Source organism: Microtus pennsylvanicus, chromosome 5 (genome assembly GCF_037038515.1).
Source record: "Microtus pennsylvanicus isolate mMicPen1 chromosome 5, mMicPen1.hap1, whole genome shotgun sequence".
In the NCBI taxonomy this organism is placed as follows: domain Eukaryota; kingdom Metazoa; phylum Chordata; class Mammalia; order Rodentia; family Cricetidae; genus Microtus; species Microtus pennsylvanicus.
In genome coordinates, this window is record NC_134583.1 from 22,944,120 (window position 1) to 23,016,208 (window position 72,089).

The 72,089-nt window shown below is 45.7% G+C and overlaps 2 protein-coding genes across 4 annotated transcripts in view; both read left to right on the forward strand.

Moving 5' to 3' along the window:
• Adhfe1 (alcohol dehydrogenase iron containing 1) overlaps window positions 1–6,153 on the forward strand; it is a 31,774-nt gene extending 25,621 nt beyond the window's left edge. For all 3 annotated transcript variants that reach the window (XM_075971341.1, XM_075971339.1, XM_075971340.1), the window contains exon 14: window positions 5,595–6,153. In XM_075971341.1, coding sequence (XP_075827456.1) covers window positions 5,595–5,678 — 84 coding nt within the window. In that variant the 3' untranslated portion in view covers window positions 5,679–6,153. The remainder of the gene's footprint in view (window positions 1–5,594) is intronic.
• Window positions 6,154–26,316: 20,163 nt separating this feature from the next.
• On the forward strand, window positions 26,317–55,601 carry Vxn (vexin). The gene is made up of 6 exons (XM_075971343.1): window positions 26,317–26,952; window positions 33,102–33,157; window positions 40,417–40,567; window positions 46,281–46,342; window positions 49,519–49,610; window positions 53,237–55,601. Exons 1-6 carry the CDS (start codon window positions 26,886–26,888, stop codon window positions 53,418–53,420), a joined length of 612 nt encoding a protein of 203 aa, XP_075827458.1. The 5' UTR covers window positions 26,317–26,885; the 3' UTR covers window positions 53,421–55,601.
• The last annotated feature ends 16,488 nt before the right edge of the window (window positions 55,602–72,089 follow it).

The window sequence follows — 72,089 nt, forward strand, 5'->3', positions numbered from 1 at the left end:
AATTGGTACCAGAGAGCGTGGTATTGTGGTGATGGGCATGACCATATTGTTATGGGAGAATTATGGAAGGATTTGGGAGGTTTGGGCTTGAAAAGACCACCGGGTGGTCAGAGTTTAAGAAGCTGTTATGGGAGCCTGGGAGAAAGCAATGTTAAAGAGGCGCTGCCGATGTCGGAGGCCTGGGAAGACTGAGAGCCCCTCAAAGAATATTGGCCCATTTGGTTGGTATTTTGAATTAAGAATCCGTGGTTTCTGATCAGCTGTGATTAACAATAGACCAGCACCACTGAAATGAAACCTTTGCTTTACTGAGATAATTGATTCTGGTCAGCTGGGGCTGAAGAATTGGCTGTCCCTGAGAGATAGCCTGAGGAGTAGTTCCTGGCGGGGCGGGGTCAGCACACAGAAGCTGTGGTGGTGGTGGGTGGGGGAGGCTGCATCTCAAGCTGGTAGCCAAACTTGGGAATGCCTAAGAGTCTCCCACGTGCTATTGGTTTGGGCAGCATGAATGCAAGCCAGAAAACAGCGTTCCTCTGCGGTCACTGCTTCAGCTCCTGCCTCCAGGTTCCTGCCTTGAGTCCCTGCCCTGACTCCCCTGTTCGACTGTGAACTGGGGAGCCGTTAGGTGAAATCAGCCCCTTCCTCCCCTGAGTTGGTTTTGGTCACTGTTTTATCACAGCCATAGAGATCCCTCACTAGAACAGAAATAACCTGCAGATGAAGAAGTGCTGTGGGAGTTTCGTTTTGTTTTTTGGCAGCAGTGAGTGTCTTACAGGAATGCCATGGCAACCTCAGAATTCTACACGTACAGAGGACCAGTCTTCACTCATTAATATCCACCAGATTTAAGGAAGTATGATGTACTGATCCCTGCAAGGAGTCTTGCCAGAAAGTTTGTTTTATAGAGTCCGTGTGTGATAAAAGACTCTTTTATGTTCATCAGCCAGGGGTCAGTTTTTTTCTAGAAAGAGCGAGCAGGCCCATTTTTCTTAACCAAACACACAGCCTGTGCTAGTGGCAGCGAATGGCGGCCCTGCGTGCAGAGGGGATGGGCAAGAGCAAACTCATCTTCGGAATTCGATTTCTGAAGCCTCCGGAAAGAAACATTGGCATTTCAAGCCAAAACATTCCGTTACTGGGGAGCAGCGGCTGCCCAAGCGAGCATTCCCACTCTCGGTAGACAGACCAGCTGAAATGGTGTCATCTTATGAATGTGCTGAAAGTGGAGTCTTCGTTTCAGTGCCCGGGTTAATCAGTTGTTCTTTGGCCTTCGTGTCTGTATATAATAGCACGTTGCTCAACGCTTCTTCATTCTGAAGCCATTTGACTTGTATATGGCATAGGATCAAACACTTTGTCTCTCGCCATATTTGCCCCATCACTGGGGCTGGCAGTGTGAAGAGAGAGCTAGCAGAGGCGTGGTTAAGCCACTCCTGAGAGTCCAGAACCGCCTCCCCAGAGAGGAACAGGTCCCGGCAAAAGACTCTGAGCTCATCAGAGGGCTCTTCCTTGTTATAACAAAATGTTGTGGAAACCGTTGCCATCATCACCATCGTCTCTGGCCATAGCACAAACTGAAAGCCAGCTCTTTATCCTGCCAGAAACTAGACAGACAGGCAAACAGACAGATAGATGGGTAGACAGGCAAGCAGATAGATTATTTGTAGGTGATAGGTACATTGATTATAAATAAATAGGTGATTGATTGCAAATAGGTATAGGTGGTAAAGATTCAAGCAGATGGATAGATAGATAGATAGATAGATAGATAGATAGATAGATAGGAAGGATAGAGAAGGATAAATGATAGATTGATAAATAACTATTAATAAGATCTGCTAGAATATAAAAATTTTGCCTTTGTCTCATCCATAGTTAACAGCATTTCTTCCCACTTTCTCTAAGATGTCATCCATCCTCCTTTCTCATTTTTATTTTTAATTATAGTAAATTAACATTAATTTATTTTTAATAACTTTTATGTGTATAGTTCAATGTATTTAATATATCCACAGTGCTATACAAAAAACACTTTCCACTGCAGATCTTTTTTTAACATCCCAAGTAGCTCTCTATCCACTGAACAACTGACCTATTGCCTTTCTCACAGCCCCTAGCAACCTAAGATCTTTTTCCTGTCTCCGAAAGTGCCTAGGTTAGGCACCTCATATACATGAAATCATACACTGTCAGTCTTTCTGTGACTGGTTTATTTTACCTTAATGTGTTGACCAATGTAGCATGTGTCGGAATTCTGTTCCTGTTTATGGATGAGTAATATTTCCTTGTGTGGATAGACCATATCTTGTGGATATACCATCCCATGCCTGTATTGGGCCCTTGGGTTGTTTCCACCTTCTCACTGCTTTGAACACTGGTAATGCAAGCATATTATCTTAGGGTTTTGTTGCTGTAAAGAGACACCATGATCATGGCAACTCTTATAAAGGAAAGCATTTAGCTGGGGCAGGCTTACAGTTTCAGAGGTTCAGTCCACTACTGTTATGGCGGGGAACATGGTGGCACATGGGCAGACGTGGTGCTGGAGAGGGAGCTGAGAATTCTACATCTGGATCCAAAGGTCTGGCTTGAGCATCTGAGATCTCCAAGCCTGCACCCTGGTAACACACCTCCTCCAACAAAGTCACACCTCCTAATAGTGCCACTCCCTCTGAGCCTACACAGGCCATTTTTATTCAAACCACCACCTACGTTTGCATCCCTGCTTTCAGTTTTTTGGAGTAAGTATCCATGAGTATACAGTTTGTTCCTATGGTAATTTTATTGGTGTTTGTTTGAGACAGGATCTCACTAGGTACCCAGACTGGCCTTGATCATCCCCACTTTCACTTCCCGAGTGAGGAGGTTTCTAGCAGGTGCTACCAATTTCAGTCCAGTTTTTAGCTTCCTGGTGCACTGGGAAACTATTCTATAGCGCCTCACCATTTACGTTTCTATTAACAACACAAAGAGCTCCAGTTCCCGACATCTTCTCCAGCACTTGTTAGTTTCCACTGTTTTTATGATTGCCCAGTGGTGCGCAGCAGGGCCTTGGCGAGAATTAGATTTGCACACCCTAAAGGCTAAGAACACTGATCATCTTGTCCTGGGCATATTGGCTATTTATGTGTTATTCTTTGGGGAAATATCTATTCAAGACTTTGGCTGATTTTTGGGTTGCTCCCTTTGGTGTTTTGCTGTTGCACTCTAAGAATAGTTTTTATATTCTGGACATTAATATATCACATATACTGTTTGCATTTATCCATTTTGGGAGTCGTCGTTTCGTTGTCTTGCTACGGTCTTTTGGTATACAGAAGTCGTATATTTTGATCTACTCCATTCCAGGTTTCTATTTTCTTTTCTGTCTTCTGCGTCGTTGCTGTCACATCCATGGAATCAAACGCCAAGCCTGGTGTCATCAGGATTTCCCACGATGTGTTCTTTCAGGTTTTTTGGTTTGTTTTGTTTTCTTTCAGGGGTTTTAGGGCTTATGCCTGGAGCTCGCCTCCATTCTCCTGAGATATAAGAACTTCCAGACGATGATCCCTGGTGGGATGGAATGCCTAAGTAATGAGATAGAGAGAAATCCCATGCGGACCATGTGGCGGGGACTCCAGTGAGGGCAGTCAAGTGTCTTTCGTGACATGGCAGCCCAGACATGGCAGCTAGGGAAAGAAGGGATGGTGGATCTGGGTGTGGTGGTGCACACCTGTAATCCCAGCACTTGGGAAGTAGGGGCAGAAGCATCGGTAGTGCAAGCCTCTGCTAAAGAGGGACTTTAAAGGCAGTCTGAGCTACGTAAGAGCCTGTCTCAAGCAAACAAATAGGGTAAGTGAGCCAGTGTGTGTTGGGGGGGGTGAGTCAGTGGGGAGGGATAAAGAGGGGGGACGAGACAATGGTGGTGAGTGAGCCAGTGGAGAGGGAGGGAGGGAGCCAGTGGGGGCAGGGAAGAAGCTGGGGGGGGGCAGTGGGGGAGGATGAGCCAATGAGAGAGGGAAGGTTGAAGGACAGAGCCAGATTGAGGAGGCATCACACGTCATGATTTCTTTTTCTGAGACTGTATCTCATGTAAGCCAAGATGGTCTCAGATTTGATGGGTAAGTGAGGGTGGCCTTGACTTTCTAACACACCTGCTCTTATCTCCTGAGTTAAGAAGTAGCAGTTGGAGCCACCATACCTAGTTTTTGTTGTGCTGGAGACAGAATCTGGGGGTTCTCGCCTGCTAGGCCAGCACTCTACCAGCTGAGCTGCATGGCAACCCCATGATTTTGTTCTGATCCCAAAGGGACATTTGTCCAGAACTTGTAAACCCAGGTCTCTGCTGAGGCAAAAGGAGAGCTGGCTACTGTCAAGAGAATAGCCTCTAGGGGGCGATAGTGGAGCAAAAATGGAAACATCCCATTGTAGGTCAGGGTGGTGGTGGGAGGACTGGCGTGTCAGATATGATCCATCTTGAAGGTGGGTCCAGCAGACTTGGATCAAGGATCCTGCACACAAATGCATCCTGAGATTTTTCCTTGTCTGAACTACTACTCACTGAGTGCCGTTTCTGAACTGAGGAAAATAGGAGAGCTGGGCAGAGTCTGCAGTCTGCCTCCTCTTCCCACCTTCTTCATTAACTCAGCAACTAACTGTTGGTAATACATTTGCTGTATGTTGAGCACTGTGTTGGGTACCAGATCAGAGCACTAAACACAGCCAGGCCTTTGTCCCCCTGTGCTTACCTGCTAGCGGGTTATACATCCAAACACCTGCTTATCACCAAAAAATAGAGCCAAAGGCCCATGACGATGGGGCCTGTGTGATGTGGTGTGTGTTCATTTCATCTGGGTAGCAGATAGCCATCTTTTGTTAGTCCCTTGTCCCAGAAGGATCCTGGAGCCACTAGAACATATAGCCATAGGCTGTTGACATCACCAACTCCACCCATAATGACCACTGGAGAAATGAAGTAAATCACTAAACTGACTGGGAAAAGTAAATATGAAACTTTGGTTAATAAGGGGGAAAATAGATTCCTTGTTGCGCATAGCCTAAAGGGTCGCTTCTACAGAAAGTACTTTTGGGTGTGTGAAGGAAGTGGTCTTGAGTCGAGGACCTGCAGTTACATTTTTCTTAGCAGCACTGCTGTTACCAGGGACAAGACTGTCTGTCTGGGGACAGCTGGCAGGAGCCATTGGCAGGTCCGGTCCGATCAGTGGGCAGGATGGTTTATTTCTGTACATTTGAGCAGAAGGCTTTCCAAAGCCTTATGAGAAAGAAGTAGTTCTTGAGAAACCTGAGCCGGGAATTAGCCCAAACCATTCGAGGAACACGGCTTGGGACCTGGGGCGGGGAGTTTCTTTGATCATCCTTTGTTTGTTTGCTTTTATTCTGTTTTTAGCCAGGCGCTTTCTATATAGCTCAGGCTGGCCTTGAATTCGTGACTCCCTGCCGCTGCCTCTCAAGTGCTGGATTACACCAAGCTGTTTCTATAGGATATTTAAAATATCTAGTCATTGTCTCTAATGACCAAACTAATTTCCATGAGCACATAGCATTGACACTGTCACTTCCAAGCCCCAGATAACTCCTTTTATTTACTGTCTCAGGAAAGGGTCACCAAGCTTGCGCCTCGTGCCCAGTCAGAAGAGGACTTGTCTGCCTTGTTTGAAGCATCAATGAAACTGTACTAATTACCGCGTCAGTGAAATGATCACCATGTGAACAGATAGCAGAAGTGGGCCAGGCTCGCCTCTGTCGTTATCTCCACACTTAATCCACCTGCTGCCGGTTTGAATGTGACGTGACTTTATCCTTCAGGAGACTCCTCGACGTGGATTATGTAAAACCCATGGGCCACACCCCAGGGGTCAGCGTTCCTAAACCAAACCCTGCTGAACACACTGACTCTCAGTCCATGTGCCAAATGGACAGAAACTGTCTATCAAACATACAAATATCCTATGTCCAGACACTGCATGTCTAGAAATTTATTCTGAAAAAAACTAACATTAGTGTGCAAAAGAAAAAAATGATAAGGATGTCTCTGATAGTACTTTTTGGGTAATAAAAATTAAAGCAATCTAAACATTCATTTATGCATACTAATATGGTAAATGGCAGAAGACTATGGTATTATTAATAAAGATGAAATAAATCTCTTGGAAATATGTGTCTGTTTCATAAAAGATGTTGGCAGTAAATAAGTGGCAAAAATTATATATTAGTATAGTCTGACTTGCCTTTTCAACTACATATAAGTGTGTCTATATAAAGAAAAAAGATAGGCACCATAATATTAAAAGACACCATTGGAAAAATAAAATTGGGGCTATAGAAAATCATGAGAAAACGTGGACTTAGTGTTTTATACTTTCAGTTTTTACAGCTCTTGGGTTCAAATCTCCACTCCCCAGCATCCAGGTAACTGGCAGTCACAGCTTCGTACAACTCAGGTGGCAGGTGGAGATGAGCCAATGCCCAGGGCCCACTGTCTAGCCAGTCCCCGTTCACTAAGGGACCCTGTCTCAAAAAATGGGGTGGAGAGCAAAACGAAGGCACCAGTGTCAACCTTGGTCTTCCACGTGCAAATATACACATGTACAGTGAGCGGCTACACACGTGTACATCCACATACATCACACAAAGAGGAGGGGCTAAGGGTATAACTCAGTGGTAGAGTGCAAGCTTAGCACATGACACATATACACACACGCACATGCACACACACACACACACAAAGATAATGTCTATAAAACACACAAGAGCTTTATACTCAGTATCCAAAGATAAACATAAGATGATACCAACAAAATGCCAGCTCCATCTTGTTGGTCATGTCTAGCTAAAATTGCAGAAAGTGCATAGCGGAGGAAGAGTAGAAGCCATTGCGAATGAGCCAGAGGATGGGGCAGCTTTGCCAATCTGAGACATATTCAGTAAAATCTGTCAATTAATGAAAGTGCTTTTAGCATAGCAAGAGGTGGGGATTCTCCCATTGCCACCACCACCCTTTAAAAATGCCCAAATAGGTTAGGTCGGAGAACTCTTACAACACATTCTTCCTCTGCGTCCTTAGGCGGTTGGTTCCAGGACTCCATGCAGATACTGAAATCTGTGAGTGCTAATTCCTTCCTACACATAAAATGGTACCGCTGTATGCGTGCACACCCATGCACGCACGCACGCACGTGCACACACACACACACATCTATGAGCCACAGCTCCAGGTAACCTATGAACATCCTTCTAGAGCCTTATGTCACTTTGAGATTCCTTCTAACACAAAGTGACAAAGTCATCGCTTGCTGTGCTGTCTTGTGAGGGGACAGACAAGGAAGTCTGCACGTGTTATTGTGGGTCTAACTTCACAAGAGTCCGGACAGGCAATGCTAGCCAGTGCTGGAGACGAAGGAGCTGCACAGGGACAGGAGGCTCCAGCAGGGTGTGGTCGCACAGTGCCCACACACAGCACAGTGTGCGGTGCACAGCTGACTCGGGTTTGGTCCCTGGAACTTGGTGAAGTCTTTTCCTTCAATGTTTCAGTCTGGGGTTGATTGACTCACAGACGAAGTGCCCGCAGGGAGTGTCTCTTCCGTAAAGCTCTGCAATATTATTTAGAGACTCCGGGAGGCTGGATTTTTCTCCCCTGACAGCTGAATCTTAATAATTTATTTAACCAAAACCTCTTCAGCTTGAAGATGTTATGAGTATATTTTATATATTAGCTGCTCTTGAATGTGAGAGTTTGAATTTGAGAAATGTAATGAAAAACAACTTGAGATTTAAAAATGAATTCTTTATCCCTCAAATATTTGGTGCCTCTCCTAACAGAAACCAGATGCCTAGATGTGACTCACCAGAAATGTCTGGCATTCACGTTGACAGTGACTCTGCAAAGAAAAACTTAAAGGCCATGCATTTAGAAACAGATTTAGGAGGCCTTCATGGTCTTTTTATCCTGGGACTCATCATTTTGCTCTTTACAGTTCGAAAACATGGAAAAAGAAGTGTTTGTAACTTGCCTGCTATTTGAAGTACGAGAGAGAAGATGCGGCCAATGTCTGCACACCAAACACTTCCACAGAGATAACAAATGCATTTCTCTCGTTGCAAATCCTAATTTTCCACTGATTTCCTTTTGAAAAACATTTCTGGAGTTACAGACTCACTTACTTGGTTTACTTGGCAAGGGACGGAAAATTTTAAAAAACGACACCGAGAGTTTATATAAGCCCCATTCGTAGAATTACCACAATGACAACATCTTCACTTGAGCCACACATCTCTAATTTAGAGTTTACATAATGCCCCATTCGTAGAATTACCACAATGACAACATCTTCACTTGAGCCACACATCTCTAATTCTCTTAATGAGGAAAACACAATTTCTAAGTTAAGCCTCGTCACTGTGATTTATTGTCAAGGGCCACCATAAACGGATGACTGGTTCTGGTCTCGTGTCCCGTCTCCATGAACAGGAAGGGCTGTGTTGAGTTTGACATTGTGTTTATCGCTCTGGACACAAAGCTCTTGTAAAACACAAACAAGTGCAGTATCAAAGCAGAAAGCGTGGGCACAAAAATTGCTTGGCTGGCCCTTTAACCCCGAGAAAAAGATGGATGGGTGCTTGGATTAGAAACTGTACCCTAACGAGGCACGCTGCCCCTGGGGAGGAGGTGTGAGGAGGGTAACTGTTCGCCTCCAGGTCAACACTGCACAGACCCTGATTCTCTGATGCCCAGCGACCCCAGCCCAGACAGCTGCCGTGAAGAGCCTGGCCCTCTGGGAGCCATTGGCAGAGAAGGCCATCACCATCACAATGACCTGGGAGCTGTCTCCTGAACACAACCAGTAAACAGCCAGAAATGAGGTCCTGAAGCCCTCAGCTGAATTGCTGGCAGCTGGGTGTGGGAGGGCCTGGTGTCTTCTGCTTTTATTTCTCAGACTTTTCAACTCCAATCGCTCTCAGATTAAATGCAATCTCCTCCCTGCCCACTGCACCGACTGTTTGAAATGTCCCATGTGCCATCCGTCATGAAGCAAGGACAGCTAACTTCAAACCCTCATTCTTGAAGACTTTAAAGTATCGGATTTTTAATCACTTTCCAATCTGTAGAGTTTTTTATACCCTGGAAACTAATTAAAGTACTCAAGAGAAAAAGAAAAATGTCGTTTAATCCCATTACCCAAATACGACTTTTAACATGTGATCTTCTCATTCCGGTTTTCCCACATGGGAGGTATAATCTTTCTCTCTCTTCCTAGAAGATATGACATTTTAAACTTTCCTCTATTTCCACATAATCCCCATGAGCACTACTTTAAAAAGTGCACAATAGTTCACGAGATGGGATTTTAGTAATTCACCCATAATACAGGCAACTGAGATGACTTCCAAAGTTTCATTCCCCCCAGTACCGGAGCAGGGAGCAGATGGTGGTCATGTATGTGGAGATTCACGTTTTCAGTCATTTTCTTAAGCTCAATTTCCCCACGCCAAACTCTTACATTTTAAGCATGAACTTTCGAGTCATCTTTTCTAAATACACGCAGTACTTCACCGTAGGCCTTGCTTCCTCGTCTCTTTCCTCTTACTGCTCTTCAGAAATAAACCCGAGCACAATGATAAAAGCAGCTGGGTTTCACTCACGTGGATAGAGCCACAAAAACCACCTGCGATTTTTCTTTTATATCCAGAGAGTGTACCTTTGGTAACCATGGAGCTTCCAGAATACTCCTTGGATACCAAAAATCTTAAGATGCTCAAGTCCTTTCTGTAAAATGATATAGACTTTACTTATAGCCTCATATAATATAAATCATCTGCAGATGACTTACATTGTCTGATACAGTACAAAAAGTTACTTTGTGTTGTTCGGGGGATGTCAAGAATGAGGAAAGTCTGTATATGCCCAACACAGGTGTGTGTGTGTGTGTGTGTGTGTGTGTGTGTGTGTGTGTGTGTGTAAGAGAGAGAGAGAGACAGAGACAGAGAGACAGAGACAGAGAGGGCCAGGCAGGCAGCAGACGTATGCTGAGGCCCTCCCAGACCCTCCCAGTTTAATTTGACTTCCTGCTGCAGAAAACCAGTAACTGGACTTCAGAAGCTCAAGGATCAATTGATAGTAAAATCCTATCAATTCTTTCACCCTGAGCAGCTGAGAAGGCCTCTGCACGGTAAGGGTCCTGCGGACTTAGGATCACGTCTTCTCCATCGGCGTCGTGCGTACTAAGGCATCCTCGCCCGTTGGCTGATGTGCAGGCAGCCATCTTAGGACAAGCCGCAGCATAGGAAACCCCTCCCTTGCCATCCTGCTGCCATTCGCTGGCACCCAGTGAGCTGGTATGACAGAAACAATGTTCGGGAGATGCCAGGTCTGGGCTGCGCCTGGTGACGGTCCTCGTGCTGGCAGAGACCTGTTGGGGCACAAGACACTATGGAGCACTGGCAGTAGCGCATGTGGGCGCCGGGTGCGATTTTCCCCTGAGAAGTTCTGTTCTGTGCTTACAGAATGCACAAAGACGGACAGAAGACGACATGACCCCACAGTGCCTACGGACTGATAAACTCAAAAACACTTAGAAAACTTACTTTGGTGACATGAAAACGAAACTATAAGTCACCAAATCTTTTTCCCCATTTTTTGCCTTGTACTTTATTTATTTACTTATTTTAGTTTTTTAGTTCCGCCTTATTGAACCCTCTGGGAGTGGACCCCTAGCCAACAGGCCTGCATTATCCCAGTCATGGTCCATGGTTCGAATGGCCGAGAACAACATTCAAATGTTTTTTCTGTAAGTCATCAGGCCTGTTAGTCGAAGATTGCTGCCCTGGGAAAGCTGAGCGAGACAAGGAACCGTCCCCAAGACCCCTCCTAAGGGCCTAAGTTGCTTCTCTACTCAGAAACTTCTGGAAGCTGTATATGCACATGCTCCCTCGATGGCTTTGACATCTGCAGGGCAACCAGTGTGAATTTTATGCCGTGTACTGAGTACGAGGGGAAATATTTGCGAGACGGACCACTATTCTATTCACTTATTTAGAAACAGAAGCTCATCTATCCCAAGTCGGCCTCAAATCTGCTGGGCTACCGCGCACAGTGTGCACCCTCACACGGGGATTATGCTGCTGGTGACTGAACTTAGGGCTTCCTGCCTCCTAGCCCTGAGGAGACACGGTTGACAGGATCCACATCCCTAGGCCTACACTTGTTTTCTTTTGTTTTCTCCCCAGTCAGTCTAGCAAATTTATAGGGAGCTCTTGTCGCAGACCTGATTCACGTTACTCTGGTGGGCATCCTGTCGTGTGCTGATTTGCCATCTCAGTGGCCCTTGTGGTAAAGACTCTCTTAAAACACTCACCTTGTGAATTCCTAACAAGCTGCACATGCAGGACTAGTGATAAAAGACAGCCTAGGAAATTAGATATAAAACTCATAGAGGATAATTAATACCTCTAGCTGGCTTGACAAATAAAGATGGTAATTTCAAAAAAACAGAGCATCCCATAGGTAAAATGCCTTGCCAGATTTTACTCCCAAGTCAATCTTGTCAGGCCGGGCCTGGTAATGATAACTGTAAACCTAATATTGGTCATGTGTTTGCATCCTTGCACGTTGGGCATGCGTTATATCATTTGCTAATTAAAACAGCTTAATCAAGTAGCACTTACAATTATCTCCTGCTTATGGATGCTAAAATCAGGCCTCAGAAAACTCATATTATTTGACCCAAGTCATGCTGCTGACAAGTGACTTGGCCCTCCACACAGATCTTGCTGTGTGTAGCCATCGAGACTGCTATGGCAGGTTCTGGGACTACGGAGATTAATAAGACACAGGTCCTTCCCCTAAAAGAGCTCACCATCCATCAGAGGAGATGAATCGGCATCATTTGGATAGTGGAAATAATTGCTGAGCTGCCAAAGAGACCCTTGGGGATGTGTGGGTTGGACAGTAAGTGTAAGAAGAGGACCGTGACCCGGGTTCTTGGACAAACCTAATGGTTTTTAATATCTTATATAGAAGGCAGTGTTCTCTGCCTTCCAGAAGCAGAGCTCCTTAAACTCAGCCATCCCTCTGCTTTGGTCAGCCTCACTAGTTTTCACAGCTGGGACTATTGACAGTGACTGAAAACTATAAAATATAAGGAAGGGGCCTGCTATGTCAGGGGCTATCAAGACGAAAGAGGTGCTGGCACCCTGTCCCCCATACAGGAAAGGAAATTTTTAGTTCACAGAATACATAGGCTTAGTGACAGGCACTAAACAGGCTTTATGTCCAGGATCTGTGATCTCTGTCTCGAAACTCCCACTCTCTCATTTGGCCTTCAACACCGAGGAAGGCTTTCTGCAGGGCGGAGACTCCCAGACACCTTTGAAGGATGCTGTCCCTCCCTCCCACATCACCCTTCCCTCCCAGTCGGCAGCCATATCTCTCCTTTCACTCTTCCTGGTTTTCCGTTCTGCTCTGCTATGGCCACCGGAATCTACTGTGGGCTGCACATTCATATCTTCCCCAGCTCTTGGAGCTGAAGCAAGACCCAAGAGATTTTGTGTTTGGGGGTGAGATCTTTTGGTAGTGATTAAATTTAAATAAAATCAAAAGGGTGCGGTCTCCTTAAAATAAGAGAAAGAGGCCAGAACTCTTACTTTCTACACATGGACACACAGTAAGAAGTTGGAAGACACATTCCACCTAAGACGACACCTCTCACCAGAAATGAATCTAGATAGAATATGTATGTTGGCTTTCCCAGCCTCCAGAACCATTTTAAAAAAAAAAGATGGATGTTAGATCCAGGCTATAGGGATTTGTTACAATAGTCCGTGCTGGAAAAGACAATCCCAAAGAGAAAATATGCACTACATTGAGGTTAGATCGCACAAATATTATTCTAAGCTCTTTATACATTACCACTGCTACCTGTCAACAATATCAGAAATTATTATCTTTTTCATATTCTCATCAGCACACACACATACACACACACACTATGTGCACACACACTCACTCACATGCCCACACCACTCTTGGTTCAGAATCCCACCTCATTCCCTGGTTATAACAGTCACCTTCCTAATGGTTTTCCTGCTTCTATCTCTTGACATCTAATCAGCCATTCCCTTCCCTGTTCAAGAATGATTCTCATAAGATACACCGTCAAAATCTTTCAGTAGAGGATGGAAGCACTGATCAATGCCAGAGCATCTGAGTAGCATTGGGAGCCCTGGGTTTGACCATCCACACTGCTGACAGCAAAAAGAAGGAAGAGGAGGAATAAAGGGAGAAGAAAGGGAGGGGAGCAGAGGGGGAGGGGAGAGGACGGAGGGAGGGGGAGGGAGGGAGGGAAGGAGGGAGGGAGGGAGGGAGGAAGGGAGGGAAGGAAGGAGGGAGGGAGGGAAAGATGAGAGAATGAAGTAATAAAGGAAAGAAGGAAGGAAGGAAAGGAGGAAGAAAGGGAGAGAGGAAGGAAAGCCAAAATCTCTCAAGGCTCTCTTTCTCCCTAGAGGAATCAGTAGCCCTGATCTGAATGTCCTCTGAACTCAGAACATACTCTGTGTGCCTGTCACTTAGAGTCTGCTCCATTCCCCCTTTCTGACATGTTAACTCGGGTAAAGGACCTTGACTTTATCACTGAAGATCTCCATCCTTTCCCGCCGGAGCCAGCATCCATGGCACTGAGTTGGCAATATGAATTTGAAATAGAATAAGAACGGAACAGCCGGTCTAATTTTTCCTCAGACTATTTTTTGTTGACCAGAATTTCACATTCTGAGCAAGAAAGACTTTGTGTCTAGATCCTCAGCTGCTGTGGATGAGTTCTGGAACCAGCACCTCTCTCCCACTGTGATGCCCTGTTATAGAAGTGTTCTAGAATCCGCATGGAGAAACAAGGTTCTGTGGCGGTCCCCTTTGGATGTTCGGACGTCAGCCTCGAGGAGCCACAGAACTACCAGATCAGTGTACGAAGACCTGCAGGCGAGGCCACAGGAAGAACTTTCTGAAGAGCAAGCAACTGGTTATTGACACACAAGACTCATAACAGCCCTGACAACTATCCGTTTCTGCAGCTGACATTTCCTCCTTCTTCAGAACCCAATCTGAGTGTTTGTGAATTTTCAAATGACATAATAAAGCCGTCAGCACACAGGGAAAGCTATGCCGCGTTTAGAATTAAAGGGGGCTCTAGTGTATTTCTGTTAAAGGAAGTGGAGACTCACGGGGCCTTCCCTTTCAAATCCCTTAATCCTTTGGGTTAAGAACAAGAGACTCAAATTTTTCTCTGGGGTCTTAATTTTTTATGTGGCTTCTTATTACATCTTTTATCTCTTCTAAAACTCTAAATCCCTTCAACATAACTTCGCCCCTTACGCAGCTGAACGGCAGCGGGCTGATCTTTTTATTGCCGGGTAATGGATTTAGTCTGATTGCTGACATGGGAACAATGAAAGGATAAACAGTTCCATTTGTGACCATGAAATTCCCCATCTGTTGAGTGTATTCATCACGGGGGAGTGCGGGGCAGGGGCAGATGAATGGACCTGCCACGCTGATGTTAATGACATCCGTCATACGACTGAAATCAAGAGCTAATGGTAATACTGGTTGTTCGTGTCGTGAACAAGCCATCCGATTAAATGCCTAAGCATTTACCTCGACGCTGGGCCTGGTGACCTGATTTTTATTTCTGATCTCACCATACAACTCAAGAAAGTAGAATCTTGGTAGAAGTTGCACATACTGGTCGAGCAGTTGCCTGGCGTGCACCTGGCTTCAACCTGCGCTACTGCAATGAACAGAGAGAGTTGACTTTAGATTGGCTTGAAAATCAAATTTTGGTGATAGAGAAAGCCTTAGAAATGAAAACGAAAGGTTAATCGTTGCTGATATTGAGTGACAGGTCATGGGGCCTCGTTATACTACAGTCTCCACTTTGAATACATTTTGAAATTCGTATTAGGAAAAATAAAACCTTTACAAAATGGAGATACTTGAGAATGGGAGCACCCATTGTTTAGTATAATGTATTTTGTAGTTTTTTGTTTTGTTTTATTTTTTTGTTAGTGGTGTGTTTTTGTTTATTTTTAGACACAAAGTTTCTCTGTGTAGTCCTGGCTGTCCCAGAACTCACTGTGTAGCTCAGGCTGGCTTTGAACTCACAGAGATCCGCCCGCCTGCTTCTGCCTCCTGGGATCAAAGGCATGCATCACCACAGCCTGGCTGTAGTTTCGTTTGCTTTTTTGTTTATTTGTTTAATAAAAAGAAAAAATTGCCCACATAACAGTTTAAACATTTAATAAGGCAAAAGGCTACCACTAGCAAACAAGTATTGTGAAATACATTTCATAGGAAGAAACTAGTTCCACTGGCTTCTGTTTTCCCAGGATCCACTCACCACAGAGGCCACACACATGGCCTTTTCCAGGGCATGAAGGCCGCCGTAGCCAGCACGAGAGCTACAATGAGTAAAGCCGCTGGTGAGATGACTAATCTTGGTTGCTCACTTGACACACCTGAGGAGCCGGGAACCTCTGACAGAGTGCTCCATCAGATCAGCCATGGCCGCGTCTGGGAGGCATTTCCCCGATTGCCATTGGTGCGGGAGGGTCCAGCCCACTGTGAGTCTTATTCCTAGGTAGGCCTGGGCTGTATCAGAGAGGCAAGCACAGAACCCAGGAAAGCAGAAGGCAGATGGGGGAGGGAGGGGACACGCAGGCTGCAGGTGCTACAAAGGCAGGAACCCAAAAGGAGAGGAGGGCTTTAATAGGATTAGAGAGGGAGCAGGAAGAAGGAAGGGTAGACAACGCTAAGGATGTTTGAAAAGCCACAAGGAATCATATTATTATTGTTCATCTAAAGTTACATGTAATATATAAGTGTATGTGTATGCATTCACACACACAGTTTAAATAAAGTTACACCACTTAAGTGTGATAATGTCCCCCTCCCCAACAGCCACAGTCTATCCATCAAAAATCTCAGTAGCAGACATGAGAAACTTTCTTCCAAGTTCAGGGGTGTCCATGCAACTCTCCCCACAAATACAGGCTATTGCCATTGCATTGGTTACCTATGGAGTTTGAAGGTAAGTCTTTAATGCATCCCTGGGATGCAGGACTTGGAGGAATTTACCTGGAACTGGCTTGGAAGACTTCTCCCTGAGGACTAGCCTCATATTACTGGAAGGCGCTGCACAAGTTCCCGAGGAAGAAAAGCGCATTAATAGTTCTACTCAACTATAACGCCTGCGGCATCCAACAGTGACCAGCACCCTAAGATATACCAGTCTTGAAGATCACTAACAGCTGTCTAACCAGATGGGCGGGAACTAGTGATGGGACTACAAGCCCACCCAATGGGTGGGAACTAGTGATGGGACTACAAGCCCACCCAATGGGAGGGAACTAATGATGGAATTTTTTTCAAGCCCACCCAATGGGAGGGAACTAATGATGGAATTTTTTCAAGCCCACCCAATGGGAGGGAACTAATGATGGAATTTTTTTCAAGCCCACCCAATGGGAGGGAACTAATGATGGAATTTTTTCAAGCCCACCCAATGGGAGGGAACTAATGATGGAATTTTTTCAAGCCCACCCAATGGGAGGGAACTAATGATGGAATTTTTTTCAAGCCCACCCAATGGGAGGGAACTAGTGATGGAACTACAAGCCTAGTCAATCTCCCATGGCTGGAGAATCCGTTACTGCTGCCTTCCTAAATCGCTACATTTGTAAACTGTGTTCTAAATACTTAGGCGCACAGTTAAGGGTAGCTCTCACCCCTCATCAAAGAAAGCTTCTTTTTGTAGCAGGTGGAGACCATCACAGAAATCCACAATTGCTCAACATGCAGAGAACAACTGGCCACGGGGAGCCCAGCCCAAACTGACAGGATCCACAACACAACTCCCATATCTAAGGGTCAGGTACCATCCCGGAGGAGGAAGCAGAAAGCCTGTAAGAGCGGAAGGACCAAGACGTCTGCTGAGAGACTGTGTCTTATATTGAATAGGGAAGCTGCGGCCATGAAATCTCAGCAGCGTAGTAGCCTAAACAACACCTGTTGATAACCAACTAACCGTATCAGTTGACATCCCAACATGGATGTGGGAAATTTCACAAGGCCTCACCCCTAAATGAAGAGCTGTAAGCATTTAATGACTGTGGAGAATCAGCCTTCCCCAGGAATGAGCCCCCCTAATAAAATATCCAATGCCAAGTGGTCAGCCCTATAAAAATAAATGTAAATATACATATGCACATATATACATAGAAGCAACACTAAATGAATTCATCAGGTTGTATTTATGTATTTATACATATATATATATACAAATACATGTAGCAATAATAATTGAATAAAAAAGAAATAGGGAAAATACATAAAAGTAATAGGAGGTCGTGGAGACAGAGGAGGGAGAACAGTGGGAATGAGGATCAGGATATGATAATTGGTATTGAATATGATCAACGTATATTCTATGTATGCATGAAATGTTGTGATGATACTCATTATTTAGTATAATTGATAATGGTAATAGAAGTAGAAAAGCAACAACAAAGAAAGGTCGCTGAGCAAACCCGTAAGCAGCACTCCGTCATTATCTCTGCTTTAGTTCCCGCCTCTAGGTTCCTGCCTGGACTTCTTGCCTTGGCTTCCCCCAATGATACACTGTAAGCTGTAAGCCAAATCAGAATAAGCCCTTTCCTCCCCAAGTTGCGCTTGTTCAGTGTTGTATCAGAGCAACAGAAACCAAAGCAGAACACTTAGCCTGCCTTGAGGATCGATGCCGGCACCAAGAATGCCAAGTACAAGGTCCAGGAGCCAGTGAGCATCAGCACTGTTCAGTACAGTGGCCAACAGGCACAAGAGCCACTGGGAGGTGCTGTCCACAGGAAATACACACCATCTTCCAAAGACAGCGTGGAAAACACACAGTGAATCCAAATTAACTGTTTCGTTAAAACTTGAAGAAGTAATTCAACTGCTCATTAATGATTTTTTATATTGGTTACATGGTTAAATGAGGATATTTTGATATTTTCAATTAAATAAAAAAATTTTTTTAACCTCTATTCATCTGAACTTGTGGCTTTTTTTCTCTTCTTTCTTTGTAGCTTTTTCTCAATGTTGGGCAGCTAACTTAGTAGCTTGCACAGACTAAACAACCTTCTATCTCTAAACTACACCCTCACTCCATGAACTTGCGACTTTGTAAATTATACTCAACTAGCTTGTCTTGCCATTGGCTTCACCTATTACACCTATTATGCCATTTGTATAATGTTTGAGAATGCTAAACATCAACCTAATGCTTATGCAACTAGGCAAGCATTCTACCACGGAGCTATTTCCCAGCCTTCTTTGTATATTTTTAAAAACCATTACACATAATATTTTTAGCTCTGGAGTCTATGCTCCACATATATTTCTATTTTCAACCTTTCCCTATTTAATTAAAATTTATACATTTGTTTTTTTAATATATGGAGAACATTCATTCTTCATTCACCAAACTTTCTGTCCTAGAGGTAACCACTTTTAAATTCATAGTTAGAAATACATCCCTAGATATCATCCAAAGATCTCCGACTTGTCTTCTAAGAATTATCACATTGATAGACCTGCATGTGTGTATGTTAGTACTAGAAATGACGGCAATGATACCTTGACTTTCATTTAGTGGAAACCAAAGCCACTGAAGAGAATGAGATAAAAGTTAGGATTGATTGTTCATGGCTGCCACCCATCCCAGACACTTGGCTCAGTTGTTGACTGATCTGGTAAAATAGTAAGACCGTGTATTTTAGAAAATAGATGTAAATAAGGTAGATTTACTTGTACTGCATCAATTTAAGAGCCCTTAAGTTGCAAGGAATGGAAACTCCAACATAAACTTGTTTAACTATAAAGGAAATACATATTGTATAACATAAAATATTATTAAAGTTATGAATATGTACCCACATGCACACACCCACAAGACATACCACATACAAGTATTAAACTGCATTCTTCCTGTTTCTTTAACTATGTAAGTGTATGCGCTACCACAGTTTAAGCTCAGCTGTGCTTAGCCTTGGATTTCCCCTACCCGAGCAGATGCTCTTCTCCAGGTGTTGTTTCTCTCGCTCACTTGAGCTGTTCGTCAAGATCACTTTTTGCTTGTTTTATTTTGGCTTTGAGTTTTAGATGGAGGCCATGCTACATTGCCCAGAGAATCTTGAACTGGACAATTAAGCCATCATCCTGTCTCAAGATCAGTTTTTTTGGTGCTCCCGGAATTGTGTATGTATGTATGTATGTGTGCATGTGTGCCTGTATGTATGTGTGTGTGCACGCGCAGGTATGTGTGTGCGTGCCTGCATGTGTGTGCGTGAAGGGGAGTGTGTGTGTGTGTGCCTGCGTGTGTATGTGTGTGTGCAGGTGTGTGACTTACGTGTGTCCTTGTCTGTGTACAGGTGTGTGTACCCTTATAGAAATCAGTCATCTTCTCCACAAGAAGAGATTCATGCCTGGTACTGTAAACTGGGTCAGAAGCCCATGGCTGTAGGAATCTTAGACCCAGAAGAGATGCTACTACTATTTGTTTTGCTAAATGCATATGTTACCAAACTTCCTTCTAAATATTTGTCTTTATTCTTATAGATTAGTGCTAGGCTCAGTCACTGTCAGAGAAGCTTCTTTTTGCAGTAGGCAACAGTCCTCAATAAAGAGACTCACACACGGTCAACGTGCTGAGAATAAATGGCTATTGAGTACTCAGTCCTAAACTGACATCTACATCAACTGTTCTGCACATGCCCTCAAGACTAGGGAAACAGGGAAGGGGGACAGGAGGGATAGAAGGGGCGGACCTAGGGAGTGGCGCCATGAGGCGCTGTCTTCAGGAGTGTCAGGGTGGTCACCCTCAAGACCTCACAGCAGCTCTGGTTACCTGGACAAGATCAAGCCAGTCAACATCCTAGAGTGTGTATGGGAGGGGCTTATGAGGACCCACCCCTCTCTAAGGAGCAATTCCAACAGATGGCTGTTGGGGGAGGGGGCTCTTGGAGGGGATATGTGGCCACCGGTAGGTTGCTCATGCCCCAGTGAGTAGCCACACACCTATGCACAGACAGGCCGCAGTGATGGGATTCAGAGGGTTACAAAATATATAAAATAAAAGAACAAAACATGAAATGAAAGTGGGAGGGGAAAGAGGAGGAGCTGGATAATCAAAATACATTCTATGCTTTGATGAAATCGCTCAAAAACAAATCTTAAAATAGCCAGTAAGCTTTAAATTTCAGTAAACAATAAATTGTTTTTAGTGTAAATGACCTACGCAATATTCCGGGGAAAACTTAAAGTTTTAGGGTGGTTTTGTTGTTGTTGTTGTTGTTGTTGTTGTTGTTTTGTTTTGTTTTGTTTTTTGCTTTTCGAGACAGGGTTTCTCTGTGTAACTCTAGCTGTCCTGGAACTAGTTCTATAAACCAGGCTGGTTGTGAACTCACAGAGATCCCTCTGCCTCTGCCTCCTGAGTGCTGAGATTAAAGGCATGCGCCACCATCACCCAGCCATACTTGTGGTTTTTAAAACCCTGTTTATTATTTTTTGTAAAGTGAAATGTACCCTTTGTCTGACCCTGCTACTCCCCAAGCACCTGCTGTGTGATCATGTGTCTTCTTCATACTCCAAAGAGCGCCACTTTGCCTAAGTTAAAGACTGAAGCCTCTCTCTCTCAGAGGAACTGAAAGGAGAGGGTCGCACCTGCTCACATTATAAATGCATTTCACAAAGTTAGCCAGCGAAGATGCTGAGGGCCCCACAGCCTGGCTATAATTCACCCGAGTCAGGTTCTCCCCCCCCCCCCAGCGGTGGTGAGTACACCTTGCCAGGCTGTTGGGCTCATGTCTAAAGAGTCTGGTCACCAGAATATCACTAGGTCTGGATGTGATGGGGTTTGACACAAGTCAGAAAGTGACACACGGGCCACTAGTCAGCCTGGAAGCCACCATCTCTGCTCAGCCACAGAATTGCTCTCCTCTGCTTCTAAAGCCACATAACCATGGGAACAACTGCAGAACTTTGGACTCGGAAAGCTATCCAGGCATCTGGAAATGTACCAAGAGGTACCTGCAGCCGGAGCCTATTGAACCACAGATCCAAATCTCAGAGGAGGGCTCTGTCAGCAGTGCTGTGCATCCCTCTGGGTACCAGGCTTTCCACTTTGTGAGGAAGAGTGTCCCCTGCAGAGCTCATTCAAGCAGACCACTGGCCCCCACTCAAATCAGAGTTTCCAGTTGTCAGGCAGGAGGGACCTGAGAAATTTGCATGTCTAACAAGCTCCCCAGAGACATTGCTGCTTCTGTGTGGGGACAATTTGAAAGTCACTACAGGACACCCAGAGCTCTCAACACGAGCATATTTTAGGGTCCAAAACATTTTCAAATATATCTCTTGGTTATAGATAACTGGATTTATTTTTGCATATGTATCTTATACATGGTTTTAAATAGTTAGGAGGAGCACCTGACCTCTCACTTGGGTCACAAACTCTTCAAGTGCTGGATGTGGTGGTAACACCTTTAACCAGCATTTAGGAAGCAGAGGCAAGAAGGTTTCTGTGAGCTTGAGGCCAGCCTGGTGTACACAGTGAGTTCCAGGCCAAGCAGACCCTGCCTCCATAGATAGATAGATAGATAGATAGATAGATAGATAGATAGATAGATAGATAATAAATAGGTAGATAGATAGATAGGTGATAGATGATAGATAGATAGATAGATAGATAGATAGATAGATAGATGATAAATAGGTAGATAGATAGATAGATAGATAGATAGGTAGATAGATAGATGATAGATAGGTGATAGTTGATAGATAGATAGATAGATGATAAATAGATAGATAGATAGATAGATAGATAGATAGATAGATAGATAGATGATAAATAGGTGATAGTTGATTGATAGATAGATAGATAGATAGATAGGTGATAGATAGATAGATAGATAGATAGATAGATAGATAGATAGATAGATAGATAGATAGATAGGGAGATAGATGAGAGAGAGAGAGAGAGAGAGAGAGAGAGAGAGAGAGAGAGAGATCCTTAGATGATTTCTGCCCTGATTCTAAAATGTGCCCTGGGACCTGGGATAAAGACCACCCCACATTAGACCATTGGGACCAGAATCCACATTTTAGGAAGTGCTCCAAGTGGTTCAGACACCGCTGGAGTCTCAGGCCAGCCTCGGTTGCACCCTAAATGCTGTTTCATCAGGAAGGTTTCTCCTGTCTCCTATCAAGATGGATGAGTTAGATCTCTGGATCACAGGTTAAAGAGAGAAGAGAGGAAGGAGGGGGCCTACACCATGAAGTCTCTCCCATTCCCCAATAGAGAGAGCAAGCATTTCTCAGAAAGCAACTCTTCCCCTGATATGACTACCCTGGGAGTAACTACAGAGAGAGAGAGAGAGAGAGAGAGAGAGAGAGAGAGAGAGAGAGAGTAGTCACTAAGTGAGCACCCTGTGTAATCATGGAGGAAGCCCCTCAGTGGTGATTCCTAGGCCTTAGGAGGAAAAGCTGGTACTCAGGCCAGAGAAGGCCTAACTATGTGTAGATTCTTCCTGAGCAGGGGCTGACACTAATATTCATATGCGTGATGCGTGCTTACTGTCTCGTATGGATTATACCCTTTGCATCTCTAAAGTGGCTCAGCCATTCACCCACACAAGGATTGTAAAGTACCAGGCCCATGAAATCCTTCATTCTGGGCCCTGGACACAGAGGCCAGACAGGGACATCTAAAAAGGTATTTACACAAGTATACAATGTGTTGTAGTTTCCTTTTAAATAAAAGTGTGTGTGTGCATACGGATATGTGTGCAAGCCAGAAGACAGCTTCAGCTTCATCCTCTACCATCAGCTTCCTTTGAGAAAGCATCTCCCTCTTGCCCAGAGCTAACCGATTAGGCTAGACTGACTGGTCCCAGGATCTCCCAGTATGTACGTCCACATTGCATCCCAGCATTACAGGGCTGGCATTATGAGTCTTTACCACCGCTGGCTTTTTGTAAGAGCACTGGGGACCAAACGTGGATCTTCAAGGCTGCACAACGAGCAAAGGAGTCATTGCCCCTGTGACTTGTTCCTAAGTAGAAATAAGCTATGGAGAGGGATGCATGAATTCTTAGAACTCAGAGGTCTCCTACCAAAAGGACAGGCATTGTCAATGCTGACATTTGTGCAGAGAGTATAACGCAATTTCTGTTTTTTAAAAATTCATAATATAGACTTATAAATAAGCATGAAAATCTGCTAATACACCCACAAGTATATACAGAGAACACTCTCAGGAAGTGAAACTGAGCCACAGGAAGCGGGCTTTGATTTTTTAGTAGTCCCATCAACAGTTTGTATTTGATATAGCAATCTTATGCTAGTCTTATTAGTTAAAAATACCTCAAACAAAAAAAAAAAAGGTTTCTTCAGAACTATGTTTTCTGAGTGTGTTACCCTGCATCAGCCCATTTAGTTCCCATATTTCAGGCTCCTTAATGAGGTACAACACAAGATACTCTAATTGATTAAGTTTGGCTTTTCTTGGATAATATATAATCCAATTTCCATCCCTTGGAATTAGATCTAGTATAATCCCCCAAAGGTCTTAATATGTAAAGATTTGCTCTGTGTGTGCGCGCACGCGTGCACACACACACACACATACACACACACACATACACACAATACACACACATATACACACACATACATACACACACACATACACACACACATACACACACAGACATACACACACACACACACATATGCATATGTGCTTGCAGTTGCCCTCAGACGTTAAAAGAAGGCACCAGATCCCCTGGAACTAGAGCTATAGGCAGCTGGGAAACCCTATCTATGCTGGTACCTGAACTCTAGTCCTCTGCAAGAGCAGCACACACCCTTAATCACCAACCACTGAGCAACCTCTCCAGCCTCAAGTTCTTAATTTTAATTAATGATGGGCCCCCCAGGTCTTCATCTGTGGATTTTAGTGCCGACACTTTAATATTGCTACTTATTATGCTTATGGTTTATTTTCAAAACTCAGATTGCTCACCAGTAAATCGCTACCAAATCAGGATTGGCTAGTTTTACAAATTCAAGGCCAGATATTTATGTTTCTTTTTGCCAAATTCCATCTAGTGGGTTCCAGTTGACCATTCAAATTTATTAATGTAATTCTGCATCTTTTATTCTATGCCTTCTAAGTTTGACAGTATCTGAAGTTTTATTTACTGCAAAGGTCATAAAATGTATGCACAATACAGACCAACAAACAAGTCTTTCCAACAGTCAACTTTTCAGCTGAAATGACTGAAGCCTACTTATCCTTATTCATCAAAAGAAAGCTGCCTTGTGAAGACTGGGTATCTTTCCAAGCCCAAGAGAAGACAGACGCTGGGCCCAGAGGAAAGCCGTAAACAGGCGATGTTTGTTCTTGTCTCACCTCTGCTTCTTTATTCTCCACCTCAGCCCTCACCCCACCCCCACCCCGCTCTGCCTCACTCCCAGCTGGCTGCCTCCTACCCTGGCCCTCAGTGAGTGTGTGCACGACCACATAAACAAGTACGGGTCTTGGTGTAAATGCTTGCCCTCCTCAGTTAAAACTCTTTCCTCCATGTTTACATTTAGAGCCCAGGCTCCTTCCAGTCGCCATTACTGTTATTTTATTATTGTTGTTGTGTGAGAGAGTGTGGATGCATGTATCATGTGGAGGTCAGAGAACAACTTCGGGAGTTAGTTATCGTTCTTCACTGTGGGACCTGGGCACTGAACCCAGGGCCCCAGATTTGCACAGCGAGCATTTGGCCCCATCTCAGTTTCTAGTGTTTCACTCTGTCTTTGAGACAAGGTCTCCTATGTAGCTCATCCTGGCCTTAAACTCTACATTACCCTTGCTGTAATCCTCCCGCCCCAGTCTCTACTATTGGGATTGGGATTTGCAGGCCCAGATCATACCTCTGGTATTGGAGTTTACACCTTTCTTCTGGCCCCAGGCCAAGGCCCCATTGCAGTTACTCAGGAGGCAGCAGATGGGATTAGCCATTCACCTTGGCTCCATCAAATGTGGCCATAGAGGTAAATCCAGGCTGAGCAAGCATGGCCACCCAGAGGCACCCTCAATGAGAGGTGCAGTTCTCAGAGAAAGAGCTGAAATGCTGAAAACTACCTAGGAGGCAAATGTTCCAAGTGTGTCAACATGGAAATAACAGTGGACACAACTCCATGTCTAAAGTGAACTAGGTTCAGCCAAGGTCGAAGAAGGGTGAGTCCTGAGATTACAGAATAGAGCACGAAGCATCTGGAGAGAGATGGTTCAGTGGTTAAGAGCACCAGCTACTCTTCTAGAGCACCCACATGGCGACTCACAACCATCTGTAATTCCAGTTCAAGGGATCTAATGTCCTATACAGGCAAAATATTCATACACTAAATTAAAATATGCTTATAAAAATAGAATAAAGTTGTGCATACCTGTAATCCCTACATTGGGCAGGCTATGAGTTCAGGGCCAACCTGGGCTATAGCATGAGATACACACATACACACACACACACACACAACACAACAGAGAGAGAGAGAGAGAGAGAGAGAGAGAGAGAGAGAGAGAGAGAATGAGAATGTGAGAAGTTATTGCCTTAACTTTTCAATCAATCTAGGGATTAAATCCTATTTTTGGCACAAATTAGCTATTTTAATCACCAGAAAAGCCAGTCTTCATACTTCAGTTCATGTTAAAGCAATACACAGCTAGAGCTACTGGTTAGTTATGGATATTCAGTGAGATCATATGGTAAGCTGCCTGGCTTGTAACAATATTTAATATGGCAGCTGTCGTTGTTAATATCATTATATCCCATCAGTATTATGAAGTTAAAAATAGTATTGTGAGGTCACAGAATAATAAAAGGTAGTGGGACTGGATAAAATGTATATGCTTACATATTTTTATGAAATGTATATCAACCATGGCATTTGCTTGTGTATATATATATATATATACAAATATATGGGAAAAATATAGCATATTCTTATATGCTTACATATTTTTATGAAATGTATATCAACTATGACATTTGTTTGTGTGTATATATATGTGGGCAAAATATAGCATATTCTTAGGATATATAGCATAGAAAGATAAGGTAAGAAATACATTCAAATACAGAAAAATAATAAAATATAGCTATCCTATAAATGGGTCCTTGAGAGTGTGCACTGTCTGTTGCACGGCTGTGCACACCTGTAGGGTTGTACAAATAAACACTAAACACTCACCTCCAGAAATGTAAGCCTTGTCGCAAGGGACTGAAGCAGATCTGTGGTGGAAAACAGTCCTTTTGTCTAAAATAGAAACTTTAAAGGGAGCCAAATTAACACATGACAAAGGAAGATCCAGTTCCCCTGGAGGGAAAAAAAAGTCCTTCCTTTTTGGAATGAGACCCGGGCATGACTGATAGCAAAACTGACGTTTCCTTCAGCCAAGCTGGGCGCTAACCGAGTAGGCGATTTTACTTCGTCACTTCACAAAAGACTCCCAAATTCACTGCAGCAGGCACTGCAAAATAAAAATGTTAAGTACATCCTAGCTGGGGGAGACGGAAGCCTTCGCGTTTCAATCAAAGGTTTGCAATAATAGGATTCGTTTAAAAAAAAAAAAGACAGATGGGATTAGGAAATGTTGCGGTGGAGCCTGTCGTGAGAGGCACAGGCAATCAGTCTTTTGTGGACCTGCACAATGATCCCAGAACCAGACTGGCTTAGGAAACCCTGGGACTAGGGCTCCCGAGAGAGGCCACCGGCTGCCGGACACCCTGCAGGGCAGGAGGCTGACACCATGCATCAGATCTACAGCTGCAGTGATGAGAATATTGAAGTTTTCACCACCGTGATTCCGTCCAAGGGTGAGTAACGATCGCCCTTGGAGTCCCCTACTGTGGCATCTCAGGCGGGAGGTGACTGATTGCTGTTGGACTAAGGTACACTGGTGCGTGGCACCCAGGGGTCCTGAGGTCTGCTGGCTTCTCCGTTTTGATGACTTTCGATCATCTCCCCCTTTCTGATTCTGAAAAGGGGGTACCAGGATAAACATCAATCATAGGGAAACAATCTATCAAGGCAGGGATGAGAGCAGTGTAGCGGTTCCTGCTTCACTTATTCCAACACGGGCAACCCAGCCGGCTCGGTGACAGGGACAGCAAGTGATTGTTAAGCAGACAGAGATGGAAACATAATTTCCAGGGTAGCCAACAGGCTTTTGCGGTGAGAAAGCAGGTTCTGAAAGGAGAATCGGCTGTCCCAAGGCCAACTCTGTCTGACTTGGGAGGAGGAAAGCTCCCCAGTGGCCTGACACCCAGAAAGGCAATGAAACTGAGCTCCGACTCCAGGCTGACTTCTCCACAGAAGCCCAGAATCACCTCACCCGGTACCACCAAAGGCAACACCTCAGAACCTTGGTTTTATAAGCTCTGGCTCCTGGCAATTGGTGCAAAACCCTGGGAAGGACTTTGCGAGACTGTCTTCCAGGGGAGCGCTGGTGACCCAGGACAGAGCCCCTCTGCCTTGACATTGTTCTGACCCTGAAGCCCTTTGGCTTGCTGAGGCACAGGCTCACCCCTGTGTCACTGTGACGCTGCGATGAGACGGTCTGGGTGTTTGTTGTACCCTAAGCCCACGTTCAAACAATTCTTCTCTCCCTCCCCTCTGATGTCAGCCACAGACAAGGGGCTTGCTGGGGATGGGGGGAGGGCGAGACTCAGTCTGGACCTAGACAGACAGCTGAAAATAAATTGAGATCTTGACATCTACTACAGAGGGAGGGGAAGGGAAGAAGAGGAGTTGGGAGAATGCCCATGTGTAGGAGGTGAAATTTTCTCTGGAGAGCTGAAAGCCAACCCGTCTGAAGAGGAACCAGCTAGATCTGTGTGAATAGAAATGACCTTTCCGTTAATTTTATCTCTGCGTTTGTTTCTGTGCGGTTTCTTTTTTGGAGGGGTAGAGGGTTACGTTGCTTCTGGTGAACCAGGAGCACATAAATGGGAAGCAAGTCCTGAACCACTGAACTGTCCCACAAGTCCTGTGGATACATCCTGAGTGGGAAAGAAGAAAAAGCTGAAAATTTATCTATGCTCAATAGCATACTTGGAACCATAGACAATTCTGCAGAGTGTTTATGGACATATTTGGGGGGCAAAGTATGCAAAAAAGACTAGAAAGGGCCATATGTGATTTAAAAAAAACAAAAAACAAAAACCCAGTGAGCCCCGTGGCCCTGGAGAAGGATGGAAGGAGACATAGCCAAGGTGAAAAAGGTGTAAGATCTCATTGCTAACCCTTGGGAAGCAAACATCCTAGTATGTCTGTTTTCACTGAGAAGGGTAGCTCAAGCTGAGGCCTGAGGATCTCAGGACCAAGGCCAACTGTAGCATAGAGCAGCGCATTGTCCCCAAAGGAGAAGAACAAGTATGTCTATTTCTTGTCATCTAAAAAGTAAGAAGAAAGCGTCCTCGATAAAGCGGCTATGAGATTTCTGCCGTTTCTGTGCTCTGTGACCTTGGACCAGCTACTTAACTCCTTCATGCATGAGTTCCCACTTCTGTAAAAGATAAAAAAAATTTAGCTTCCAACGTTATCATGGAGAATAAATGGACTGATACACGGAGCTACTGCAATGGAGCAGGCTTGATCGCGCAGCATCAAACGTATCGCATACAAAGTGATTTATGTTTTCAGCTTGTATGTGTGGCCATGAATATGCTCACTAAAGATGAATGTTTGGTCCTGTATTCTTTCTGTCTTCATCCATCATTGTGCCTTAAACTAAGTATTCATAGACTCTTCACTGCTAGGGACTAATTTTCTAGAAAGGATTATTTGCAGCTTTTGGAGGGTCTCAGTGGGTGGAGCACGTCTCTTTCTATGCCTCGCTTTGCCCTGGGACCTCCTGAGAGCCTTCCAGCAGAAGGATCCCATGGAAAGGAGCTGATGCTCTCAGTTCTGAGTCACTGCGTATGGAATCAACCAATAGCTCTTGTCCTAGGTTGCCTCCAGAGCTGCAGAAAGACCAGTTTACTCAACTTCATCTAACAAGGTCTGAGTCCCCTGAGGCTATGCAGGATCCGTGGGCACCAATGAACAACAAATCTCCCCTGAACAGGCTCAGCAATGCAGATAGCAGAGCCTAGACAGCCTAGGTTAGGAGCAAGAGCCCTAAACCTGCTGTGGGGGTGCAATCTGTGGTCCCAGCACTTGAGAGGTTGAGATAGGAGAATCGTGATCTCCAGGCAAGCCTGGGTTAAATGTAAAACCCTATCTCAAAAAGATTGTGGAGGCTGGGCTCAATCAGCAAAGTGTCTTCGCACAAACACAAGGAACTGAGTCCAGACCTTCAGAACCAGGTAAAAAGCTGGGCAAGTGGCACCTGGCTATAACTCAGGAGGGTAGAGTCCAGTAGATCCTTGTAGCTCGTCAGCAGCCGGGTTAGCCAAATTGATGAGCTATCGAATGATGAGTTCAATGAGAGACCCATCTCAAACTAAACAATAAAATATAGAAACCAATGAAGGAAAGCCATTCAGTGTCAACCTCTGCCCCCGCCAAGCACACGCACAGCACACAGGTACACATACCATGACACATGTACAAACACACTAACAAGTGCATACTCCACAACTCACATGGACGCACACATTAACAAGAACATACACCATAACACACACACCAAAAAGTACATATTCCACAATATACACACATATATAACACACTAATGGGTAGATGCACTGCAACACACATACATACACACTCTAACAAGTACATAAATCACACCACATGCACACACACACACACACTCACAGTGTGGCCTCCACTCTTTCATGAATTGAGTGAATGTTGTATCCCTAGAGACTCACAATGCCGTGGGACCCATGCTGCATGACAACCCAGAGTAGAGATGAGGGTGACCGGCCATCACCATCAGGCTCAACTTGAGCCATTATCAGAACTGTTTGCTACTTCTCTTTCCAATGTATGTGTGTTGGGATCAGGCTGATAGCTACACTGTTCAATGGGGCTGTCTTACTATCTTGTAACATTATGGTACTTTTAATGTATTTGTTTTAATGTGCATTAGTGTTTTGCCATGGAAAGTTTCAGGTCCCCTGAAAGTTGAGTTACAGACAGTTGTGAGCCGACATATGGGTTCAAGGAGCTAAACTTGGGTCCTCTGGAAGAGCAGTCAGTGCTCTTAACCCCTGAGCCATCTCTCCAGCCCCGTTTCTAACGTATCTTAAAACAGACCATAGCCAAGTCTGTAGCTGAGACTGTGTGTGTCCTCTTCTATTCTAGAGAGAAAGAGCCCTTTCAGGAAATGTGTGTCGTAGACATAGCTCATGGTGACTTCTAAAGATGGAAGCTGTATTCCACTCAGATGTTGCAGCAGAACTTACTTCTACAAGCACCCCAGAGAAGGGTTGGGGAGCCAGCGAACAGCAGAGGGCAGAGAGATAGACAGCGAGAAGTTCCCCGCTGAAGCAGGAGCAGCCATCATTACCTTCTCTTCCTCCTGCCTTCATCTGGCAGAAAAGTCCTTGGACCACACTATTTCCTGGGTGCTTGCTCTTTGCCAGGTTCTGGGCAAGGGCTTCATGAAGGCTGGTTCCTTTACCCCTTGACATAACCTTCTACTTAAGTGCTGCTATTATTCCTGTCTGTCACATGAAGAAAGGGAGGCTGTGAGAGAGTGAGAAAATAGCCTGTCAGGTTCACACGCAGCTGGAGTCAGTCAGTGTATCAGTCAGTATGTTGAACTCCAGGCTTCATGACTACAAGGACTTTGCAGAAAATAACAGGGGCAGCTCTCTTTTTTATTTTTTAAATTGAGCTATATATTTTTCTCTGCTTCCTCCCTTTCTACCCTCTCCCAAGATCCCAATGCTCCCAATTTACTCAGGAGATTTTGTCTTTTTCTCCTTCCCATGTAGATCCATGTAAGTCTCTCTTAGGGTCCTCATTGTTGTCTAGGTTCTCTGGGATTGTGAATTGTAGGCTGGTTTTCTTTGCTTTATGTCTAAAAGCCACTTATGAGTGAGTACATGTGATATTTTCTTACTGTATCTGGGTTGCCTCACTCAACATGATGTTTTCTAGCTCCATCCATTTGCCTGCAAATTTCAAAGATGTTATTTGTTTTTCTGCTGTGTAGTACCCCATTGTGTAAATGTACCACATTTTCCTTATCCATTCTTTGGTCGAGGGGCATTTAGGCTGTTTTCAGATTCTGGCTATGACAAACAAAGCTACTATAAACATAGTTGAGCACATGTCCTTGTGGTATGGCTGAGAATCCTTTGGGTATATAGCCAAAAATCGTATTGCTGGGTCTTGAGGTAGGTTCTTTCCTAATCTTCTGAGAAATTGCCATACTGATATCCAAAGTGACTTACCAGTTTGCACTCCCACCAGTAATGGAGGAGTGTTCCCTTTACCCCACAACCTCTCCAACATAAGCTGTCATCAGTGTTTTTGATCTTGGCCATCCTTACAGCTGTAAAAGGCTATCTCAGAGTTGTTTTGATTTGCATTTCTCCAATGGCTAAGGACGTTGAGCATTTGTTTAAGTGTCTTTCAGCCATTTTAGATTCATCTGTTGAGAGTCCTCTGTTTAGGTCTGTACCCCATATCTTTATTGGATTATTTGGTTTTTTTTTTTTGATGACCAGTTTCTTGAGTTCCTTGCCTACTTTGGAGATCAGCCCTCTGTCCGATGTGGGGTTGGTGTAGACATTTTCCCATCTGTAGGCTACCATATGTCTTGTTGACTGTGTCCTTTGCTTTACAGAAGCTCGTTTCAGGAGGAAGGACGGCACTCTTATGCCACTGATTTGATATGTGTTGAGAAGTCAACCAGGATAGAGACAAAGCAGGATTTGGGTCGCAGTAGATCATAGCGATATGAAAGGTAGACATAGATATGACTGGGCATAGGGTGACATAAAACATACAAGATCAAACATTACAGATATGTTCCCCTGATGTGAGGAATCTCAAGTGGTCAGCTTCAGGAAATGAAATTCTAATTACCAGAGCTGAGGACAGTGGCTGTTACTATAATAAGATCCACACCGCGGCCCAGCAAAGCACTGTAACTTTTTAATAGCTAACTGATTTAAATTTTTTTTCCAGATAGGGTTCTTCTGTTAACCCAGGCTAGCTAGAATTCACTATGTACCCAAGGATGCCTTTGAACTCCTTATCCTCCTCCTGTCTCCACTTCCCAAATTCTGAGATTACAGATGTAAACCAACACACCAGCTTTCATGTGGTCCTGAGGGTCAACTCCAGAACTGCATGCATCGCAAGCAAGCATGCTAGCAACTAAGCTACCTTTCCTACTAAGAAGATTTTAAGTTCTGGTATTCACACACTCACATACACATACATGCATACACAGACAGACAGACAGACACACACACGCACGCACAGAGTACAAGTTACCATTTACCCACACCAGATGTACAGATCACTGGCGTGTACCTTCATTGTGCTGCACACCACAGCCCGTCCATCTCCTGACTTTTTCATTGGCCCAAACAGAAACTCTATGCTAATAACAATAATGCCCCACTCCTCCAGCCTCCCAGGTCCTGGGAATGATCATTCTGTTTTGCATCTGTTTATGATGTCAACTGCCCTATATACTCAGATAGGTAGAGTCATGCATGGAATATCTCTTCTTTTGTCTCATTTAACCTGGCCCCATCTCTCAAGGTTTACGCATGCTCCCTTTACTTTTCAAGGCTGAGCAGTGTTCCAGTGTGTGGGTATACCATATTTATCCATTCATCTGTTGATGGGCACTGGGTTCTTAGCAACCTTTAGCTATTGCAAATGATGCTATAGAAATTTTATTGTAGTCAAGCTGAGTGACATCTTAAATTGCAGTGGGACTCAGCTTTTTCTTCCCAATCCCTTCCCAGTAGCCCACCCCCAACCAGGACCAAACATTCTCAGGTCTGTACCGTAGCATCTTCTAAGACCATTTCTTTATCTCTTTCAGTGTCCAGTCCGTCCAGAAGAAGAGTCAAAAGCTCTCAGCATCTCTTGACCAAAAACGTAAGAAATTCTATTTCATTTTGATCCTCTTTGGCTGACTTTCAGTACAAAAACAACGGTGGCTTCTTGACTCCTGCTCTCTCCCCTGCTCTCAAGGATGAGAAGGCAAGGGTGTCTCATGTGGTTGTTTGTCCATTTATCCATAATAGCTGGCAAATACCAACCATACACCAAAGAGTCCCCCAAGAGACTCCTCATTTTGCCATTTTCCCCGGGCGCAGGGGAGACCTACTCTGTATGTGCACAGAGTTCATAATGCAGCTGTAGCAGCCTGGTCTGCACATTTGTAATGTAACTTTTTCTCACCATTGTAGATAGCAGTGAATCACTGGTACAGTTCCTTATGGTGTAGGTTTCCTAGCAGAATGAACAGGTAACAGAGTGAGAACAGCTCATCCATCCACCCACCCATCCATCCCTCGGGTACTGGCATTTCTGGTATGTCAGAGAAGCTGTGGTGGATATACAGAATCTGAGAGTAATTTTGTTGCTTGCTTGCTTGCTTGCTTGAGAGTCCTCATGCAGTTCAGTCTGTCTGCAAGCCCACCACGCAGCCCTAGCTAGCCAGAAACATGAAATATTCTTGCCTCAACCTCCCAAATGCTGAGATCACAGGCATGGCTTTTTAAGAAATTGGGTTTACTTACAGATTTGTCTGGCAATGCCAGGAATTCTGAACAATTCAGGGGTTTCCAGCCTTGCACTGTCCTTTTTCTGCAGCCTCGCTTTGAATTTTGAATTGTGCTTTGGAATTTTTAATGCATTAAAGTTGTTTGCACACTCTTAGAGGCTAAGGATGCTATGGCTTCTCACTGCGCACACACATCTCCTTATGTCAGAACTATCAATGTCTGTGCTGTATTGCAAAAGGAGGACTGATTGGTTCCTCTTGATGACGTGGAGTTGTTATCATAAATTTTACACAGTACTGTTAAGGATTTTTTAGGTATTGTAATTTAAAAAATCTTTTCTCTCGTCTAAAAATTTTTTTTAATTAAAAAGGGTTTATTTGTTGTTCTGATAAACATTCTTTATATTTTCTTTTAAAGAACACAGGAACATTGATCACCCTCAACAGGACAGAGAGGCCAGGCGGTAACAAGAGCATTGCCTACTACAGCTTTCTTATACTCCAATTCCAAATCATTACAAAACCTCAAACCCTGCAGCGATCCTCAATTCAGCATCACAGAATTCTGAGACGCTGTACAATAGAGTAGAAAATGCAAAAAGTTTGTAGTCAAATTGCCTATGTGCAAACCCCAGCTCCATCAACTTCTCTTTGTTTGAGTCAGTTGCCCAACTGCCCTAGAACTCTGCTTCCTTACCTTTAGGATGAGGTTGATACAAACATGTCTCTCAAGGAGAAGGGACAAAGAACTTAACACACAGCAAGTGTCTAGTTTACAGATCGTCACATATCAAACATTCAATAAATGTTGGTATGCATTTTTTTATTTGGGTTTGTTTTATTTCATTGAGATAGGGTCTCCGTATGTAGTTCTGACTGGCATGGAACTCTCTATGTAGACCAGGATGACCTTGAAGTTGCAACCTTTAGGTGATGCACATGGATATAATAGAAGTAGCTTAAGAGAAGTCGCCCACACAAGGAGTGGGTCTGTTAAACTTTCCAGGATAAGGAGCCTTTGGTAATAAGTAGGAAAGTTGGCAAGAGGAAAATCCACCTACCTCTGCCTGCCAAGTGCTGAATTAAAGGTGTATATTACCATATCCAGCTGTCTTAGGGTTTTATTGCTGTGAAGAGACACCATGACCATGACAACTCTCATAAAGGAAAACATGTAACTGGGGCTGGCTTACAGTTTCAGAGGTTTAGTCCATTATCATCATAGCAGGGAGCATGGCAGCATGCAGGCAGACATGGTGCTGGAGAAGGAGCTGAGAGTTCTACATTTTGATCTTCTGGCAGCAGAAGGGGGCTACCATACTAGGCCTAGCCTAAGCATATAAGACCTCAAAACCCACCCTCCAACAAGGCCACACATACTCCAACAAGGTCACACCTAGCTACAGGACAAGCATTCAAACACATGAATCAATGAGGGCCATTTCTATTCAGGCCACCAAACCAGCCATTGGTGTGTTTTTAAGTGAAAAATGTCCATATACTATAAGATAATTATGCTTATTGTCTGACAATGGATTATTTTTGTGAATTGCTTTTATTCAGTTAATAATAGATCTTGAGAATCTTTCCATGACAAAAATTTGTGAGTATCTGTGATATATATATATCCTTGTCAATGGCTACATAACATTCCAATGTATGAATTATTAGTTTTTATTTACCCAAGTCAAATCTGGAATTTTTAAATTCATTATCCAAAGTCACCAATAAATAGAGTTTCTCCATGATTTCTATTAAGATGAGGCCCCACAGAAGGTTCTTATGGATATCGTTATGTTCTTATAAGTTTATTCTTATACATCTTTGAGGATAAATTTGTAGATGTGAAGAGACTGGTCGGGAGGATTAGAAGGCTTTTGTAGTCATTGCCAAAGTCCTTCAACGACCTCTTTTCTAGAACGCCATGCCAATACCGCAGGATATTCCTGTTGTTAACGCTTTCCCAGGCTGATAGATGGAAACGCCTTATTATTTTATTTTGCATTTCTTCCATTTTAGTGTAGTTCTTAATTTCTTTCATAGATTTATTGACCATTCAATATTTTTCCTGTGGGTTCTTTATTCATCTCATTTGCCTGCTTTTATGTCAGTTGTATATCTTTTTTTAATTTATTTATTTTTATTTTATGTGCCTTGGTATTTTGCCACGGGTGTTGGGTTGCCTGGACTGGAGTTACAGACAGTTGTGAGCTGCCATGTGGGTACTAGGAATTGAACCTGGGTCCTCTGGAAAGTACTCCGTGTTCTTAATCACTGAGCCATCTCTCCAGCCCAGGGAATATCTTTTTATAAGGGCTTTTGGAAGCCTTTGCTATATTAGGAAGGAGGAAGGTTGTGAGTCATGAGATCCTGACCTCACTCATAATCCCTGAGAATTAACAACTCAGTTCATAATGGAGATGGAAGGGAAGGATTGTTCACAGATAATTCAGATAACTTCATTGAGGGTGATTCAGCCTTGGCCAATAGCTGCCCAGCTCCCCGTCTGTTTACAAAGCTCAGGCTACAGAACACACAGGCCAGGCTAGAAAGGGCGACTCAAGCCTGAAATCCTTGTCTTGGTGAGGAGGGGGCGTGGGGCTTCTGTCCAGTTCTCCAGTGTGGCATCCTGAAAGTACCACAGGAAGTCCCACCCTACTGTGCACGGACACCAACACTGACAGATTGACAGAGTTCATTTGCATCTCCTGTCACTCCTCGGGCCGCCATGTGGATAGAAACGCATTTCCTTCCTCCTCCAAGAATACCGCTTTCCTCTCTGACTCATCCTCAGGGCCCAAGTAGCTTCCTCTGGGACTCCATGTGAGCGCGTTTTCTTCCAAATGCGAAGGCACATCCCCCTTCTCGGGAGTGCTTTCTCTCCCTCCCTCTCCTTTTTCTCTCCTTTTCTGATTCCCAGTCTGTTTTATTGACGTCCTAATCATCCCGATGCCTGTGAATGTCATAGAAATCTCTCAAGAGACTGCACCCACACAAGGCATGGATCTGTTAAGCATCCCAAGATAATGGAGCCCTTTGATAATAAGCAGGGGAGCTGGCGAGAGGAAAGACAGAGAAACAGGATTGGAAATATCACTTTGTCCCCAAATTTGATGCTTGGTGGGGACATCTGTGTAGAATCTCCTGGCGTATTCACAAAGCATTCGATTGTACTTGAAAATTCCCAGCTGGGTATAGGTGCTTCTGCGGTTTTACAGAGAGCTTTTACTCAGGAGCCATGAAACTGTGGTACTCTTTGGTTCTGTAAGGGCAGCTCTATGACCTTAAGAAAGACACAAAGCTCCTTTTGACCTTAATTTCCCTGTGTGTAAAATTTTAGAGTCTGCTTGAACATTTCTATAGATTCCTTCTGCCCCAAGCCACGATTGTGTCCCTCCATCTAGGTCTCAGCTGTCTAATTCATCTGACCTCCCAGCTGGCAAACAACAGGGGCTTGAGGTGTCAGGGAATGGACTTCCCAGAAATGTGATAAGATAACACTTCGGTAGACAGTGTGATCTTAGCCTAGGACAGGAAAAACCATCACCAAATTCTTGTTTTCCCTCCTCTGCCCAATTAACATCTCATGCTCCCGCCCCACCTCTCAGGTCTTAGCTCTAAACTCAGGATGCTAAGGACATGCTCACAGACTGCTTTGCTCTACAGATACTGGCAGTAAGTTCTACAGACAGGAAAACAAGCCAGGGGCTCAGCAGCCAGCTCTTGTCACACTTTGGGGATGACTCAGAAAGTAGCGCATGTGCAAACACACACACACATACACACACACACACACACACATACACACACATACACGTGCAAACACACACCTACAAACACACACACGTGCAAACACACACACGTGCAAACACACACACACACACACGAACTTTGCTCAGCCTTCCTCAAAGTCTTGCAGGGAACCAAGTAAGTTACCATTTCTGAAATGCCCAGAGCAGGAAAAGGCAAGGATTGTCAGGCCAGTGATGATCCCAAGTGCTCAGAATAACCCCCAGTTTTTCCCATAGATGCAACTGGTTCCTAAATGGATCAGAGAAGAGTGAATGCCCTACCCAATTTAAGACCAAATGTGTGATCTTCAATTTCTAGGCAAAGGGCTCTTTGTGGTAAATTGAAAGAAAGAAGGATGGCTTCTCTTCTGGTTCTCTGTGGGAGAAATGAAGATTAGGTCTTCAGAACACTTTAACATACTTACAAATCAGACAGGTGAATGTGTGCCCTGAAGACATCAGGAATCTTTGCTAATAACAGGCATTGATTCTGTTAGTCCAGCAAGGGTGAGCATGAATATCCCTACTCTGCTCAATTACTGAGTGTCAAAACTGGGCCTTAAGGTCCTAGAACGTGGCTGAGTTGGTTGAATGTTTGCTTACCATGCATGCAGCTCTGGGTTTGAACCCTATCTTGGTGTATTCACAGCATTCTGCAGGTGGAGGCAGGAAGGTCAGAACTTCAAAGACATCCTTCGGCCACATAGCAAGTTGGAGGCTAGCCTAGACCACGTGGCCTTATTAAAAATAAAGTATCTGGAGCTGGAACTCAGGCTGACCTGAGCCCAAATGGAGTTATCTTGTTCTTCATTGGTAATCTGATAGGAGACGGAGATTTTATTATTTTAATATGCATTTAGTCACTAGTGTTCAGCAAATTTGTGGGGTTTGCTCATATTTTCCCTCCATTTTTCTATTGTTTTTTCAATTTTATCATGTGGTAAAGAGTCTTATGAACATATGTAATGCTGTGTGTCATATTAAGCTATAGTCTGTTTTAGTGTTTGTTGTTCAACACACAACTTTGACCTGACTTATCACCCAAATCAAATAGAGACACTTTCCCGTGGTGACCTGATATTTATTCCAACCATATCATTAAAGATACAGTGTCCTCCACTGACTTGAAACACCACTCTGTTATCATGTCTTTAAAAGCCCATTTATTTCTGCTCTGGAATCCCCCAACACCAGCACTGTAGTTCTGTGTAGTCAACTGAAGCAGGTCTGCCAAAAGCTAGGCCATCAGGACCGAGCCCATCCTCCTGACTCGCAGATGCACGGGAGCCCAGAGTGGACACAGAATGGGCCCTTGCAGGGCAGCTGTGCACAGAAGGAAGTGGCGGGGGCAGTGCAAGCCTTGGGGAGGCTGCAGTGTTATGGAATACGGCAGCGTCTAATGAATGAGACTCATGGAGTAAGGACAATCAGCATGAATGACTCTGTGTCCTGCAGAGGGATAAAATATGCAGAATCTGCTCCCTGGCTGCCAAGATTCCCTTCACGACTCCCCGTGTTAAGATAAAATGGTGGCTATTATTTGTCTCCTGGGTTTACGTTTTTGAATTTTCTCAGTGATTTAAGTACCCTCGGGGATTGGTTCCAAGACATCCACAGATACCAGCCTTCACAGGCTCATGTTCCCTGTGTAAATGGCACAGCCTGTGCATTCAGTCCGCACACACACTCGCGACACTCTCTCTTCTCCAGGTCACACACTGCGTAAAGAGAATGCAATGCTATGTCACTGCTGCTGCGTGCTGTCAGCTAGGGGATGAAGAGCGACCTCTGTGCACAGTGTAGTGGCAGGTGGCTTTTAAAGCGGAACCATTAAGAACGTCATACCATAGTTTGATCTTATCTTCTCCCTCCCTCCAGCTTCCCCTCTCCCCCAGATCCTTCCAATCCCACCCAACTTCAAGTTCCTTCCCTCTCTTTAACACAAACAGAACCAACAACCCATCATGGGGTCAGATCTGTGTTGGCACCTGCCCTGGAGTGTGGCTGATACACCCAGTGTCACTCCGTTGAAGAAAACTGAGTTTTCCTCTCCTCGTGGCTGTCAGCTGTGAATAGCTTCTGGGCGAGGGGTGGGACTTCATGCCCACAGTCATTCCTCCATGCTGGGTTGTGTCTGTCTTGAGCTTCTGCATGCTACAGCATCCTGCAAACCCACATGTGTGCCTTCCCTATTGCATCTAGAAGGCCGTGTCCTTACAGTCACCCACCACCTCTGGCTCTTACCATCTCTGCCCTCTTTCTGCATAGGCAAATATAATCTTTCATTAACACTTCCCACGCCATGTATTTTGATCATATCTACTACCATTCCTCTTCATAACTCCTTCCACATCCACCCCCCCCATGCTGTCTTATCTGCTTCTGGGGGTGAGGCCATCCATCGAAGAATGGTTGACCTTCCAGAGGTGACACCATTGAAGAGAAACTCCCTTCCAGAGAAGCCACCAACTGTCAATAGCTTTTCATCTTGGGGTGGGGGCTCATGATCCCCCTCCTCCCTCGTGTTGGAATGTGGATTCGCTTGATCTTGTGCGAGTAACCACAGCTGCTGTGAGTTCCTCGATGGCCCCTGATGGTCAGGTTATTGATGTACCATTTGTGGCTGAGCACTACTAGCAGACGATAGTAATGAAACCACCTTAGCTTTTAGCCCTCCCTTCTGAGTTTCTGCGATCTCCACTCAATGAAAATTCACTTCCTGCCACCCTGATCCAGGCTCCTTACAGTTCCCTGGTGCACATGAGGTGGGTGCGGGGCGGTCCCAGCTCTGGGGGACTCAGGGGAGGATGACTCACTGTGTTCCTTGTGCCCTGCAGGTGGTGATCGAGTCGGACCTGTACCCGCCAAGACCCCTGGAGCTGCTGCCTCAACGCTGTGAGCGCCGGGATACAGGCGACCGCAGGTTTGGCCGACTCCAGACCGCCAGGCCGCCAGGGACGCATCCCACCAAAACCCCGGTCAGGCCTGGTATGTGAGTTCCTCTGGTACCCCAGGTGCTGGGACCCCTGAGGGTGTGACTTTCCCAGCAAGGGCTCGTATGTGACCTATCTTGTGGTTGGTCATCCCTGGGCAGGCTGATTGAGCATTCATCTTTCAAAACAAACAAACAAACAAAAAACACCTGCTATTGGGTCTCACCTACAGAGGTAGGACAACCGATACCTTCACCTATATGAAAGGCCCTAGATTCATCCCCAGGATCAGCACCACAACCATAGCAACCAAACTGTACCATTTTTTCCACATTTGAGTGACTTAATAATGTAAAAAGAATTTAGGGGTAAACCTGTTTGAAATCTGGAAACAGTAATGCTACCTTGGATATTATTTTTCTGAAATGGCTTCTCCCTAAGTGGTAACATAGAATTCAACTACTAGCCCACTGAAGTTTCTAATCGTACTTTCTAAGTGATAGTTTAGGCTTTTTTCTGTTCTGCCATCAGTGGAAAACTCATGTTTTAATTCCAAAAATACATAGTTGAGGTTACACTTGTAACCTCAGCATTTGAGAGCTGAGGCAGGCGGACTGTCATGAGTTCAGGGTCAGCCTAGGCTTGAGGAGATCCTACCTCAAAACCCAGGAGTTAGGGTGATAGCTCAGTTGTTAAAGTTTTGTGACACAAACATTAGGGCTAGAGTCTAACATACAAAGTGGGTGTGCAGTGTGTGTGTGTGTGTGCGCGCGCGCAACCCCGTGCAGGGTATGCAAGTGTGAGCACAACCCTGTGCAGGGTGTGCAGTGTGTGTGTGTGTGTGTGTGCGCGCAACCCCGTGCAGGGTATGCAAGTGTGAGCACAACCCTGTGCAGTGTGTGTGTGTGTGTGTGTGTGTGTGTGTGTGTGTGTGTGCAGTGTGTGTGTGTGTGTGTGTGTGTGCAGTGTGTGTGTGTGTGCGCGCGCAACCCCGTGCAGGGTATGCAAGTGTGAGCACAACCCTGTGCAGGGTGTGCAGTGTGAGTGTAATTCTGTGCTGGGGAGGCAGAGGCAGGAGAACCCCAGGAGCTCCCTGGTCGGCCTAATGGGCAAGCCTCAGATCTCAAGGAAAGACTGTCTCAAAAACAAGATAAATGACACCTAAGGTTAACTTCTGGCTTCCACATGCACCCCCTTCATTTTATGCATCCGCACACACTGATATGAACACACACCTGTACACACACACACACAAAGAAAATCCAAAATGTTGTCAAAGCTTTGGGCATTAACAGTTTTGTATTTTACAGGACCTGACATGAATCTTTATTGACTGCGTTCCTTCATCTTTTCCCATTCCAGGCCCCTTCTTTGTTGATGTTTTCTTCCAAGTTCTGTTGTTGTTTGTTTGAGTTGTTGCTTTTCTCAGGTGTCAGACTAGGTTTCTTTGTCTCACCCTGCACTCATGATCGACAGTACAAGATCACATAAACCAAGCGAGGCCCTCAGTTAAGTTCGATTGCACACATGTAAACAGAAAGGAAGCATTAGAAAAGCCACAATCTGCCTTGCAAATTAGAGGAGATAGATTCTTCTCTGCGTCTATGTATAGGTGAGTGGGAGGGTGAGCGTGTGTAGAAAGAAAAAATAGGCAGAATATTCCTCTTTGCTCCAAAAATCATAAAGTCAATTTAAAAGCCATACCTCTTGAATTACTGTGTACACACTTATCAACGAGAGGCCTTTCCCTGATGTAGGGTTGAATTCAGAAGGACGCTAGTCCACCTATGGATCCCGAGGCTTCATTACTGACACACCCAGGTGGTGCTGCTTTTGTGGCTTCAGGGTCAACAGATTGAGCAGCAAGGTTTTAGAGAGAAGCTATTACAGAGATATCCAAAGTGGGGCCCCAGGAGCAGCACCCGAAATATTTTAAAAGACACATTTTATTTGACTAGAAATTCCAGGGTTAAGGCATAGCAATCTGTGTTTTACACACACACACACACACACACACACACACACACACACGAGAGAGAGAGAGAGAGAGAGAGAGAGAGAGAGAGAGAGAGAGAACCAAGGTCAGGTCGATGTGACCTTTCTAACATTCCATTTGACCTCTGCAGTCACCTTCTCCAATTCACAGAACAGAAAAACCAATGCTATAGAAATTGTTTGACCCGTGCAAGGTGACATTCCTTGGCAGCCACAGAGCCAGCATACAATTTCCAATCTCCTTATGTTCTGGTCAGCGCCACTTCCCTTGTCTAGCTTTAAGCATCACTTTTGTAGTCTTTAAAAGACGGTATTTCATAGTGTAACCCAAGCTGAATTCAAACTCATGGTCCTCCTGCCTCAGCATCCCAAGAGCCAGGATTATGAGTGCACTGCCATGCTTAGCTGCTGTTATAACTTTGTAGGTAGTTGCTGTCATCTTGGACTGCCCAAGTCAGTCTTTTATTCTGAAAAACAAGAGCAGTAAGTTATGAAATGGAGAGTCTGCCCGACACGTGACAGTCAGTTCCTGCAGGGGTGTGCTAGTCAGGTTCGGATGGAAAAAAATAGATTCAGCTGGGCATTGATTCAATTCCCTCAGCACCTCCAATCTGATAGATTCAGGATGGGTAGGAGGGAGTGTTGCTGAGCCGAAGCCAACCCCGATGCTCTCCAAGGAAAGGCGAGGCACTGGTCCCTGGGTATCAATTCTTACTTCCTTCTGCCAGTATGCTGCCTGTCTCCGGGGACCTCAGGGCTAGGGGCTTGCTCTTTCTCTGAACTGTAGGATAAGGTCTTGGTGGCTGCAGATTTCTCAGGTCAGGGCAAGGTGAGGAAACTTGGAGATCATGGGGATAGAACTAACTAAAATATTCTCACCATAAGGTCTTCAATGCTGGAAAGAGACCGTGCCCAAATCCTGGGCCTAGGAAACTGTTTGTAGGACTTTTTGCCGGAGATGGCCAGCTTATCTAAACAGGCTACAAGGTGTGATCTTTTTTCAGGAATGACTGTCCAGCTTTCCAGAAAGTCTCCCGTTTCTTCCCTAATTCTTCTGTGTCACCCTTCCCACTTTATGCACTAACCCGACAGTGTCACCCCAGAGAGCTCTTGCCTTGACACTTTTGTAACCTACCTCAAGCTTCCATGCTCAGACCCCCAGCATCTCACAGATGGAGACAAAGCCAGTGAAAGGCCTCCGCCCTCAAGCCCTCCCTACAAAGTTTCTCCAAGTCAGAATGAGTTCCATGGCCACCTCCTGTGACACTCCTGTCCTTACCATTCTGTGAGGTAGAACAACCCTGAGCTGTGGGGGGTAATTCCCTGACGGGGCCCCTTCCATTCTGTTTCCTTGAACCTTCACTATTGTTCTTTCCCTCTCTGGGTGTAAAGCTCCACCTCCTCCTGAGTTGGGAGATGCTATCCCTTGACCAAGCTTCCCCAGGTCTACAAGAGGCTAACACTTCCTGAAACCATCTTTAAACCATCTTTACCTACTGCTTTGGTGCCTTTCAATTACTGCAATAGAACACCATGACCAAGGCAACTTACACAAGGAAGGGTTCATTTTAGGTGTACGATTTCAGAAGGCTAGTGACTGTACTAACAAGGATGGCGTGGCCGCAGACCGCAAACATGGTGTCTGGAACAGCAGCTGAGAGCTCACATCTCAAGCTGAAAACAGGAAGCAGAGTGAACTTGACACTGCTCAAGTCTTTAAACTCTCAGAGCCAGACCCCAGTGATAGGTCTCATCCAGCAAGGCCACACCTTCTCAGCCTACACAACTAGATACACCAACTGGAGACCAAGGATTCAAACGCCTGAGAACATAGGAGACATCTCACCCACCACATCTGCCTTCAGATGAGTGGTTATGCATCACTAAAGCCTTGCTTCCCCCAACTGAAATGTGCCGACCATGAGCGTCCTCCCTCTTAAGGTGACAAGAAAAATTAAATGAGATGCAGCTGTCTCCAGGTCAGGCACAATTGGTTCCAGTACCCACTCAAGATGCCAAACGCCACCATGCTTATGTAGAATGGAGTAGTAATTGCATGTAACCTATACACATCTGTCTTTCTCTCCACTTTGAATCATCTACAGATGGTTATTTAAATACCTCATATGATACAAATATTCTGAAACCACTAGCTATGCTGTATTGTTTAGGGTAGGAAAACCAGGAGAATAAGTATGTGCTTGTTCAGTTCAAGGTTGGTTATCTTGTTTTGTTTTTAAAAACAGGCTCTCATGATCCAAGTTGTGCCTCAGATTCACTTGTCTTTGAACTCCTGCTTCCCATGGCTCGGATTACATGTATGCTTTAGCATGCTTTGCTACACAAATGCAATTTCATCACGTTGTTGGCTCGGTGCTGGGGGATGGAAGCCATGGTCTTTCCTGTGTGGGGCAAGCCCTCTGCCACTGGACTACATTCTCAGCTCTGCAAATGCAATATTTTAAAATATTTCTTAGCTATGTATGTGGGGCCTGCAGGTAGTAATGTAAACTTTCACGCAGTTTACACTCAGCACAAGGCCTGGCATCCTTTGAAAGTGAGCTGCTGCTCCTGCTAATTCAAGGGCACCGCTCGCTGTGGTCTGGTCTTGGTAGGGTTAAAAGGGCATTCTCCTAGTCCAACTGAGTTTAGTAGTGTGTGCTTTTGTGTAAAGTCATAGGAAAAAAAGAATCATGAACTAGGTGACTCCCGGAGCAGGTTCCTCGCTGTAACCACTACCAACTGGCAGGCAGCGTCTACAGGAAACAAAGCAGAATCTACAACAGTACGGAAAACAATTTACTTGGCTACAATACAACCCGGTCAATCAACCAGTCAGTTGGTTCCCATTTAACTAGTGTCCAGCCCAACTAGTCAGCAAGCCGTAGATAACCATTTAAACTCAGTTGCTATGGTTAAACATTGTTTGCTTGGTCTTTGGGCATTCATTCTAAGGCTGCCTATAAAATTCACAGACCTTCAGTATCACATGGGTTCCTGACTCCCAGACTCAGGCCATCAGGTCTGCATTGCAGGTGCTTTTACCAACTGAACCATCTCTGAGATCCTAAGATTTATTTTATATAGGCAGGTGTATGATGGAATTAGAAAAGAGGGCATGAGAGGGAAAGGAGAGATCTGGGACGGGGGAGGATAAGAAAATACTTGTGAGGTGGAAGCAGATAAGACTGGGCTGAGGGAAGGGAGGAGACCAGCGGGAGGGAAGTGGGGGAGCACCAGTAAGAACCAAGTATGCATGAAAACACCATAATAATGGTCTCATTCCTTGAACTAATTTCTTGTGAGCTGAGAGCTCAGGAAAGGAGGAAGTGCTGAGGCCACACTCTGTGGGCACCTACTGCATGCAGACGCAGTGCTAAATGTTCTTGTTCCATTGACTTACTTTTTCCCAAGCAGTTTGAGGGTCACAGCAAAACGGAACTGAAAGTACACAGATTCCCTAGCTCTGCCTTCTGCCTGCACGCGTGCAGCCTCCTCCACTCCAAGCATCCCCACCGCAATGGCATGCTTATCACGGTCGTTGAACTACATTGACCTTAGTTCCATTTCCTGGGAGAGTGGCAGGGGTAGGGGTGACCCCACTCGGCAGTTAGCATTGCCTGGCCATCCCTGCAGTGCTTTGTCACTTGGTACAAAGACCCTGAGAAAGTCCCTGTATGACTGGACAGCTAGCGAGATAATTGATTCAGAAGCAGAGGGAGGCAGAACTCAAGAGTACAACTGAGTAATACCTCTTCTGTTCAATTTCACAGCGGGCATTCCTGAGCCCAAAGCTTCGAATCTGTGTGGGAACCGAGCATATGGAAAATCATTGGTAAGTAAGTCAGTCAGACTCGCTGTATCTGCCGTGCCTGAGATGTCTTGAAATGTTTTTCCGGTGCCAGAACGGGAGCTGGTGTCCTTTGCTCTGGGCTGAGAATCGTTAGGTAAGCAGCCCTGTGGTTCTTTGCTCTCAGACCAGCCATTGACGCCACTCTGTGGACTTAGGACACGCCACTAGCCGCTTCTCTTTCTCAACAGGAACTCAGTTCACATGCAAACAGAAGCTGTGACTTGCTAGCATCTCATGCTTGCAGGGAGAACTCTGAGGTCTGGCCAGGCAGCAATGCCTAATTCCCAGGCGCAGCTCTGGGCTAAAGTCATGTAAAGTTCTCCCACACTCAGAGGGGCCCCAGCACCATGGGAGCACAGAACACCAGCGACTCCATCAGCCTGGCTGATACCATAGACTAGGGCACTGAAACATGGTTCTCTTTTAGAGACCGGGGAGTCCAAGATCCAGGACACAGAGACTGGCTGTCTGGGGAGGGCTTTCTTGCCATACAGTTGCATGGGTTCATGCTAAGTGTTTTCTGTGCATACAACAGAGGCATTGCTGAACTCTCTGTCTTCTTCTGAGGGCACTAATCTTATCATAGATGTTCCACATCATCATCTGCCTGGAGGCTCCACGCTGTACACCATCACACTCGGGGGTAGGGAGGACCTTAACAGATGAGTTTGAGTCACACACAGACTTTCAGTCCGTAACAACCAGTCATTTGAGGGCAGGGTGCGTCTCAGAGCATCCTTACGGCGAGGCTCGCTGGGATGAGGACTGAGGTGTGGAGCAGAAGCTTGTGTGGAGGGAGCAACTGAACCATGATCCAGGCTTAGCACCTTCAAGTGTAAGATCTAGAGTGCGAGTTGCCTACATAGATGGGTCTCGACTGAGCCCAAATGGGTCAACTTTTGTCTTCCTCCCTCCCTCTGTCAGGGCCTGTGGGCTGTCTCAGCAAGCACGGGACTCTGAGCAAGGATACTCGCCTATCCTTTGCCCATCCTGGAGCTGAACAGTTTGACCTTCCATTTGTTTATTTGTTTGTTTGTTTTCAAGATAGCATTTCTCAGTGGCTTTGGAGCCTGTCCTGGAACTAGCTCTTGTAGACCAGGCTGGTCTTGAACTCTTTGAGATCCGCTTGCCTCTGCCTCCCAAGTACTGGGATTAAAGGCGTGTACCACCACTGCCTGGCTAGTTTATCCTTTCTTAAAGAGGGCTTAGGGGCATGTCCCCAGATCTATCTTCTCTTCTCCTTTGTAGTCTCCAAGGGTTGAGTGTGGGGTTGTCTCTCAGTTAACAGAGTCAGGGCTGAGTGGAGGGGAGATCATCTCAGACATCCTAGGCCCTTACAGTAGCTACTATCCAACTCCAAGAGAAGCCAGAGCTAACTGGGCCAGCCCCTCATCCTTCTGGAACAAACTGGAAAGAGATGGATATTTATGCTCTGGGCAGGAGATCCAATCTGAGAGTTTCAGTAAGGTCACTGTATTGGAAGAACAAAGGGTGGAGAGGAGAGAAACTGTGGTCAAGGAAGAGTCCTCTTTCCAACCTCGTGCTCAGCAAACAGGGTGGCTAGGCAGCTGGCAGAGGGAAGGAAGACAGGCTTGACCGTGCCAAAAACGGTCAAGGTTAAGGAAAAAAGAATGTTTAGCAGCCTGGAATTCCCACTCCCGGGCCTCCGGGTTGACTTAGACGCTGCCCTTGGCAGATGTGCAGCTGTAGCAAGGGACCAGAGACAGCTGGGATAGTGGCAGGTGCTGCTGAAGATGAGGAGGCAAAGCAGCATATCCCTGGGCCTGAGAGGAGTGCAGCTGTGCCCCATCCCTCCTCGGATGCTCACGCACGATGCAGGAGAGCGAGCTAGAGCCTGCCCATCTAAGCCCGATTCAGGGCTGACACGGATGGGAGGTGACTAAAGATATAGGGGAAGGGGTGGGAAGGAGGCTCACGTCAGCTTTAGCTGAACATCCGCATGATGCAGGACAGGGAGGAATAGCTAGGGGGCGCCACAAGCTGGTACAGTAACTCTGCCCTCAGCCTGCCAGGCCACAGCAGAGAGGTGGTAAATAGTGGTGTCCTTGACCTGGAATTTTTCCAGAGGGTTCAGTAAATGTGGTGACTTGACACTTTGTTGAGACCTGGGACAGAGAACAAAGCAAAATGTGTGTCCCTTGATGGGGCAACCCCTGGACTTAGCCCCATGACATCAGCTGATTGTCAGTTCAGGGCAGGGCCTTTGGCAGGGCTGGCGAGGGCTCAGTCTCAGAGTCTCCCCGACTGGTCATGCAGTCGGTCTCTCCGGGGACCAGGGTAGTAACTAGAGAACCACAGGAAAAAGACAAAGTGAGAAAGTACAATCAGTCACATAGTTTGTACAGTGCTGGGGGCTAGAGAAAGATGAACACGGCCAGCAGCCTCAGGAGGACCTGGTGGAAGTGTACTCGGAAGGCTGATAGAAACGAGGCCCTGATGCAGAGATACACGGAGACATGCAGAGCTGTGGGTCAACAGGGGACACGGCAGGGAGCCTGCTACAAGGGGCCCTGGATTCTGCTGACTCATAGTTTGGAAAGGCCAAGCTGCAAGTCAGCCTTGCAAGGCCTCAAGGAGCAGGATGCGAGTTGGCCTTAGTCTCTCATGCTGAGGGGTTGAGATGGGACTCCTGAGGGTTCTAGAGTCCAAGCCGGACATGGAGAGTGTAGCCGGCCCCGGGCACAAACGGGACCTGAGTAGACAGTCCTTTGAAAGGTCCGCGAAAGAAATGGGAAGGCTGGTGCTGGTGTGGGCAGCGTGGTCGAAGAAAGACCCTGCAGGACTGATGATCAGACAGCAGCAGAGGAGGTGGGAGGGTGGGGGACAGTTCCCTTGGAAGACTGAATGGCTCTCTCTCACATGTCTCTAGGCCAGTGGTTCGTAGAGTCCCAGAACCAACAGTTTCACAGACCTTGTTCAACGCAGCAACTCAGGCAGCGTCCTGCTAAACCAGATACTGTGTGGTTCCAGCACTATCTTTAGAAGCTCTCCAGCATGTCTGATGCTGACTGACCGAGGGCTGTTGCCCAGGTTGGAGATGGTACCTAAAGGCAGCCTTCTTACAAAGGGCTCCAATAAGGGCCAGAGTGGGAATGTGGCACCATCCTCAACCCTTTCCCCACTTCCTTAAAACACAGATTTCTCCGGTGGCCCGGATCTCAGTGAAGGCTCCAGCTGTGGTAGAGGTGACCGCCAAGGGCTCCGAAAAAGGAGCTGTTCTGGGAAGAGGGTAAGTATTGTGCCTTCCAGCTACGCTGCCTGCACGGCTCTCCGCCCATCCCGGTCACGGGGGAGGGAGACAGGTGGCCAACATTTCTCACACCTAATACACCCAAGAAACCCCTGCCTGCTGTAAATTACCTTGGAATGCGGCCTGCAATCATGAGTCCCGCTACAGATGCATCAACTGCTCGCCTAGGATTAGGTTACAGTACTTTTCGCTGCTTCCGCTTCATTAACGCTACTTGCGGGGCTTTGTTTAATTAGATCAATATAACCAGGTGCCATATCCAGAACCTCCATAGATGGTGTCAGAAATGCCTCGTGCGTTCTCTTAGGGACTCTCACCCACAGGTACAGAAATGGCTCGCATTGTTTTCAGGGGGAGAACGCAGCTCTGCGGTCCAGCATCTGTGGTCCAGCATCTGCGGTCCAGCATCTGCCTAGCTTGCAGAAGGTCCTGGCTCTCATCTCCAGAGCTGCTGCAAAAACAAAACAAACAAACGCACAAAGTCCAGGTTTTAAAAGAAACCGTAGCCATGGCCCCTGTTAATGCCACCTGATAGAGTCAGCCCACAGTACCCCAAAGGCCTTCAGTGTAGTAAGACAGCCAGAGTGAGCAGCTCAGCATGGACTTTTATGCCTCAGTAACAGCCTTCCACACTGTAGGTTATGGCAAGGGCTTAAGGGAATGATGAAAAATGAAGGCTTTTGACTCAGCTCTGCTTTCTAGCCTGGTACTCACACTGACTTCAAGCATTTTATTCTCATCTATTTAAAAACAAGGAGGCCAGATAGATGGCTCAGCGATGAAGGGTAGGCGCTGCTCCTGTAGAAGACCCAAGTTTGATTGACAGCACCCAGGCCAGGCTGCTCATAACCCCTGGGGAGTTCAGCTCCAAGGGTATCCAATGCCTCTGGCCTCCAAGGGCATCTCCACACATGTGTACACAGAGACTCATACGAACATGCACATGTACAATTAAAACAATAGAATAAGTCCTAAAACATTGCACATTGGACTTCCAGTACTCACTCATAAGTGGATAGAAGAGATAAAGCCAAGCAAACAATAACTAGACTACAGTCCACAGCTCCAGAGATCAGAGAGTGCAGATGGTGAGGGGGAGGGTGGAAGGGGAGAAGGGAGGAAGGAAGGGGAGTAGGAAAAATATATAGCTCAATAAAAACAAAAATAAAAATCCATAGTTGTACATGGTGCTGCATGCCTGTAATCCTGGTACTTGAGAGATAGGGACAAAGGGCCAAGAGTTTGAGGCCAGCTTGAGGTGCTTAGTGGGACCTCGTCTATAACCAAAAATCCATATACACAAGCAAGAGAAAAGTGGATATCATAGAGATTAGGTGAAATCAAATGTAGGGCCAGATGTAATGATGCACGCCTATAATCCCAGCATCAGAAGGCAGTGGCAAAGAGTTCAAAACCATGCCTGGAAATGTTTCAAAATACACACACATAAAGGAAAGAAAGAAAAGAGAGAGAGAGAGAGAGAGAGAGAGAGAGAGAGAGAAACCCTACATGGTAGTGCACACCTTTGATTTCAGCTCTAGGGAGACAGAAGAAGGAGGACCAGAACTTCAAGGTCATCTTGGCAGCCATAATGAGTTTAAGTTCAACCTGGAATACATGACATGTTGTCTAAAAAGAAACAGAGTGGAAAGCAGGTATAGATCATGTATTGAGAGTGTTTAGTTAGGGTTTCTATTGCTATGATCAAACACCATGATCAAAAGCAATTTGGAGAGGAAAGGGTTTGTTTGGCTTATGCTTCCACATTGCAGTCCAACGCTGAAGGAAATCAGGACAGAGCCTCAAGCAAGGCTGAAGCCTGGAGGCAGGAGCTGATGCAGAGGCCATGGAAGAATGTTGCTTGCTGACTTGCACATTATAGCTTGCTCAACCTACTTTCTTACAGAACCAGGGACCACGAGCCCAGTGATGGCATCACCCACAATGGGCTGGGTCCTCCCCCATTAATCACTAAATGAGAAAAATACACCACAGCCAGATCTTATGGAGTCATATTCTTAATCAAGGTTCCCTTCTTTCTGATGATTCTGCTAATGTCTAATTTTAAACTTCTAAGTGACTGGGAAGCGGTACTTTGGTGAGATGCTCAGCACACACACGAAGGGACACAGGCTAAAACAACATATTAAAGGTTAGCAAGGTAACTAAGAGGCTAAGACCACTGGCCGCTCTTCTAGAGGTCCTGAGTTCAATTCCCAGCAACATGGTGGCTCACAACCATCTGTAATGAGATCTGGTGCCCTATTCAGACATGCAGGCATAACACTCTATACATAATAAATCTTAAAGAAACAACATAATCCACTTTCTTTTGTTCATTACAAAATACTGCAGACTGGTACATTATAAAGAATAGAGAGTTATTTGGGTGTGATCCAGTACCAATGGACTATACTCAAAGATGGGCTCTCTTGGACAGAGCCCAGAGATCATACAGGACATTTGCACAACCAAGGATGGGGAAAACATTGGAGAGTTATATTCAAACTGGCTTTTATGGCAGACCCACTCTTGAGATAATCTATTAACCCAAGAGTCAGTTAACCCATTCATAAGGCAAAACTGTAATAAAAAAACCCTAACCTTATCTTACCTTTTTTAACTTGGGTGCTAAGACTAGAACCCAGGCTTGCACATGTGTGGCAAATACTCCACCACTGACTGTAGCTGCTGCCCTTGTTTGATTTTAGGCAGGGTCTTAGTGTATGGTCCGGACTAGCTTAGAACATGAGATCTCCTGTTTCTGCCTCCCACGTGCTGAGGACACAAGGGTGATCTCTGGTCCTATCTCTTAATATCTTAAAATGGAGATAAGGTTTCAAGACAAGCTGTAGAAAAGCAACCACAATCAAACCATAACAAATATTAAATAAAGGAAATAAAGCCATGGGAGTTAGAGTGAGACCCCCACCGGATGGAGCACTTCTGCAAGTCAGAATTCCCCTGGAAAGAATTGTAAAAAAAAAAAAAAAAAACAAGTTCTGTGTCATTTGATTCACTGAAATTTAGCTGGGTTTGTATGTTTAACCCATTTGGCTTGGATTTCATATTTTCACAAACTTTTCTGAGGGACAGTAGCTGTTGTAGACTGCTCAGGTAGATCAGGAAGACTACACCATGCCTTGACAGAAGTCAACTCTCCAGTCCACAGTGCTGCACCTGCTTCTCTAAACCCCGCCTCCCTCAGCTCACCTGCCCATCTCTATGCTGGAGACCAAATCCAGACCTCATCCAAGCTGGGCAAGGACTCTCCTGAGTCCGCTCTGCTCCCCTGGGCTACCACCACTCCTCAGTTACTCTCACTGGTGAGGCAAGCAAGACTCAAAACAAGAGGACAGGACCCCAGACCCCACGATCCACTGTGATCACAGTCACCTCTTCTAGCTCCATTAGAGAGCCACCCCAGGGGACATTCCCATGGGTGTCCTACAGTGACCCTCTAGCTATGCAGATTATGGTCACAGAATGGAGAAGGAGAGGAGAACTCTGGCTGGACACTCTTCTCAAAGTTACAGATTAACTCTGACTCAGTGCACTGTTCACCATGCCCACTCCATCCCCACCCCACTCTGGTTTTTGTTTAGATCCAGACACCTCAAGAAGATAACAGAAGAGTACCCAACCCTTCCCCAGGGAGCCGAAGCCTCCCTGCCACTAACAGGCAGTGCTTCCTGCGGTGTCCCTGGCATCCTACGGAAAATGTGGACCAGGCAGAAGAGGAAGTCTGAGTATGTGGGAGCCACCAACAGCGCCTTTGAAGCCGACTAAAGGTGACTTACATTGGCCAAGGGTCACAGAAGGAAAGAAGACTTGAGGATTGGGACTGAGCCACCCTCCCCTCTGCTGGTTGCTAGTCCAAAAACATCACCCTCCTCACGCTCTGGTATGGGACATGAAAAGTAACGAAAGTAACGTCCTGGGAAGGCAGAAAAGCCGTTCCCCTAAAACTGCTAAAGTCGTTGGTCTAAAGTCTTGTTGCGATGTTATAAAGGCTGTACGCCTATCTCTAGAGGAACCATACCAAAAGCAAACCTTCTTGGCCCCTTTGAAAGCCCTTCAAGGAAAACAGAAGGCAGTTGCTCTGTCTCCTTTGCAAGTTATTTCTGGTGTAAATGTAAAAGCTTGGTTCTAAGCTACTCCTAACACAACGGTTCTTACTTTCCCCATCTCGTGCTTCTTTTGCCTTGGTGAGATACAAAGCACTTTGTCTTTGCTTTGTTCTAATAGCTACTTAACAGCATCATCTCTGCTTTGCTAACCATGGGCATGGCGGCATGCGTTATCTCATGTGTGGTTTTTCTATAGAAAAGCACTTAGAACTTCCATGTTAATTTTAGGGTCTTGTATTTTGTGAAGCGGCGCAGTTGACGAACTTTGTGCAATGCTGTCAACCCCGGGAGTGTTTTCTCACTTGTTGTCTTTACCTTCGTGAAACCGCTGTTAAGAAAACACGGTTGTTCCCAGCTTACAGATGGGGAGACTGGGGTCTCTGGGTGTCATGTGACTAGACAGCAGGGTATGGGACTGTCACCAGGTCTTAGCTTCTCTCTAATAACTGATTTAAGGTAGGTTTTAAATGGAGAGAAGAATCTGATAAAGGTGGAACTAAAACGTGATTTGAATGACATACATCATTATGCATCAGTATGATGGGCATGGTAGCAGAGGGGATCCCAGCTTCCCAAGAGGGTCAGGCAGGAGGATCAAATGTTTGAAACACACCTGGACAGCTTAGCGAGACTCTGTCTCAAAAACAACACACACACACACAGAGAGAGAGAGAGAGAAAGAGAGATTATGCATTAGATGAAACCAGAAGAAATTGCCATTTCGTAGGTTGAAAACAACTGAAAATCTATTTCCTGGGGCTCAAACTAACATTCACTATCATTTACAATGATCATATAAGAAACAATGGTAACCATAGCTATCCCTTGTTAAATGCCTACCCACCATGGGCCAAACCTGTCACATGAAGTACTCTATTCTTTCTAACTGCTAGGTGAACTTACCCACTGTAGAAGAAGTTATCAGTTCAAAAAGGTTAAATGATTAGTTCAAAGTCACTTAACTTTAATGCCCTTGTTTGTTAGACCTGCTCCTTCACACACACACAAAAAGGGATCAGGAACAACTGAGCTCAGCAAAGACTCTCCATCTCAAGGGACAGGCAGAGGCCGCCTGGAGGCAGTGTGGAGACAGAATCTGAGATAATCGAGTGCAGAAACTGACGAGAGGTGTCTGTGGAGTGATCAGGAACACAGACCTTCCGTATTTCCTATCTTTGGCTTGAATTCTGTCCCAGAAGTTTTATTTCCTAATTAAGAGGTCTAAATTAATCCAATCTTCTTAAAGAAGGCAGAAACACTGAGGTGGAACTGACCCTACGATTGTGTTGAGAATCACCGTGTCTCGGAGTTGGAAGGGTTAGGTCTCATACTTCCTCCTTCCTGGTGCCCTGTGGCCTCTGCTCTCCTGTTTCTGACCCTCTAGGTGAACTGGACAAAGGCAGGGGTAAGTCAAAACCCAGACTTCCAGGCTCTCACCCTGCTGTCTCCTGCTCTTCACCTCTGCCTCTCATCAGCTGACCCTCAGATCCAAACACAGTCTGGCAATTTGGACTTCAAACGCTTTGTCACTAGGGGGCCAGTCCCCATGGGCTATCCAGTGTTATACACCATGGTAAGTTGGAATCCAGAACAAAGTTAGGGAACAAGCAGGTCTTAGAATCTCCAACAATTAGATTTATTTAACTTAAAATGAATACCTTAACTGTGTGTGTGGCACCTGCAGGTTTATATATAGACTAGGACTCATTTATTTATCTTTAATTTAAATGTTTCATGGTGAAGTGTTTACCTGTGTAGAACATTTCAAATCAAATGGCCAATTCAAATCAGAATAAAGTATTCCTTGTTTGTGACATCAATAAACCACGTGAAGAATGTGTCTGAGGCTCCCTCATTCAGTGAGAGATATGCACGATGGGAAAGAACTATGCATTTGGGCTTCACTGTTCCTTGGAATAAGAGGGAAATGTGAACCCAGCATATTCTTTCCTTCCTGAGACAATGTCTGGGTCTGATATTACAGGCCCTGCCCACCAGTCGGCAGCAGGGCCTCTGCTGCAGGGACTGGCTGAATGACCTGTGCTCCCTGGGTTTACCTTCCTCCATTGCTCTGACCTTTCAGGACCCACCACAACGTCCAGGGTCCCAGTGACCATCCCTGGCCTGTTGCCTTTCCCCTGGCCTAGAACAATGCATGCTTCCTCCTCAGTGCCCAGCTCATGCTGCTGGCCAGAGACTGCCTCATGACTCACAGCCTAGCCACTCACAGAAGGGAGCCAAGGCTGGCTACAGACTGCCGTCTGGCAATAACCAAGACTAGAGTCTGCCTGAACCAGAGGCAGGATTTCCAGGACATGTAGGGTAATAAAATTGCCTCTCTTAGGACAGTGGCCAGTCATATATTTCAGTTCTTACTCTGGAGATACCCGGCCCCAGCCAGCACCAAGGTTGCCTGGAGCCTGTAGACAACATTGGGCAGAAAAAGCAAGCCAGCCAAGCCCAGTCTTAAAAAGGAGTCATGTGACCGGTCATCTCTGACACAAAGTTGGCAGACTCAGAGGTATAAGTGAGGAAGAGCACAGGCAAAGAGGAGTTTCTGGGGGGTTAGGATTTGCACCCCACTGCTAATCGCTCACCAGATGCCATCTTCCACCAAGAGTCCAGGCGTATCCCTGTCTCTCTTAAAGGACAAGATGAAGACAGCTCTGAAGACCAGCCTACACAGCTGGCCATTTGATGCGTCACATGGGACCCGGGACAAGATTCATATCTACCAATACCCTTTGCTAGGAAGGAGCAGGACAGGAGAGAAACACAGCGGAGGGAACTTGACCCTGGCATAGTCATGGACAGGGTAGCTAAGTCTATACCAGCCACACCCCTGGCCCTTTTTGGCATCTGTAGAAGATCCGAGCTGAGAGGCTCTTACAACTCTGTGTCCAAGCCCCTCCCCAAATCCCTCAGACTTCTCAAGCCCAATGCAAATGCCCTTTCTGGGATACCACATGCCATACCTCACCCATCTGGTTTTCTTCAGTGTTAGGTTTTGATCCAGGGTCCTCGAGCACTACGCAAGTACTCTATTGCTGGGCCACAGCCCCCACCCTCCCCTACCTCATGTTTAAGGTTTATTTTGAATTAAGCTCTCGCTAAGTTGTATAGACTGACCTCAAACTTGCCGTCCTCATCCACTGGGCTCCCAAATAGCTGGGATTATAGGCAGGGGCCATTGTGCTGAGCTCTGGGACAAGCCCCTAGAACACGTTTGCCATAAGACAAGTTTCCCTATCCCCAGGATGCTGAGGCTTGGCGTCAACCTGCAGAAGCCTACATTTCCCAGTGGAGCTGTTGGTCTGAATCCTGCCTGACCCCAGGTAGACAGGTGTCCCTGGGGTGCTGAGTGAATGTTGACCCATATTTGGGAGGCTACCAACAGAGTGTTCTATTCAACCATGTTAGCTCCAAGGAGAGGCCCACTTCAATGTCATTCTGTCTTGCTCACATTACACTCCACTGAGCTAAGCAGTCTCCCCAGCTGGAGAGTGGAGGGGCGTGGCAGAGGGTTGGGGGGAAATATCAGTCGGCAGCAGCTCTCACGAAACAGGGCACAGCTATTGGTAATATACCAGATTCTACAGATAATGCTCCAAGAGCGAGCATGTTCCCCAGATGCCGGCCTTTAGAGAAAGACAAGAGGCACATAAACCATGCAAATTGTGTCGTGGTACCACCCAGAACTAGTTCAGGCCAAGTCTAGTAGGTGAGGGCCAGCTTGTTCTCATTGTCTCGGGCTGTCCCCTGTGCTCACCAGCTTTCCATAAACACACACACTCCCTTGCTTTCTCTGCACACCACACTTTGACCTCTGGTAGGACCTAAGAAGACCCCAGTGCCCCTGGCCACCCAGGACTCTCTCTCATCTCCTCCGCCCAATGCCTCCGGCCTTGAGTACCTCACGCTCCGCCCTTTCAGCTGGCAGAAAGCCCGACCATGACAGCATGGGTCACTGGGCAACCTCATGAAGACTTCTGAGTTCACTCTTTTTATTGGTTGGAAAGAACATGTCCTACCTTCCCCCGTGCCCCAGGAACGATTAAACAAAATCACTGTGCCAGTGTGCAACTGATGTGCAATTGTATGGCTGCTCAAGCGAGAACCCTGGAGCACTTCCACACTGGCCGGAGATGCCCAGGGCTGCCCTGGGCCTTCATCCCACGTTGTCTCTGCCCTTCCTTAGGGTTCTCACTAGCTTTTCCATGGATAGCAGTCATGGGCAAAGCCTGCCACCCTGGAATGGTTGAAGGCTTAGAACCCATTTAGTATTACGATCAGTGTTCATCCTCAACAGTCATTTTCGCAGGCTTTGCCAGTTCTTAAACGCTGGACTGTCCTCCTGGAGACAAGGCCTTAGAATGTGCCCTACAGGCTGAAGGATAGACCACACAAGGGTGAAGTGGAGCAAGGCATGATGGACTTGCCCTTCACGTTGTTACAGGTCATACAGACTTCGAGGAGGTGATGGGAGGGGTGGAGATGAGAAGTCTCTTGGGGACTAGAAAGTAATGTTTTAAATCCTTTGTGTTCACAGCGTAGCACTCTTCAGAAGCAATGTCCTCTGTAAAGAATATGGGAAACTGTTGGCGGGGTCCCGCCATTCCGTCCAACAGCTCTGGACCCCCGACAGGGCAGAAACCGCAGACAGTTGCCAGACTCGGGGCAGGAAGCCTGGGGCTGAGACCCCACCTCACTTTAGTTGGACTGGACAGAGTTTCCTTGCTGCTTGAGTTACTCTGGGCCGCTGTTTGGCCTCATCTACGCGTGTGAATTAAACTACCTACTCAATATACCTCAGAGGCCATGAAAACTCGCCAGAGCCCAGGCCTGAACAGGCTTTGGAAATCGTGAACTGCACTGGCATATGGTGTTGTGATGAGCCACCCCATTCAGAAGGAGCAGAGCTGGCTGGGGGAAGTGATTCCAGCAGCAAGGCGTGGGGACTGCGCGCTCGCTCGGTAGGGACTGAAATAGAATCCCTTCCTGTGCCCAGAGCCAGGGTTCTCAGAAGATGGGGGGCAGGGGAGGGGCTCGGGGCTGGCTAACCCTGCAGCCCCAGGTAGTCACACACTGTGCCAGGTCAGTACAGGCCAGTGACCCCTGGCTCACAAGCAAGACGTGGGTGGTGACTACGCTTTTGAATTTCAAAGATTCTACTCGCTGCCAACTGCTGCCCTTGGCCTCTTGCCTGCATTCCCTAACCAGCAAAATTAGCCTCAGCTGAAACTTACAGAGTAAGTTGGCTAAGGACACCACAGGCCCTGCCTGTGAGCTCCAACCCAGGGGACGGAGGCCAAGGCCTGCTCAGTCAGCCCCACCAGGCTTCAGAGACCAGGACCCTCAGGACGCGAGTACTACTGAGGGACCGGGTCTGGTGAAAGCTTGTCTGGTTGGGTACAAACCAGGCTGGGGTTTGGCGCTTCACAGAACCACACTCCTGCTATTTACCCAGGCAAAGAAAGAAAGACAATAGCTCAGGAAACAGTGACATCACACAGGAGCCCCCAAAATCCATGAAAACTGCTCCCAAGAATCCTTGCTTGCAGAATAGCAGGTACAGTGTGGAGGCCGGGATGGGGGAGCTCTCTCATTCAGAGACCTCCCCTTTGGCCTCAGGAGCGAAAGGGCGCCTTTCACCACCAATGACCTGTCCTCTTGCCACCACGGAGACACCACAAGGAAGTCATCATCTTGACTCTCTCAGGCCTGGCCAGCTTTTGCGGTGGACTGCTCCGCGGCTGCTGGGACCCGGATGCTGTTGTGAAACTACACTTCCCCATCTGCACCGCTCTTCCCTAGGATGTGGCTAGAGCTGGGACTCAGGGGGAGCAGGGAGGTGGGAAGAGGAAGGATGCTCCTGTCCTGGCCACTTCTTGTCTGTTCTTCCAGCCCACGGAGTGTAAAAAGCTATTCCTGCTCCCTGAGGATGTACCATGATACACACACTCCAAGGCTACAGGTCAGGATGGACCCAGATCCTACGGTTGAAGCCACACATCTTTCTGTGGCCTCAATTTGGGTTCAGCCGACTGTTGTGAACGAAGTCAAATACAGCTCAATTAACAGGAACTGTATATAGCTGATACATTCCAGGCTCTGAGCTAAGGGTTTTAAGTACCGCAACGCATGTGATCTTCCAACCAAGACAGTGGGATTGGCTTTCCTTGTCCCTGTAAAAGATTAGACGGTCAGAAACTCCATGTTTCTGACCAGAACCACGGCTTCTTTTTAGAAAGAAAATGTTGCCTGTGGCTCCAGGAGGCAGGAGCTCCAGGAAGGAGGCCAAGTAGGGCCCTCGGCCAGCCCATTACTCAGCAGGTAAGCTAGTTGCGAAAGACAGTGGCTCAGTTGTCATCCCAATGTCCAGGGCAACGGTACAAACAGTGTGCATAACACAGGTCAATGCCCTGGCCTCCCCGACACAAAAAATCCCCTGTGGCGTGTGTGGTGAGAGGGGGCAGGGTACAGGGAAAGTAGGTAGGCCTCTTGATGTGAGAAAATTCCTCCACCTAGGGACGTTTCTAGCCGCCTTTCTCGGCCTGAGTGGACAGTCAACAAAACCACCGGCCTAGTTCCCACCTGCGTGATGCTTGGAGCGTGGGGGAGGGGAGAGGGTGACCTGCACCACGAACCCTGAATTTGTGATCAAGATTCCAGAAACATGTCCCCTCCACAATTTAATGGTGCGCTTTTCAGTGCAGGTCCTGCCTTCTCTAGAAGAGGACAAAAAGCAAAGTAATCACCTTAAAAAATTAGAATTCAGCAGTGCGAGAAAGAGATTGAATTAAAAAATAAATAAAAGAAATGGAAAAGGAAGGACATGACTGCACCTGGGTATGGTGAAGCAGAAGGTTTATTCTAGATAAGAAGAGAGAGCATAGACAGAGCTGGGGACATCTGGGGAAGTCCAGAGTGGTCATGACCCTGCGCCATGTGAGGAGAGGGGAAGGGGAAAAGAGAGAAAAGAGAACCAGGTGCAGGGGCCAGGAGGCCCGAAGGTATTAAGAGGGCAGGTAACCAAAATGGATAAATTACACAGGGAAAGACAGCCCAGCCCCTGGGCTGGAGAGGTTTAGGGTAGGGAGCAGGGTATGTAATATAACAGGGGCAGGACCCTGTAATAGGTAGGGATTTAGGGATGGAGGGAGAACCGGGAATCCAAGTCCACCTTGATAGGACTCAGCTGGTAACCCCAGGTTTGAAACCTAACATTCCAGCCTTTTTGTAAATAATAAATAAATGACAAGGGGTGATGTACTCATCCATAACTACTTCCTGCTGACACTGGGGCATCATTGTTGAGGGCACCCAAGGAAGCTGGCATGCTGGCCAAGTTTGGGAAGAGCAGGCTTTTCCACTGGCTGCCCAGGCTCTACCTGGCCTTCTGGGGCTGGGGATGCACAGGCAGCAGCTGGAGCATTTGTGAGGCTGGACCACCTGGGGCTGTCTTTGAAGCTGGCTTTGAAGCTGTCCCCAGGCAGATTTTGAGGGAACATCTGCAGCTGACTAGTTGCTGGAGCAATCTGTAGTTGATTTGAAATCGGCTGGGACAGATAGACTAGAGAAAGTAAGTAAAGAGTTTGGAAATTTTCTTAGGTGTACATTTGAAACTTACAGGCTCACGGTCCTGGCAGCGGGGGGAGGGGACTCCCAAGACCAGGGAAAGGTGGAGAGGTCTCCTCTCAGAAACAGGCAGGAGGTAGGAAAACTTAGACTGTCGGTGGCAGGACTCATCTGAGAAGTAGGCCCAAGTCAACTCCTTGATGCGTATAAGATTTTTTTTAATCAACATAATTCTTTTATTGATTCTTTGGTGTAGGAGGTCCTTCTGTTTATGTGTTGCTTTCATTGGTTAAACAATAAAGAAACTGCTTGGCCTGATAGGGCAGAACTTAGGTAAGTGGGGAAGACAGAACTGAATCCTGGGAGGAAGAAAACAGAGTCAGAGAGAGCTGCCATGAAGACGCCAGGTCAGACATGCTGAATCTTTCCCAGTAAGCCATGACCTAGTGGTGAAATACAGATGAATAGAAATGGGTTAAATTAAGATGTGAGAGTTAGCCCATAGCAGGCTAGAGCTAATGGCCAAGCAATGTTTTAATTAATATAGTTTCTGTGTGATTATTTCGGGTGCAAGCTAGCCAGGTGGCAGGAACAAGGGGCCCGCTCCTGTAACAATTTTTTGGGAACTTCACATCTTGTACCCTAATACCACTCAATTCCCAATCCTCCCATGTCTGCCCTCCACCCTTGTAGCCTCCCCAAATAAAATAATTAAATAAATTATTATATATACACACACACACACTTCTCTCCTCTGTCTCTCCTATCTCTCTATCACTCACTCATTTGTTGTAGTGGCCTTGAGAACTGAAGTGTGTCACACAACAAACCTTTTACCCAAACAACTTTACTTCCAAATGTTCATTGCAATGAGTTGTTTGTCTGGTTCAAGGCCTCTGGCATCTGGTATACCTTAAATACAATACCCTCACCAAAACTTCCCTAGGATCCCATCCTGCTGTTGCCCAGAGTCATGGACATCCTGAAGCTCTGTTTTCACAGGCCCAGGCCCTTCACGAGCTCCAGCAGGTCATAGATGGGGTAGAAGTTGGGGTGCGTCATCTCAAAGCAGTGGATGTGGGCCTTGGTGGTAGCTGAACTGGTCAGGCCAGGCCTCCACTGTGACTGCCCCCTGCAGGCGAGCACGTGCCACCTCCGCACATAGTGAGAGTTGGAGCCAGCTCTGCAGCATAGAAGGGGAGGGGGCGGTTCTCCCAGTGCCACCAAGGGTTGGGGCCAGCTCTCCCACACCCATCATTGGGGCCAGCTCTCCTAAAGAGGGGGAGGCAGCTCTCCTGCCGAGATCACAGAGATATCAATGTAGACTTCAGCTGTAGAAGGGCCAAAGACCCAGACAGGGCCCTCAGTGGCAGCATGGGCCAGGACATCATCATGGCCTAGGGTAGCAGTGCAGGCTACTAAGATCAATATGTCCTTGGTGGCAGCATGGCCCTCAGACACCAATGTGGCCTCAGGTGAGGGCCCAAACCACAGGCACTCGTATGGTCTTCTTTGGTATCATGGCCCACAGACATCAACACAGAGCCCAGCTGCAATAGGGTCACAGACCCAGATGACAGGGCCCTTCGTGGCAGCTTGGGATTGGGCATTGAATGGCTCCAGGTAGCAGTGTCAGCCATCCATATCAGCCTGTTCCCACCATGGAGTCTTCAGTTCTGCTTCTCTCCACTGTCCACCACAGACCTGCTCATCATGGTGGCTCCAACCCACTGTGGGGCACCAGGACTGTGGGATACTAGACAGCCCTGTGGCTGTCTTCTGCTCACCCAGGCAATGGGGAAGAATTTTTTTAAGTTTATAAAAGACAGCCAATTTTTCAGATATGTTAGCATTGCCATGGTTTGCTATGTTTACTAACATCCACATTGTACAAAGAGTGGTAGACTCAAGCCTTTGAGTCGTAGTGAAAGCTTGGGGACCTGTGGTAGTTTGAATATAATTGGCTTACAGGGAGTGGCACTCTAGGAGGTGTGGCCTTGTTGAAGGAAGTGAGTCACTGTGGGGACAAGCTTTGAGGTCACCTATGCTCAAGCTATGCCCAGTGTGGACACAGACTCCTTCTGCTGCCTATGGATCAAGATGTAGAACTCTTTCTCTAGCACCATGTTTGCCTGCATGCCACCAAGTCCTACCGTGGTGACAATGGACTAAACTGTTGGAGGGAGAGGCTGCTTGTTTATCCCGGCTGCCCAGAACCAAAATAATCACACAGAGACCATATCAATTAAATCACTGCTTGGCTTATTAGCTCTAGCTTCTTATTGGTTAACTCTTACATGTTAATTTAACCCATTTCTGCTAATCTGTGGTATCAGCACGTGGCTGTGGCTAACCAAGTAAAGTTCCAACGTCTAACTCCGGCAGGGGGTACATGGCTTCTCCCTGACTCCGCACTTCTTTCTCCCAGCATTCAGCTTAGTTTTCTCTGCCTAGCTCTGTTCCCCTATAGCTCTGCTATAGGACCAAAGCAGTTCCTTTATTTATCAATGGTAATAACAGCATACAGAGGGAAATCCCACATCACTAAACCTCTGAAACTATAAGCTACCCCAATTAAATGTTTTCTTAATTAGAGTTGTCATGGTCATGGTGTCTCTTTTTTTATTTTTTAAATATTTATTTATTATATATACAGTATTCTGCCTGCATATATCCCTATAGGCCAGAAGAGGGCATCTTATCTCATTATAGATGGTTGTGAGACACCATGTGGTTGCTGGGAATTGAACTCAGGTCCTCTGAAAGAGCAGACAGTTCTTAACCTCTGAGCCACCTCCACAGCCCCGGCCATGGTGTCTCTTTACAGCAATAAAAACCCTAACAAAGACAGGACCCAAAAATTACTTGGGGTTAAAAGCACAACCACCCTTTCCTCCATGCAGAAGACTGGGTATATAGAGATTGAACAGATGTTTTTAGCACAATGAGAAGCAATTTTTAAGTCTGTATTTGGAAGATAACCAAAGGAAACTTCAAATCTTGCATTTGTGACTATGCTAACTTTAGTAGTACTTTACCAGAGCTAGATTGATAGCTTATCTATTCCACTGATCAATTTAAAACTGAACTTTTGATGTCTTACTATAGCAATAGCATAGAAAGGGAAAAAAATCAGAAACATTTTTATATACCTTAAATCACTTCCTTAGCCCTTTATAACTTGTGTTTGTATATCTTAGAACATTTTTTAGTCCCTCAGAACTTACACAAACTTTAATTTTTTTAAATTCACTTATTTACCATGAGACACAGGTGGTTGATTACTGATAGCCGTCATTGTAAAGCAAGTTCCTTTAAATAGAGGAGTAATGAAGAGTTACTTTGAAGCCTGTTTTGTGAGTTTCTTATTTTTAGAGTCAAGTTTCAAGATCTGTCTGGGTTGGAGGCCTTGCAGCTCTCCAGTGAGGCTTGACTTTTACACATGAAAAGAGCTGACAGAGCAGCTGAGGGCCTGAAGAAGGAGCTGAGTGTTTCCTGCCATGAAAGCTACAGTCAGTCAGTGCCCTCGGAGATCTGAGAAGGATAAATGACAGCTGGAAGGGTAATCAAATGGTCTGTGTATCAATTAAAATGACAGAGACCATTACCTAGGTGGATTACCCTGGGCTCCTGCAGTTAACTGGAGGCAGAAATCGTCGATCTATGGTTGTTATACAGGTCAGCATTTAATCTTCAGCTGTCATACAGAGGAACATGGATTTTGACTGCCAGACTCATCTGAGGTTTTTTCCTGTAGAGGAACTTGTGAAAACTGACCTTACACTGACGAGGCAAAGTAAAGCAATCAACCCAAAAATGTTCAGTTTGAGCAGAGCCCGGGACATACAGAAAACTAAATAAGGCGTATCACTATCTAAATGAAGAGTTTATAAGTTAAGAGCTTATATAAGGTTAGAATTTTACAGCTTTAGCCGTGTTAAGTTTGAACTTTGAGTTGAAGATTTAATTAAAGATCCTTTAGCATTAAAATAAGGCATAAATGCAGTAAACTTTCCTTTTATAGCACACCATTATGGAATATTACAGTTTCTTGTATGATTTAGTTTATCCAAATAGCCAAAGTCTAACAAAGTGGGCAAAGACAAAGGAGCTAGACAAATATTACTGGGAACCTGAGTAGACCTTAGGGATTGATAAATCTTGCTTATCTTATTTATCAAATATATACCTTATTTATCAAACACATGTTGTTACTTGCTTTTCTGGAAGCTTGGTGTTGAACAGTAATAAAGATATAAGTAGTTAGGTGTGTATGTCTAGGTCAGGTTTTGTTAATCTGAGAAGATCCTTGTAACCCTGCATTTTTATCATCATACAGAAATCCATACCAATCCAAACTGTTCTGGAGAACCGGAAATTTTCTCAGTCTAAAAAGAAGATGCTTAGATGAACAGAGGGCTCGGCAGGACTGAATAGTTTTATAATTTTGGCTTTATATCCTGTGGTCATCTAAAGATGGTGAAGTCACATGACAAGTGCCCTTTAACCTTAGTAAAGATGGCTGCTGGTCATAGGGTTGCCTGGATCTTGATGAAGTCATCAGCCAAGATGGAGGCAAACCACATGGTTGCTATTTTAAAAATCTATTTTAAACAAGAGTAGAATCTAAATTGCATATACAGTATATTCTAGACAAGACTTGGATCACATATATACTCATGTATAGATTATGTATAGATTTTTAATTGTAAGCCTTTAGTTGTAAATTTAAATATAGATTTTAAACCATAAGCAATGAATTTAAAAATCCTGAAAGGGAGTTTACAGCATAGTCTGAAGAGATTTTGTGAGAGTAGAGAAGTCATAGAGATGAAAGAGTTAAGAGTGGAAATTCGCAGACCCTTAGAGATAAGAGACTTTGGGACCATTCGTTTGTGTGGTGGGGGAAGTTGTCACAATCTGCAAGAATTTGGAAAGTCAAATGCACCAACTCGGACCTAGCTGTAGTACTGAGGCCTAGCGGTAATAGTGAAATCTAATCTCTGGAGGAAGAGGGGGGGGGGCTGAAAAGTGAGATCCCATTGGCGGGAATTTTCCTGAGCTCCAAGAGGGAACTGGATGAAAGCAAGCACAACAGGAGATCTTAGAAGAAACAAGTGGAGACTCAGATGTGAGTCTGAAAGAGAGCAAAGGAAACAGAGGGGGCAGAGCTTAAAGAAGCTCACGGTGAGGGCTGGAGGGATAGCTCAGCGTTTAGGGGGACTTGCGGCTCTTACAGAGGACCCTGTTTCAATTCCCAGCTCCCAGATGGCAGGGGTCCAGCACCCCCTTCTGACTCCACAGGCACTGGGCATCTACATGCTGCATATATGTATATATACACATACATTCAGACACAACACACACATATATGCATGTATATGCATATATATATACGTGCAGACGCAACACACATATATATGCATGTATATGCATATATATATATATACGTGCAGACACAACACACACATATATGCATGTATATGCATATATATATATACGTGCAGACGCAACACACATATGCATGGAACAAAAATAAACAAATATTTATTTTTTAAAAACAGCTCGGAGTGGGCAAGTAAGATCATTTTGTAGATGTTGAAATCAAGATCAATTCAGTTTCTAGCAAACAAGACTCAACACCAGGAACACGGAGATGGAAGTGTGCTTGCGTGTGCTAGTCTGTGGAAGACACTGACATTAGAAAATCAGAAAATTGTCGGGCAGTGGTGGCACACAACTTTAATCCCAGCACTTGGGAGGCAGAGGCAGGCAGATCTCTGTGAGTTCAAGGCCAACCTGGACTACAAGAGCTAGTTCCAGGACAGGCTTCAAAGCTACAGAGAAACCCTGTCTCGAAAAACAAAAAACAAAACAAAAAAAATCAGAAAACTATGTGACCTATGTGGGCATTTATATGTAGTGTTAGGTTGGGAGCGTAGGCCCCGGTCCCTGGCATCTATCTCAGCCACCAGGCCTGGTCTGGACTTCAAATCCCAGCAGGCCAGGTCCTGACCCCTCCCTGGGGATGGGGTCAGGACCACTCCTCAGAGTACTTAAGTTGTCCCCCAAAAGAAGAACACGTGGTCCCCCTTTCTTCCTCCCGGGGGTCGCGTTCCTGAGGCTTCCTGGTTTCCCCCTCGGGGCCACCTGAGAGCGCAGATCTCCCATTAAACCTGGATATTTCTTAATTCTGCTTGTTTTGATTTGGCTTGATTGGGAATTTTTGCGTCGTCAGAGAGCTCGCTTAGGAAATATTCCTAACATGTAGTTCAAAGGAAAACAAAGAAAAAAAAGCGACTGAGAGAGGAAACATTTGATCTGGGGATTGAAAGATGAGCACAGCTTTGCCAAGAAAAGAAAGAACAGGGACGAAAGGGCATCCCGAAGGTAAGCCAATTAGAAAGGACTCCAGCAAAAGGTATTTCTAACCTCTACTTTCCCACAGATGCATTGACCCGTTGACTGGCAGCCTGGCACTTTGAGCAGCTGACGTCACAGAGCCCAAAACACAGTCACGATCAACTAGCTGGTGCACCAAATCACCAGCATCAACAACAAGAACAGCAGCAGCCACTGACCAGCCACGGCTAGAAGTCAGCTGTCCACTGCTCCTGTCGCAAACCACCTGGCCTCATCAGCAAAGGCCCTCATGTTGCCCCCGACAAGGGACATGACAGGTCCTCACAGCTACATTTTCAGATGGATGAGAAATTGAAACCAGAATGCAGCCACCATGCTGGAGTCATATCCTGCTCGCCAGGACAGGTAGCTGAAAACAGAGCTCACCAAGTACATCCACGATCCCCACCAGAGCAGCAATAAGAATATCTTCTTTGGGGATGCCAGAGAGTGCAAGCTGCCCCATCAGGACGACTCCCAGCAATACTCTACTTTCACTCGAGGAAATGAAAGCAATTTTAACTCTCAATTCCGTTGTAAGAAAAGCCGCGATCTAGGAAAGCAGGGACTGAGAACAATTGAGTCTGCCAACAACAGAACACAACCCACCTTCCCTGATTCACACTTACACATCCCTTTCTTTATGAGCAGAAATTAATAATAATTTATCTCACAAAGAAAATGTGTTGGAGGAAGAAGGTTGTTTGAGGAAGACTGGATTGCTGGATGCTTTGCAATCTGTTACAAGTCAATTAATTAAGCCTCAGCAAGGCGACACCTCCATTGCAACTGCCCAGTCTCAGCTCCTCTTCTGGGAAACATCAAGGCAAATCTGTGAAGGAGGAGCAAATGGTCACCTCCCTTTCTCTCCCCTCTTCTCCCTAGCAGTCCTGGATTCTCTTTATCTCCTTGGTCCTTGCTTTTCTAGCTCCCAGCTCCTCTCTTCCTGGTCCCATATGTAACTGTCACTCAAAAGTGGGGATTCAGTCCCTATTTTACAAGTAGCCACTTGACTGGGATGGGGGCATAGCTTGGTTAATAGGGTCCTTTCCTGGCAGACACAAAACCCTGGGTTCAATCCATAGCACTTCATAAATCCGGGCATGTAATCCCAGCACACACATACACATATAGAGAGGAGGAGGAGAGAGAAAGAGAACTTCCCAGTGGTAGGAAAGGAATATGAGAGAGTCCAGATATAAATGGAGTTTCTATCCCACCCAGTCCCACAGCCATTTGGTCCCAAAGAAACACACAGAAGCTTATAACAATCTTAAACTGTTTGGCCTATTAGCTCAGGCTTATTATTAACTAGCTTTTACAACTTAAATTAGCCCATAATTTTTGTCTGTGCTAGCCACATGACTTGGCACCTTTTATCAGTGAGGCATTCAGCTCAGAGATTGATATTGAGGTTCAACCTGAAGACCAGAAAAGCAAAACAGCTAGTCACTGGTTCTTACCTCAACCTCAGTCCAAAATGGTGACCTTGTCTCCAGGAATGTCTGTGAGCTGTCTCCTCCTGTTTTATATTCCTCTCTAGGGCAGGGATTAAAGGTGTGCACCACTGGGATTAAAGGCATGCACCGCCTGGTTTCTATGACAACCAGTGTGGCTACTGGGATTAAAGGCATGCACTTCCTGGTTTCTATGGCAGCTAGTGTGGCTACTGGGATTAAAGGCGTATGTTTCCACTGCCTGGTCTGTATGGCTGACCAGTGGGGCTGTTTTACTCTCTGATCTTCAGGCAAGTTTTATTTACTAAAATACAAATGAAATGCCATTACATCCAGCCCAGGGCCAAAATTAAGGGCAGATAGTTTTCACATCCTCTGCCTCTGCCTCTCTCCCCCCTACATCTTGTCTCATCTGTGTTTAAAGACGCCCCCACCCCACCCCGGCATGCTCTATTCTTGCCATACATTGCTTTGGCTTTTTCTTTGTTTCCCTTCTCTCCTTATCCTTTCCATTTGCCTTTCCCTGTCCTGAAGCACACAGTCTGCCTTGGTTTGCAGGGTTTTGCACCTCAGTCTCCCGAGATGGCCATTCTATGTTATCTAGTTGCATGTCTGCCCTTCTGTCTCCAGTCAAAAGAGCCCAAGTCCCTGACCCTCCCCACCTTTTTTGCCACTAGGCTTCACTCTCCTATTTATCCATCCCTCTTCTACTTCCTGCCATTTCAGTGCTAATCAACAGTCTTTACCATGTTTTCCTTGTCTTTTCTTTTCCATTCGTACATACAATGACTGCAATAATATGTTGTTAATGTACTCAGTGTTCTCAACATCCCTTTACTCCCTCATGTGATAATGTCTGAGGAGTGGTTGTCGTAGAGTTGGCTATTGCTCTATTGTCATGGTAGGTCTACCATGAACAGTGAGTCTTGTAACTGTTATTACAAAGCTAGGGATGGAGTGTAGGACCCCGAATACCAGTTTCACAGGAAATAACACATCAGCCCTACAGCAACCTATTCATCCCAAACACTGTAAACACAAAACATTAAACCAATGAGATGACTTCTGATATATATGTCCCAGCACAAGCAGCATTAAAAAAAAAGAAAGAAAAAACAAAATAACAAATCTCCCCTCAAAACTACCAATCCCACAGTAATGGTCTCCATGGAAACGAGAAGTTCCAAAGAATTCAAAACAATGATGACAAAACTGCCCAAAAAAATGAAAGAGGAAAAAACAAACAATGAATTCCAAGGGAACACAGGCAGTCTGTTGACGGAAATAGGGAACACAGACAGACAGGCTGTTGACAGAAATAAGGAAGTCAATGCAAGATGTAAAAATGGAATCCAATAAAGAGAAATACTGAAGAAGAGACAAGGTGGCATGATGCTGGGAAGAAAGAAATCAGTAGCATGAACACTGTTCAGCCCCTTTCTTGGCCCCTACCCAAACTGTAGCCCTGAATCACACTCGCGTCAAGTTTCAGACCAAGTCTGTCCCCAGACCTCACCCATATGTCCCTCCTGTGGATCCCAACAGTATTTATAAACTATATCCCACAAGCTAAAATTCAACTTATTTATCCCCGAGTTCTCTCCTACATATGGACAGGTGTGCCTTTGATCCCTTCCTCGCCACAATCAATGTTCTTCAAGTAAAAAGTTTCTCTCTTCCTTCATTAAAACAGCAAATATTGACTGAATTCCTACTATGCGCTGACACTTTCACAAATAAAGATGCCTGACTTTGTGGAGGTTATTTATTTAATGGAGTGGAAACTATAAGTACATTGTATGTAGTCTATTACAAAATGTTAAGCATCCCACATCATGTGACCAGGGCTGTCATCCTAGATAGTACAAGTCTGGTGTCTTCAGTTCCTGGATTTCGCTTAATTTACCCTGAAAAACAAAATGACAGAAACAAATCAAGGTGCCGTGTTAGCAGTTATTTTCCCAGCTGTGCATAAACCGGTTGAATCCCAGTGCAGACAGTGGAAATAAGGTGTGTGGCTTGCACTGGTAAGTGTCTGTTTACAAGCAGCTCCCAGGAGCTCAGAGCTCTTGGTATTAAAAATCACAAGAAACAAATTGGCCTGCAAACTAAAGGGCCAAAGGGCTATCAGGAAAAGAATGTTCCAAAGCTGTTCGGAAGATGATGTCATTGCAATGAGTACACTGGTTGCTGGCTCCTGGTGCCACCAAACCCTACCTATGCCTTGGTGTTGGTTCCATCCTCAGCCACCACCGCTAGGGAGGGCACCTGCCTATCCACTGCTCTGTATTAGTCCTTCTTTGTATGCATCTTTTGTGGAGGCCACCAAAAATTATTATTACTTTGTTTCCATCCATCAAAATGTATGATCTTGGTCCTTCCACTACAAAGAGCCTCCCTGTCTACTTTAACTACCTTCAAGAGGGTGCCAGAAATATCACCAACGGTGTCAACTTCTCAAGCAAATCCAGGAACCAGAACTTCATCTGTGTCTCGTTGAAGATCAAGCAATTATCATCGAGCACAAACCTCCCTCCCCGTCCCAGTCTCGGCCTCCCTCTGTTACAGTCGGTTGGCATCCTGTTAGCTAAGGCCGTGACTTACTTCAGGGCTCCCTTCTAGTAATGCATCTTCCATTAGTTTGGCGAGAAGACATACGCCCACCATTCACTGGCGTCTCAGAATAGTCTCACGTGCCTAAACATCCCCCCTCCTTCCTCTGAAGACCCTGGCACAACTAGGTCCTTTTCTTTCTTTGTGTGTCCCTTTGTTTGTTTAGGGACTAGTTCAACTGCTGCTGCTGTTGGATTTTCTAGCCTGCCTTCGTTTTCGTTTTGTTTTCCCTATGAACTGCATCTCTACTTACTTTACAGAGGGGTTTTTACTGTAAA

What these genes read in the sequence shown, in the direction of transcription:
- Vxn (XM_075971343.1), top strand. Translation starts at nt 26,886, where the DNA reads ATGCATCAGATCTACAGCTGCAGTGATGAGAATATTGAAGTTTTCACC. An exon ending in AGCATCTCTTGACCAAAAAC is followed by an intron (nt 33,158 to 40,416) that starts GTAAGAAATTCT and finishes TGTGCCCTGCAG; the next exon opens with GTGGTGATCGAGTCGGACCT. An exon ending in CAAAACCCCGGTCAGGCCTG is followed by an intron (nt 40,568 to 46,280) that starts GTATGTGAGTTC and finishes TCAATTTCACAG; the next exon opens with CGGGCATTCCTGAGCCCAAA.